This window comes from Helianthus annuus, chromosome 8, assembly GCF_002127325.2.
Source record: "Helianthus annuus cultivar XRQ/B chromosome 8, HanXRQr2.0-SUNRISE, whole genome shotgun sequence".
Taxonomy (NCBI): Eukaryota; Viridiplantae; Streptophyta; class Magnoliopsida; order Asterales; family Asteraceae; genus Helianthus; species Helianthus annuus.
The window spans coordinates 24,121,612-24,193,700 of record NC_035440.2 but is presented as its reverse complement, the minus strand read 5'-3'; the positions used below and the strand labels follow the sequence as shown (position 1 = coordinate 24,193,700).

Below are 72,089 nucleotides of genomic sequence, written 5' to 3'. Positions count from 1 at the left end.
ACGCTTTGTATTGCAACTTACGTGCCTCTGACTTGCTTTCGGGAGTCACACCTGATTGCAAGTATGCAATGATTGGTGTCATCCAGGATGTTGTACCGTACTGGATGACATTGACTTGGCGCAGGGGTACTGAGAGATTCTGCAGAATTTCAATGCGTATCTCCTTTACCAGGTGCTGGAAGCTGGTGGATGCAAGTTTTGACAGTGCCTCCGCGGATTTGTTTTCACTTCTGTTGATATGACGGATATTGAAAGAAGAGAATTTTGATTTTAGTTGCAGAGCTTGCTCGAGGTAGAGGATCATGATATCCCCTTTTGCGACATAGTCACCGCGCACCTGCCCTGCAACTAATAAGGAGTCGACGTGTGCTTCCAGATGTTGTACGCCGAGCTTGACTGCCAGACGTAGCCCTGCCAATAGAGCCTCATATTCTGCCTCGTTATTTGTGCTTTTGAAATTGAGGCGGATTGCATAGGTAAGTTCTTGGCCATCGGGGCTGACGAGTCGCAGACCTGCGCCTGCACCTTCCTCGTTGGAGGCACCATCGATAAAAAGTGCCCAAGTTTCTGAGGAGGATGGTGTTGGTGTAGGGTTTTGTTCTTCTTCGCATTCTTGGATGCGATTTGTCGGTACCTCGGCAATGAAATCAGCTAGGACTTGGCCTTTAATCGCGGGGCGCGGTTTATAGTTCAGTGTGTGCGCGCCCAGCTCGATTGCCCATTTTGCTAATCTCCCAGAGATGTCAGGTTTGGATAGGATCGGGTTGATCCTGTAGTTGGTTAACACCGTGATGACATGGTTTGCAAAGTAGCGTCGCAACCGTCTTGACGCGTGTACTAGTGCTAGTACCAACTTTTCCATTATTGAATATCTTGTCTCTGGGTCGTTGAGCATCTTGCTGATGTAGTAGATGGGTGTTTGAACTCCCTCTCGCTCCACTATTAGTATCGCACCTACCGCATTGTCTGCGGCGGATAGGTATAATATAAGTGGTTCACCTTTGCGTGGTGCGGTTAGAGTTGGGAGTTGTATCAAACACTCTTTCATTTCCCGGAAAGCGTCTTCGGCCTCTGCAGTCCATTGGAATTGTTCTTTCTTTAGACAGTTCCGCAGGGTCTTGATGAAAGGATAAGACTTAGCTGCATGGTTGGCTAAGAACCTGTTTAGTGCGGCTAGCCTGCCGGCTAGTCGTTGCATCTCTTTCATCGTTGAAGGTGATGGCATGTGCTCGATCGCCTGAACTTTTTCCGGGTTTACCTTGAATCCATCTTTGGTTACGATGAATCCAAGGAATTTGCCTTCTTTCATTCCAAACGAGCATTTCCCTGGATTGAGCTTCATATTGACGCTTCGCAGAGTTTAGAATGTTCTCTCAATATCGGTGAGCATGGTATCCTCTTCCATGCTCATGACGACTAGGTCGTCCATGTAGATTTCGACACTTTTGCTGATCTGCCCGCGGAAAGTGTCGTTCATCAGTTTTTGATAGGTTGCGCCCGCGTTGCGCAACCCAAACGGCATTTTTGTATAGCAGTAATTTCCGGTAGGGGTGCGGAATGCCGTTTTGTCTTCATCCTCGATTGCCATCTGTACCTGGTGGTAGCCTTTGTAACAATCGAGGAAGCACTTCCATCGAAATGGTGCGAGGTTATCGACCTTTTCGTCGATTTCTGGAAGTGCGTAACAATCCTTGGGACAGGCTTTGTTGAGGTCTTTATAATCGACGCACATGCGCCAGCCCCCGGATGGTTTCTCTACCATGACTAGGTTGGACAACCAAGTCTGGTACTTGACTTCCCGCAGGATACCTGCGGAGTGCAGCTCTTCCACCTGCTCATGCATCGCCTGGTTTTTTGCGGATCCAAAGTGGCGTTGGCCTTGGATCACCGGCTTGATACCTGGCAAGGTATTCAAGAAATGTTGTGCGATTTCGCGTGGGGCCCCAGTCATGTCTGCGGGTGCCCACGCAAAAATATCTTGGTTCTTGAAGAGAAGCTGCTTCAGGTGCGCTCTGGTGTTGGGGGACAAGGCATGGCCCAACGTGACCTTTTGACCTGGGTATCTTGCGTTGAGGACCCATTTTTCTGGTTGGTTATTGGGGGTCGGCCTTGCTATCTTGGTCGGACGCAGTTCGTCTGACGTCATGACTTCCCTGTGTGCGTAGATTATCGCGACCCCTGTTTCGGTTGGGAAACCGACTGCAGAATGGGGTACGGACGTAATCATGTTGAAGTCGCCTTGGGATTCTCTCCCAAGGAGCACGTCATATTTGGAAGTATGAGGTAAAACCATGAAGTTTACCTCTTCTGTTCGTGTGTGCCTTCCGCTGGTGAGGCGCACAGGAAAAGTAATTTGGCCTAGGGGAAAGACAGTTTCCCCTGCGAATCCGGCCAACGGGTAATCCACTGCTTGCAACCGATCTTTGTCTTCCTGGTCGAACTGGTTGAAGCACTGCTCGTATATGATATCAGAAGTACTGCCCGGGTCGATGAATAATCGCTCGGTGCAGTAATGAGCTAGTTGGCCTGTAATAACGACGGCGCGCCTATCGCGCGGACCGCCTCAGACTTTTGGGAAGACGACTTGCTTCGTCTTTCCAGTCATTGTCCGGTCTTCTCGCCGCCTTGCGTGGTCTTCCTTTGCCTCCGTTGATCATATGGGTTGAGGCCACATACATGGTCCTCTTCCCTGAGGAGGTGCCTTCGCCGTGGGGGGTAATACGCTTGGTGGGTTTTTGCCCACCGGGAAACAGATGTTGCAGCTTCCCCTCCTTTAAGGCTCAGTCAATCTCCAGCCGGAGACTGATGCAGTTATTTGTTGCGTGGCCCGAGTCCTTGTGATAGTCACAGTAGAGAGTGAGGTCCTGATTTTTCTTGGACTTCATCGGCTGGGCCGGTCGCAGAAAATGCGTGTCCGTAAGCAGGAGGTCGCTTGGTGACTGGTTAATCTCGGTCCAGTTACGGTCCCGAGATTGTTTTTTCGACGCCCGGTTTTCATGCTGGGCGTTGATGGTTGCCCTTGCGTCGGGCTGGCTGTTGTGCGGGACGTATGGTTTGGAGTCACTGCCGCGATTCCAAGTGTCCCGGTTGCACTTATTATTGCGCTTAGTCTCTTGGCGGGAGGACTGTCCTTCCACCTGGGGTGGTGCCTTGCCAACATGCGGTTTGAGGGACCGCTGAGTCTGGGCATATGTGTTGACTGCAGTCATGACATCTTCCCATTTCTTTGGCAATCCGTCCTTGCCAGAGAGAGTCATAACCATCTGATCATCTCTAACCGCAACGATGAAGTGGTTACGTGCCATTTGGTCGGCAACGTCGCCTATCTCTAGGCATTCTTTATTGAATCGGACAACGAACGCTTCTATTGATCCGTCGTCCCTACGCCAGATGTTCATGACGTCTATGGAATCACGTTCATGGCGTCGTTGCTGGCTAAAATGCGCGAGGAACTTAGCTTCTAAGTCCTCGAATGAGGCCAGTGACGCGACTGGCAAAGAATCGAACCAAGCCCTCGCCAGGCCCGTGAGGGTCTGGGGGAAAAATTGACACCAGGTGGGTTCGTCCCACTTGCCGCTACATCCCGTGCCGGTGAAGATATTTCTGTGGTCGTCCGGATCGGACGAACCATTTTATTTCCCAATGTTTAATGGGAATTTCGTGGTGCTGACATCGGCGTTGGCGATTCTTGGGACGAACTTGGAGTTTTCGGCCGCAGATTTCGGCCTATAGGGCTGGCTCTCGGGGCGCTTCGCAGCCCTAAGGTATGTGTTGCGGGGGTGAGTGGGAGGAACGTAGTGCCGTCCTCCCGGTCTGCTACTGGTAGCATGAGATTCCCCGCAATATGTATGGTCGTCCGGGTCGGTACGGCCATATCCTTCATGATGGGACTGAGGTCCCAGCCGGCTTTGAATGCCGGAGCCGTGGTGGGTTGTGGATTGCCGCCTGTTATCGCCTTGAGGGCCTTGGCGGCTTTGTATTGGGCCTCTGGCATGAGACCCATATGAGGAATCGTCCTCATCGATTGTGCGGACCTCACAGTAAGAGGATCTGCGGTCCTCCCGCCTGCTTCGGGAGGCTGGGCGTGAAGGAACCCTGCCGTCGTATTGTAAAATACGACCCGCAGGGGTATGTGGTGCCGGGGTAGGCCCGGCTTGTACTTGCGCTTCCGCTCAAGCTCGATTGTATGTTGCGGCCAGCAGGGCCGCCTGCTGGTCATACCAGGCATGAGGATTCATGTCTGGAGGGATCACAGATGCGTACTGTGAGAGATCGTGTCCAAACGTAAGGGATGCGCCCCCTTGCGTTGATGTGCCAATGTGGCCAGGATTTTGGGCTGGAGGAGCAGTCCCCACAGGCCCTGGGTTGGTGGGTTTAGGCTATCCCCTGTATTATTGTTTAGACGATCTGACATGATCTTTTGAGAGGGAAAGGGATGGTTAAAAAAGTGTTAAGAGTAGCAGTGGGCGCCAATGATGAAACAAGCGTTAACCGGGCAGGGTTAACACACTGGTTTCGTCAAGAAGGGTTAATCCCTTCCTCCCGAGGATCGCTGGCTGGATCGTCTGCTGGTTGATCTCCTGCACAAGGAAACAAACCGTGACTCGTAATAAGGAGGAAGGGCTGGGGGGTGCTCCTTGTTACCACTCTCCGGCGTGAGAATCAGTAGTCTGCTTGGGAAGCAAAGTATGATAGTAGTAGTAGTGAGAGAGTTGTGAAGAGATACCTCAAACCTGGTTTAGGGTTGGTATTTATAGCTGAGGAGTGAAGGAGGAGGTGAACGGATAGACTGACGACATGCTACACCTTTGCAGGTGTGTCAGGCTTGTCGGTTGTGGAGGTGAAGCCACGTCAGCCTGTCGCTTACGTAGACCTGACAGGCGGCTGTCATTGGTGCTACTTGCTCTGTGGTGTCAGTCCCACTTGCTGAGTGCACAGGATGCGGTGCGGGCCGCATCGTTGCTTGCGGTAACTCTAGATGTTCCCGCGTCTCATGCTTTGATCAAGAAATACGCGAGATGCGGTGCCAAGCCGCATCGTCGTCTGTGGTGACTGTTGTTGTTGCCTGCATCCCTTGTCGTGACGAAAATGCCCATATGATGCGGTGCCAGCCGCATCGCTATGTACATCTGCTTTCATACACAAGGTAAGGCTTCTTCTTATCCTTTGACTGATTGGATTCGAAGGATGCGTCCGCATGGACGCAGTTCATTGGTGGTGGGGGTTATTTGATAAGGGTAATGGTCACTCGCGGTTTGGCTGGCGCGAGGTTTAGGACCATACCCCTTCACCTCTCAACATCTTTTCTTGCCGATTCTTGCAATTTTTTGAACGCTTTTTCTTTAGCCTCGACAGGAAATGAGGGAGCTTTCACAAAAACAGACCAAGATGGGTAGATACCATCCACAAGAAAAAAGCCTCGTCTGTAATGTCGAACGTTAACATAGAAAGGATAGGAAGGTGCGGTACCATCCGTTACGCTTTGGAACAACGGCGACGTGTGCATCACATTGATGTCGTTGTTTGAACCTGGAACACCAAAATACGAATGCCAAATCCATAAATCATTCGACGCCACCGCTTCTAGTATGATGGTTGGTCTTTTGATGTCTCCCCTAACATACGCCCCTCGCAACTCTCTTGGACAATTTTTCCACTCGATATGTGTACAATCGATGCTACCGAGCATCTCGGGAAAATGTCATCTAGCCTCGTGTGCGGCGTAAATACGTGAGATGTCGTGGCTCGTCGGTTTACGTAAAAACTTGTTAGCATACAACTTAATGACCGCGTTGCAAAAAAATTGCAAACATTCACGTGAAGTTCTTTCCGACATAGCTAGGTATTCAACATATTGATCGGGAGGGTTACCTGTCGCTAGTTGGCGAATGTCAGACGTGCATTTTTGTATCGGCGTGAAACTTGGTTTGCCCCTCGCATCGTAACCTTCTTGAAACCATTCCTCGCTTGCTTCGATGTGTCCAACAATCTTTAAAAATAATTCTTTAGGTAAACGAAACCGATCTCTAAACGTTTCGGCATTGTAGAGCGGATTTTCCACAAAATAATCGTTCATCAAAACTTCGTTGGTACGTATACGATCACGGTCGACCATCTTCTTCTTTGGGCGGGACGACTCGGCATCAAGCTCGTTATACACCGACACAAAAAAATTTAGCGTCTCGTTATCGGAAGACGACTCGGTATCACTATCGCTAGACATCGGAAACGTCGAGTCCGTAGGGAATTCCATTTGAGAAAGATATAAAAATTGTGAGAAATGGGTTTAAATTGGTTTAAAATATGTAGATTGGTGTGTGTGAAATGGTTTAAAATGGAGATATATAAATAGATAAAATGGTTAAGGTTTTTTTTTTTTTTTATTTAAAATGTTACCGTTTTAAAACGGTCAAAAATTCAACAAACGGTCCAAATTTTCAAAACTTCAACGCGTTATCTGTTCAACGCGTTTTATTTATAACGCGTTATGAGGTGGTTGGCGGCGGTGTAGCGTGATTGTTCAACGCGTGATCGGGGTGGTATAACGGACCACCCTGTGTGCTCTAATTTGTGAGATGTTAAGACGTACAATTGAAAGTAATCAAATGTGAATCTTTAAGTTGTACACTAAACATGTCAAATAGGTTGAAGTATAGGAGGTATAATTTCACATTTAGGAGTTCAAATAGGGATTCATAAAAATCCAATAAATTATACAAATGCTAAGATAAACTGATTAAAAAGCAATCATTATGTTGATTAGTTGAAAAATATGCCTAGAAATTAGTCTATATAATGTAAAATTGTGGTAACTTCATGAAGTCGACATAAGAGGAATAGAAGAGTACAAACATCCTTGAGTTTGCAAGTATGCACTCAAATATGTGAATATGTATATGGTATCTGAATTATGAGTTTTTGAATACTAATATGAAGTGTGCTTATACATATGATTGTATTATAGTGCAAATATATGATAAAATGGTCAAATAGTGAAATAGATATAACCATGAGATGAATTGGGATACAAAGGTACTTGTGATCAAAATGATGAACTAGAATCAGAAAAGTGTGTGTGATCAAATTGGTAAATTGAAATCACAAAGGTGTAAGTGTGATCAAAACAATAAGAATCATAAAACTATGTATGATCAAAGTGATGAATGAATCATATAGGTGTTAGTGTGATCAAGTGGTACAATCCAAATATGAGTTAATTAATAGAATGTTGGCTTACTTGTATGATGCTTTTATATCAACACAAATATTGTAGCGATATAGAAATTTAATTAACCATCACTAATGCTCTAGTGGTGGCCATGGGTATTTAAGTTTCACTTATGGTGGGCCCCGGTGAGTTAACTCTAGGTCTCAAGTTCGAGTCTGGGTGATAGGGGTTTCTCATTAAGGGATTTAAATAGAGGATCTATTGTGCGAGGGGGGCTCTCTAACGCGGACCCGGTTAAGACAACGTATTCTAGACCTCCCGACATTCATGAATAATTCACACCTTTCAAAAAAATTAATTGAAAATGTTGCATGAGATTAGCTTCAAAAGAGTTCAGCAAATTATTAGAAGTGGCGAAGCTAGTCAGTGGGAGTACTTCAATGTTAGTCCGGTGATGAGTATTTCTTGTCTACTGTCATACGTCGGATATATTAACAACACATTGAAAAACTCATGGTGATGTCGGTGTATCCGTATGTTGATGTTGTACTTGTTCCAACATTTGTAATTTAATCAAAAATCTTCGAGTGAAGTTTTTAAATTGTATCTTCACTTACAATAACTAAAGTGTATTCAAGTTAAAATTATGTATACTTTCATGTTTATATAGCCCAAGTGAGCAAAAGTGGATGTGTAAGTCCCTAGCCTGGATCTTTGTATCGAATCTGGGTAGAAAAACATGTACTACGAAAGGCAGAATACAAGATACACAATCACCGAATTAATACACACACTAGATCACACACAAAAGGTAATTAAACGTCTTGGTTTATTGCTTCACTAATCGGTGAGTTACAATGAGAGTTTTAAATGCCAAATTACAAATGACTCAACAGATCACCAATTCAACCCAAGAAGACATAAACAACATAAGTACCAAAAGATTACACACGCCCAAAGTCTATAGGTGACACAATACTACTTTTTGCATGATCGTGCACATACACAATTATGAGTGACTGATCATTCACAACCAAAGACGAGTAACTGTCAATAAATTCAACAAAAGCAATTTCGTTCTTAAAATACAAGATAACCACAAGAATTTAGTCAATCATTATCGACAACAATTAACTAATACTTCATATCAAAACATAATCAAACCAAGTTTATACATGTAATGTCACTAATTCTATACCCGGTTGTGATCACCAAAAAAAAACAGCCAATCATAAAGATTGAATATATATATATATATATATATATATATATATATATATATATATATATACATACATATATATATATATATATATTTATTTATTTATTTATTTATTAACAAATATTAATCCTACTCTACTTTACACCAATAATTATAAATACTCCTGAGTCTTGCCAAGCTTTTTAGTCCATGAAGCCCACCAAATAATATTCTGGATTCGAGCCCATTCGAGTAATAACCCAATTATTTAATCCAAGCCTACTGATTTAGTTCCTCTTATAATCACAGTGGCCCAGTTCCTTCTTATAAATAGTGGTCCACTTCCATCATTTGATGTCACGATCCAAACAATTTTTCTTCCTGCTCATGGATTCTTTTTTTCTTCTCGTGGGCTTATTTGATGGACTGCCAGCAAAAAAAGAAACTTTAGATTAATTTTATGATATATTTATAAGCCCATATACGGATTAACCGATTTCAACAGATTTACTTAGTGGTGCACAAAAAACTCGAACCTGGACCCGGACCCGGAAAAAAAAACCGGAACCGGGTATTATAAAAACCGGGTTTTCTATACCCGAACCCGACCCTACCCATAGGATAGGGACCGGGTATTCATATTTGATCTAAAACCCGAACCCGAAACCGGGTTTTTTTATACCCAGTTTATACCCGAAACCCGGTTTTTATAAATACCCGGAACCGGGTTTTATAAATACCCGAAACCGGGTTTTTTTATACCCGATTATATAGCTACCTCTAGTTTTAAGTAGATCATCTTCAGCACATAACACAATTTTATTAATTTGATTAGTTGACATGCAAAATGCATAGCAAGTGGCTTCACTCAACCGAAAGGTCCCATATGAATTGTTCCACAATCAGGTTCTACCAGACGGAAAAGTGCAGTTATTAATGTTGTTTTTCCGCTCCCTGTCCTTCCAACAATGCCGATGCGGGTCCCTTCTTTGAATGTGCAAGAACCATTAATACCCGGTCGGGTTTTTTTAATACCCGGTGCGGGTTTTTTTAATACCCGGTGCGGGTTTTTTCCCAACCCGATGCTTACCCGAACCCTATCCGATGAATACCCGAACCGGACCCGAACCCGGAAATAGGGTATTATAATACCCGGGTTTAATAAAACCCGACCCGAACCCTACCCGAACCCGGGTATATAGGGTATACATTTTTGGTAGAAAACCCGGACCCGACCCGGTTTTTCAAAAAACCCGATTTTGTAAAACCCGATCCTACCCGAACCCGGTTCCATACCCGGAACCGGTTTTTAAAAAAACCCAATTTGTGCACCACTAGATTTACTTTCTTAGCGAGTATTGGTATCATAGCGTTGTTGTGATGCACCACACTGATTTTGACCGAACAATGTTGGAAACCGAATTGTATTTAACATAAAGTAGTTTTTGGTATCGTAAACTTAACGAGTGCTGGTACCGTATCAAGCACGAGGTTAATCGATTCCGACCGAATAACATTGCCACCGGTATCAGTATTATCAGAACTGGTGTCGGTATTCATTTATATGGTTTTCTATCTATTTAAAACACATGTCTATATCCTTATGAGCATATCACGAATTTATTATATCCTTAGTTACGTGCTTTAAACACATCGTCAATGTTTTTTTTTTTTTTTTTTTTCCTCTTTTTCACATTCTTGAAAAGGCTATCAGCAGTAAATCTACACTTGGTAAAACCCCACCAAGATATTTTCGTAACAAACAAACAATGTTAAATTCTATTTTGTTCGTTGCAAGTTTTTTTGAAATAAAAAACATAATAAAAGATATAAAAATGAACAATACGTTGAATATGAGCCTTACAAACTATTTCAAGTGATTTCATGATCTTTTAAGGTTCATCGGTTTGGGTTTCGAATTATTCTGTTTGGTTTAAAGTTTTTTTCAGTCGAAACTAAAAACCAAGACGAACCAAATTGAGTCGTTTGTGTTTATTATGTGTTTCGCTTTTAAACGGTTTAGTTTAGTTTAGAGTAAATTACGTTTTTGGCCCCTGTGGTTGTATCAGTTTTACTATATTAGCCCAAAATAAGAATTTTTAACGTATCTACCCTCATGGTCCCTATATCTAACCATTTTGGCCCCTGAGACTAACTCCATCCATTACCCTGGTTAATTATTTGTCACATGCAAGTCACATAATGGGTATTTTGTAATTTCTCATCCCCTTTAAATCTAACCCAGATCTTCATCATCATCTTCAACCATCATCATCCCCAGATCTTCATCTTCAATTAAATCTAACCCAGATCTTCATCATCTTCAACCATCATCATCCCCAGAACTTCATCAACACCCAAACCCTCCATCAACACCCACCAACAACAACGACCACTACCCAGTCGCCATCACTTCCGCCATCACTGCTACACCGACAACCATCCTCCACCATCGATTTCACCTACCACCGTCGCACAACATCATCATCAACCACCACTATTCATCACCTCCCTCCGATTCAATCTTCTTCAGTAGCCCTAAATACAGATCCTTTTCACCCTCAATTTGACAAACACCCAAACACTCAAATATAAAGTGCTTGCAGATCAAATGTGATATTATCCAAACACTCAAATTAGAAATCAGGAAACAACTCATCAAATTTATCATTCTCTCATCTTTCACATTGATTCATACATACACACAATACTATACTTGCATATCAAAATGGCAGCACCCATTAGAGTAGCAACATCATCTTCTTCTTCAACTCTCCTGGCTTCACCTTCTTCGTCTCAAATCGTTCAAATTTCACAAATTTATCTAATTGCAACAGATTAAGTTCGAGAAGCATTTCCTGGTGAGTCAATGACTGGTGCCCCCAAATAAGATCAATGGAACTTCTAGATTCTTTTGAAAGTTGCTCCGGTGGGATCTAATCCGACTGCATCGACTTCTTATGTAGATGTGGGGGTTGTGGCTATTGCGCGTGGGGTTGTGGGGAGCTGTGTGTGGTGGCGTGTGAGAGGTTGTGGCGGTGGCGGTTGGTGGGGGATATGATGGTGGTTGGTGGCGGTGGTGGAAGTAGGTAGTGTCGTAGTGGTAGGAGAGAGATAGAGTAGAGAGAGAAAAATATGAGTTAATATAAATTATTTTTTTCTTTAAAAATATTTTTAATATATATTAAAGATAATTTAATATGTGTGGGAGGTGAATTTACAAATATGTCCGTCATGTGAGTTACACGTGACAAATAATTAACCAGGTTAATGGATTGAGTTAGACTCAGGGGCCAAAATAGTTAGTTATAGAGACCATGGGGGCAGATACGTTAAAAATTCTTATTTTGGGCTAATATAGTAAAACTGACATAACCACAGGGGCCAAAAACGTAATTTACTCTTTAGTTTAATTAATTTCAGTTTAGTTAGTTTCAAACCGAATGTTGAACACCACTAACACGGTGACATAACTATAAATGAAAGACAAATTGGATTTAAATAATCTCAATTTTCTCAATTTGGCCGATAATAATTCTAACTCGATTATTTGCGGATAATAAACCGAACTCGTCCATTTTTTGCCGATAATAGTCTGTCATTAAAAATAGCTTAATGGATCCAATGAGATAGTGGTGGAGTGGTTGGGAAGAGAATTTGTGTTCCTTGTGACCCAGGTTCGATTCTCACTCTCCTCATTATGTTTTACCGATTATTCCACTGTCGTGCCTTCGGGCGGGTGGAGGTCGGGTTTCTGCGCATCTGGGGAGAGCCAAGGGGCTGGCGGCGGTCAAGTACTCAACCTTAGCCACAATGTCCGGTGTCACGGTGGTTATTTGCCGATAATAATCCGAACTGGTCCACTTTTGGCCGATAATAGTCCGCCGTTAAAAATAGCTTAACGGATTTAAGTTTTTTTCCGAATTACAAACCCATGTTTTAGGGATTTTAATCAGAATGATGACACGAGTCGATTTATGTAAAACTTACCTCGAAACGGTGCTCCAAACGGCTTGATTTTTGTTAATTGGAAGTTTAAACATCCGAATTGATGCACCTTTTCGTCGTTTTGGACAATATTTCGAGGTAAATTATACATCAATCAACTCATATCATTGTTTAATCAAAAGCTCTAAAACAACGGTTTGTAATTCGGAAAAAACTTAACTTCATTAAGTTATTTTTAACGCAGACTATTATCGGCCAAAAGTGGACCGGCTCGGATTGTTATCGGTAAATAACTCAGTTGAGATTATTATCGACCAAATTGAGAAAATAAGGATTTTTTTTTGAACGGCAAATTTGGATCACTGACGGACCACTGGAGTATCATCGTGCCACCAGTGGAACCACCCGATCATATCCATCTCCACTAGGCATAATGCCTATACACCAATTCAGGAGGAAACCCAATAAATATGGGAAAACCTCCTTGTGGGAATCAAACCCAGTACCTATTGGTCCTAAAGCCTTATTCCACCCCCAAGATACCACTAGGCTTTATTAACTTTCCAAACTTTTATTAATTTCACCATAATCAACAAGATACAATATTATTCACCCTAATATATGCATTAATAAGCAACAAACTCGCCGGAGAAAAGAAAACACCATATTAATTCACATTACTCCGATTGCACGGTTTTAGCAAACGAACTCTCAAACACCACCGGAAACATGACATCAGTCAGACCAACAAATCTCTTACCGTCAGAATTCGAAATAATCCCGACATTGTAGCAAATAACATCAGTACCAGTACCAGTATTCGCACCACATTTAGACGGACAATACTGAATCTGGTAACTCCTCAATCCAGGCATCATATCATTTTCCACTAGCTGAAAACAACTTTCCGGCGTGTCAAACTGACCACCAGCGGTAACAGTTTTCACAACATCTTCCGACGTTACAACCTTCAAAATATTGGATCCCCTACACGGGTCCGCAACATCTGCTTCAATGGAGATCGGATACGCAGCACGAACATTGTTTTGGTCGAAAAGGACTGGGTTGATGATGAAGGGGACACCATTGCTGAGGTCGAATGGTTCTTGGGTGACGTCGAGTGGACACACGTCTTTGGAGGCCCGGGAGAGGGTGAGACCGCCGCCTGTGCCGCGGAGGAGGGGGAGGATGTAGTAGGGGACACCCTTTAGAAGCTTGTTGCCGGTGGAGTCGTAAATTACGTCGGAAGCGGTTGAGAGAAGTGAGTGTGTGGTGATGAAGATGAAGAGGTTTAAGGAAACCAAACACAATGTTATCTTCATGATTGAGGATAAGTAGTTAGAGGTTGTTGTGATAGTTTGGTGTATGAGAGTTTGAGGGACACAAATATTGGTATTTATAGAAGGATATGAAGTTGCATGGGTACGTGTTATAGTTTGGTGAAAATATAAGAAGGGGACAATTTTCTAACTTATGTACGTAATCATTTTATAATTATGCATGAAAAAAAAGACAACATATGTATTTTGGGGTTTTGTTTGCCCTAAGTTTTAGATTTGGTGAAATCTAATTGTTTAGCCTATGAATAATACACCCATATGTAATTGTTATTCTAATCATCTCCAAAGTTGTAAGGTTGTTTCAGTGCCGGCTCAAGCCCAAGCTAAATAAGGCAACTACTTAGGGCCACAAAATTTTTGAGGCCCCATATTTTACAAGCTTGACTTTAGGTTAAACCTTTTCATTTGGCATTCATGATGATTGTAGTCTTGCAAATTCCCGTAAGTTTCCATTAATTCATTGCATGTTCCCATGAGAAAAATAACTGATTTTACAAATAGAACATGTGATTCCAAATTGTGAAGAAGATAAATGTATAAATCGTGAGGTTTGTTTTGTTTTGTTTTTCTTTATCCTATTTGTGAAGCCAGTTCATATCTCCATAAGTGATAAATCAGTAAAACACACCTTTCTTAAGTGCTAGTTGCATCATTCAGTCACTTCGGTATGTTTTGATTATGTTTATGGACTTGACGTGTGAAAGTTGGAGGTGTTTACACCTAGTTTGTGATTGTCCTCATAAATCACAAAACGGATGAAACTTACTTAATCTGTAACTACAGATATTGGCCTAACGAGTACTAACTGGATAAAGGGCTCAATTTCGAAATTCGCTTTAGGTCTCTAAAAAAGTTGAACCGGCCCTGGTTTCGTTAGTTGCAGTCATGGGTGTACATTAGTTTATACGAAACTATATAAATCTCTTTATGTTAGCGTGTGTTTTTTCTGTTGCATTCATATAATTAACACACAATTATATACAACATAAAAAAGAACTTCTATAGTAGTTTTTTACAGTGGTTTTTTTATTATTATATTATTATTATTTCGTTCTTTAGTCTATTTTGTTATTTACTATGAACTTTCATTTGCACCCCATTTAGTTTAACTATTGTATTCTTTTACTTTTACTTTTACTTTAAAAAAAATTACTTTTATATCACTAAACATTAACAAAGTTATTATACAACTCCTAAACCGATCGAATTCCAATCGTTTTCTTTTTCGTTTTTACCTTTATTTACCTTTGTTATTTATTACATTGTTTTACTTTTTTCTTACTTTTTATCTTTAAAGCTGAGTTACGATAAAAATATCATTACACATTTAGATATTATTTTGTCATGGTGTGCGATATGTTCTGAATACAACCGCGTCCTTGCGTAACGCGCGGGTGACTACTACCCTAGTTTTAATTGTATTTGATATGCTATCTGTGCATCTATCAATTATCTCTCTATACACACACATATGCGTAGGAAAAAAAACTAGAATGAAAATTCATTTAAGTTGAGAAAATCTAAAAAATCTTTCTATAACACTATTTAAAATAACGTATTTTTTTATAAAAATTTAGGGCATGCAATGTAAATATTTTTAAGCGTTTTGAGAAAAAAAAAGAAAAAAACGCCGATTAGATATTTTTTTAAATAATATTACTTTACTTTTTTTTTCTTAGGGTAATTAATTTAATTCAAAACAGTAAAGTAATAATAATTATTATTCAAGTTTAATAGTTTATACTTTTTTTTTTCTTAGTGTAATTAATTTAATTCAAAACTGTAAAGTAATAATAATTATTCAAGTTTAATAGTTAAATTTCATTTTCAAGACTTGAGAAAATACAAGATGCTAAAACGAAAAGACGAGAAGGAAAGTAGATATTTGTTAAGTGATTCTTTATGCATGCATGTGCCACATTTACTTCATGAATTGGGTGTTCTGTTTTTATTAATAGATCTTATATTCCTTATACCCTACAAAATTTATTTTTACTATATGGATTTTCGTCGCCAGTTAATAGTGTAATGGACACTTTTTGTTTTTGGTTTGATGTAACATTCTCAATTCATAATATATGAGGGGGATGGACCAGTTCATTTTATACTTCCAAAAATATTAAAAACTTCAAGAACTCTTAACAAACAATAATTATATTTATTTAATTAATATATATAATATTAATGAAAGATAGCTATTTCATTATTTGATAAGTACTTTGATTATATATATATATATATATATATATATATGTAAATTGATTATTAAATATGTGTAAATTTATTATTACACATATATATAACAACCAATTACAAGTCATACATGCCCTAATAGACCGTGTTAAGTCTTGATATATCTTAATGGACACTAACAAGTCATACGACCATATTAGACCGTGTTGGGCCTTAATATGTCTTAATGGCCCATTAGAACCTTTATATAACATTCGGTATTGAAGGGCCATATCATGTTGTATTGACTAATAGATCATATTGGGCCTTCATATCTTTTAATGGCCTATTATGAATTTTATCATGTAACATTCGGTTTTGAAGGGTTATATCATGTTATATCGAGTCATATCAAATCGTTACGGAGAATAACAAATTACACATGCCCAAAATTAAAAGGTTAATAAATTTATTTTAAAAATAACTTACGTGTTTATAAATAATAAAACTTTGTATGTTAGTATTATTAATTTTAGTTTAATGAATATTTTTATTATTATTAATGGATTCCTATACATTTTCTACCAAAGTATTAAATTCATTATTTTCCTAAGAATTTTTGAAGAACTATTAAAATGAAATGTATTTCATAGGAATTGCGTCGGTATTTTCCTACGGATATTAATTAAAATCCATTCCATAGGAAATCTGTCGGCATTTCCGACACATTTCCTACGGATTTTAATAAATTTGTTTTAAAATAACATATAAAATGTATTACAAATATTTTTTATCCATTCCGTCAGTAATTTGTCGGAATTTCCGACACTCTTCCTACGGATATTAATAAATAAATTAAAAAAGTAACATATATTTTTATAATTTATAAAACTTTATTTTTTAATATCATTAATTTTATTTATTTTGAATTTTTTTGATAATTGGAATCTTACGCATTACCTACTAATCGTTAAAATGAAAACGAATTCTGTCTGAATTCCATCGGAAATTTCCGACACTTTTCTTACACGTACCAATTCCTACAAATTTCCGACAACTGGTTAAAATGAAAAAGAATTCCGTCGGAAAAACACGTGAAATTTCTGACACTTTTCCTACGCATAACTATTTGTGGCTTTTTTGTCGTTTTTTTGTCACAAAACTAATACCCTTTCTTGTTCGTAGGAATTTCGTGGGGAAAGTGTTGGTATTTTCGTTTGTAAGAAATGCATAGGAAATTTTGATAAGAATAGTAGCAGTTTTCTAGTAGTGTTTCTTTATTACACATATGTAAACTTGTGGTTACATATATGAATTTTAATATATACTTTTACAAAAGTTGTATTTGAAACTCTTTTTAGGTATTTAATTTCTAATATATTAACATGTTACATCTCTAAAGAGAGGAGACATTGATTTTCAAGTGTTTTATAGAAATGATTTTTCTTGTAAAATTTCAAAAGAATCAACCTTTGTATGTTGGCTTAAAATAATATTTGTAAATTAAAAATCCACCAATAACACATTTTTTTAACTTATTACTCTTTATATAAAAATTAATAAATTAATAAAACAATTAAGATACAGTGGTTTTTGTTGTCTCTAAGATAATTAAAGGTATTTAATGCATATTAATATATGAGTGTCTCATGTACAGTGTACAAGTCTTTCTTTTGATGCATTATAATGTACAAGTTAGTTAGATAGTTTTTTTAATGTATAAGTTATTAATGTACAAGTCCATTAAACACTTTTATAATTTTAAAGTTTTATGGTCGTTTTATTTATTTATGAAATAAATCATTGATTTCGAACCCAACTCCGTATTTTATAAGTTGTACAGAAGTACCTTACATAATCAATTTGTTCTTGCAATTAAGAAACAGGTCCTTGTGATTCTAAAGATAACAGCTAAAATGATTTTTGGGTACTCGATTATATATTGTTACTTAGATAAATTATAGAAATACTAAGTTAGATGACTCTTATTTTCGCATTTGTGTGTACATTTATTGAGATACAACAGTAGTTATACTTTTTATGTCACGTTATTATTTAATTGACGTGTACAAAGCTAATGGTAGTGCTACAATTTAAACCGAGTCGTCCAGTGGATCTTCCTGTAGGTTATAAAAACATTGCCTAAGTGTTATGTTTCCATCGCAACGCGTGAGTACTCTACTGGTAGATAGTAAAATGTAGCATGTGTAAAGACTAATTTTGAGAAAAGAACTTTCACCTTTAATAAATCTTGAGTGGGGGAACTTTTCTTTTTGTGTGGGGAAATTGTTGAGTGTGTAGGGTAGTCCTGGGAGAAAACAATGGAAACAAGAAAATCCAGCCCTTACTGGAACCACTAATCAATCTTTAGTTATCATGAAATTATCTTCAAGTCCAGAGAATTCATAGGTAACCAAACTTGTTAATCTAATCTTTGACTTTAGAGATTTAATAATTTTACCTCATGATATTGATTATAACCAATGCTTTCTAAGGTATATAAAATAGCCAAAAAGCATTATAAATGGCAGTGTCGTATCCAGAAATTTTTTATAATGGATTCCTTTTTATAAATTATCACTATTTTTTTTCAAATCATACAAAGTTTTCACTAATTCTCACTAGTTTTTTTACAAACTGACTCGATTCCTATGAACCACATAATGTGGCTAAATCTGCCACTGATAAATGGTGATATGAAGCTATTATAACCCATTAACTTCAAACAAGACGTTACATTCTAGAATTGGCGATTCGTGATTTTTGTGGGTTAATGTTCATAGTTTATGATTTTGGTGGGTTGATGTTCAAATTCAAATTTATGGGAAAAGAATGGGTAACTGAGATATTTATATACTTGGAAACATCACATAATGGTGTTAATAACTTTTAGGAATTCATTACATATGAATACAAAGTCAAAACTTTACTAGTGTGTACTTGACAATTGTAACATAATTTGACCTTTAATGAGATTTAACTAAAAATGGTTTTAAATGATCATCATATCGCTTTACGAAACGAGATTAAATTAAAAGAATTGGTTAATAGATCATGCACCCTTAATCTATAAAAAAAGTTGTAAGTTGCAAGTGTAACAAATAATCTATAAAAAAAGTTGTCATTTTAGTTATTAAAATGAAATAGTAGTGATTAAAAAAATACAAATGTTATCACTCGAACACATTATTGCTAGCGAAAAGACGTTCATGAACCACCACCACGACACGACGTTACACTATCATCCGCCACTCATCACCATCCCAGCTGAGGCTCTGGTGCACTACCTGGTGCTACCGGCTCACCAAACTCACCGCATAGAAGGATGTTTTCCGGTGGAGGATTTTCTTTAGCCGGGTTCGGATCATCATCATGAACCCGAATATACAATTCTTGCCCCAAATACCAACGTTTCAAATGTTGTGATCTCAAGTTCCACATTCCGGGATTGTCTAAAAAAACATACACCGCGGTCCACCCTCCAGGGTAGACTTGGACCGTGGACCGAACCACCGGATCATATAAATTGTACGAATCCCGTGATCCCGGTGTCCATTCTCCATCACCAAAACTGAAAAAAACAAAACAAAACAAAACAAAACAAACATCCGTAATAATTCTATACACAAAAAAGTTAAGAGGCGGAACAAGAATATTTTTGGCGAGGGGTTATTAAAATTAAAGTAGGTTGTAAACAAGCCAAGCCAACTCGTTTATCAAAGAAAAATTATGTTTTTACACATAAAATTATATTTTACACGTATTGATAGATAGATATATATAAACAAAAAAAAAAGATATTTTAACGTAAACATAATACAGAAAAGAATTTATTATATGAATAAATTTTGTTTTATAATTTTGGGTTATAATTTATATACACTAAAATTTTGGGCTTTAATTTAAACAAATTTTGGGTTTTAACTTAAACAACCAACGAGTCACCTAAACAAGTCTAACGAGCGAGCCAACAAGCCGAGCTTACCTTGGCTCAAGCTCAGCTTATTTACAATTTCAAGTGAGCTTCTTTCAAGTAAGCTACGGACCCTTAACTCATTTTTTTTTTTAAAACGTCATAATTTATGTACAAAAAAATAACAAATTTATGTGACAGGAGTCAACAGACCCCCTTGGTTCCGCCCCTGCAAACAACAGTTGATAAGCATTCTTGTAAAAAGTTTGATCGCATACCCGACAACATAAAATCCATAGCCATCCAAGTGCCAAGAATCCATTGAACTCAGGTCGTTTTGAAAGATGATCTCGTGCCACCCTTTATGAGTGGCATTCACAACTGAAACGCCATAGGCAGCTTCTTCATTGACGGAGTGGATAGGGAATTCACCTAGCCGGTAAACTCCAGACCCGTTGACATAATAATCAGCCAGTTTTAGTGGCGTATCCGGTGTTGAATATGATATGTTATTGACCGCGTAGCGGTATGAGCCTTGAATATTCGCTTGTAACCCGTGAAGGATGATAGTCTCGGTCAATGTCACATTGGACACGTTAAATGTTCCTTGTGGGTTAGGCCGTGCAGCACCTGTTGTCATATTCCATCTGTTCAACAACCCAAAACAATTAGTTCAAAAATTTTGCAACCTTTTTGGTTCTTTAAATAGGGGTGAGAAAAAAACCGATTAACTGAACCCAAACCCAAAATAACTGATAAAAACGAACCTAAATAACCGACCCAAACTAATGTCCAATCTTTGGTTTTGTTTACTTTTTAAACCAAAAATTACTGATCGGTTTTGGTTATATCCCATTCCAAAACCGAACTGAATTGCACCAAACCAAACTTGTTTGAATGTATGTTATTGGATTCTATAGCCAAAATTCATTATTTTGGGTCAAAAGTTTTAGGCCCGTAATAATCGGTTAACAAATACATTCGGCTAAAATTTTTGGGCCAAGTTCCGCATTTGGCCAATTTTTGGGCCCAAACATTAAGGCTAAATGTAAAATCCAAAACCAAACCATTAGAACATTCACATCTCTTCCCCCATTTTTATGTGTGTGGGTTCTCCATATTATAAAAAGTGGTCACGATAGGTTCTGAGTGTACAAGAGAGAAAAAGCTACTGTTCAACTATACATTTTTGGGGGACCCTATTCACCCCCATTATTTTTTTAATATTTTTTGAAAAGGGTAGTAAGTGGACGAGGGAGAAAAAAATAGTTATAAAGGTATAAATGTATTATTTAGTTGAAAAAAAAGAGAAAAAAAGGTAGTGATTTTTAGTGTAATTATAGAAATGTAGATAATGGAAGGAATGTATGAAACCCGATGGTTTCCTAAAACGGAAATTTGGTTTTGGTTTTGTTTGAGTCGAAAACCGACCCATACACACCTCTACTTTATTTATTTACCTGATTGATCTTGCTTGGTTTACTGAAAACTCAATGTCCCAAGGGTCAGGGCCAGTGGGGAGAGGACCGCTAACACGCGAACCCGATTCGGTGTAATGCAAGACGCCTTTAGCGACAAGCGGGCTATCATCTGTGGTGTTTAACATCTTAGGAGTTGCTACAATGTAGTAATCAGCATCATCTTGATCTGCAGTCACTAGAACCGAATATGACTGTCCGACATGCACGTCAAGCGAGTCTAGTGTGATCTGGTTTGTGTACGATCCTTCGGTCTCAACTACGACCATCTTGTGGTTCTGGATCCTGAAGTTGAAACTCAGTGTAGATCCGACATTTGATACTCTGAATCTATATGTTTTTCCTGAAGTTTTAAAGCATAGTTAGACAACTGATTGTAACATACAAGTGATGCACATTATTAGTGACAGTCAAAAACCTTTAGTGACACCCAGAGACTCGTAAGGTTTCGATGTCGAATACCCGTATGGAGCTTTGCCATTGATCAATATCATATCAGGAACCTCAGTTGAAGCTTCAAGCCTTGACCTAATGGCCTAAATTTAGTTCATGAACAACTTAAAATCAGATATGCATGCTATAGAAATCACATGACTTTCAGCGACAGAACAACCCGTCGGTGATACTGATTTCTCAGTGACGGTATTGCGTCAACCGACCCTATAGTTATTTTATTTTATATGTAACGTATATTACTGTTTTCTAACTGAACCCCAAGATATTTTAATCCCGACCCCGAAGACTTTGAATTACTAAAAAAAAAATCATCCTTTATGTGACCTAACCCAACTCTAACCGCATATTCAGACGCCAATTTGAGTGACATGACCACCAAAATAAGACCCTCGTGAAAGAAAATCCTAGGTTCATCACTATTAGCTAAAAAGGTTGAAATCATATTTTATCCGAAATCCTTTATCCTTGGGATCCGCCGCTAATTAGTCGTTGGTGATCACTGACGAATTATGCATTATATCTTGTCGGAAAATGCATTGATATTTACCGACAGATCACTGACGACTGTTTAAACTTATATCTTTTTTATTCTTTTTCTGGATTGTATTTGTTATATACATGATGACTCTAATAATAGTGTTGTACCTTATAATCCGTAAAAGACCAATCACCAATGAGAAGATCAAACTCGGCTTCGGGTTTAGCAAAGGGGACATTGATAACGATACGATTGTTGACCCGGATTGGGCCGAACCCGCCAGCAAGCTTTTGATAGTTGATAGAAGGGAAGTAAGTGAAAGTACCAATCTGGTCTTTTACTACAAATGCATAAGTCCAGTTGGTGCCAGGCTTAATTGCACAATTAGTCCCTGACACTCCATCTTGCCAGGAGTTAAGTCTCTGTTGAATACCATTCCTATAAACAAAACAAATATACTATTGGTTTCTTTCAACAAACTAAAGCATGCATATAAACTAAAAAACCAAACAGTTTTTGAATAATAATAATTATAATAAGTTATAAGTGACTAACATATAGGGTAAAGTTCTTATACAAATAATCTTAACATACTAAACATACAAATTGAAGGAAAACTCAAAAAGACAAGGTGGCATTTTTGTAATTATCAATAACTATCAAAGTTACTCTACAAATATACCTAAAAAAACCTAACCACTCCCCCCACCCCCAAAAAAAACCTAAACCCCCCCCCCCCCACCCCCCAAAAACCTAAAAAAAACCTACCCCCCCCCACCCCCCAAAAACCTAAAAAAACCTAACCCCCCCCCCCCCCCCAAAAAAACCTAAAAAAAAACCTAACCCCCCCCCCCACCCCCCACCCCCAAAAACCTAAAAAAAACCTAACCCCCCCCCCCCCAAGCTAAAATGCTAAAAACTAACCCCCCCAAAAAACCTAAAAAAATAAAAAAAACACACAAATTATTTTATTTTATTTTTTTAACATTTTTTATTAAAAAATCGCTACTTTTAGTAGCAGCCAAAAAAAAAAAATTTTTTTTTCTAACGAAATGTAGCGATTTTTTAATAAAAAATGTTAAAAAATTTGTGTTTTTTTAGGTATTTTTGGTTGTAACTTTGATTGTTGGTGATAATTACAAAAATGACACCTTGTCTTTTTGGGTTTTCCTTCAATTTGTATGTTTAGTATGTTAAGATTATTTGTATTTGATCTTTTGCCATAACATATAACATGGCAAAAGATCAAATACAAATAATCTTAACATACTAAACATACAAATTGAAGGAAAACCCAAAAAGACAAGGTGGCATTTTTGTAATTACCACCAACTATCAAAGTTACAACCAAAAATACCTAAAAAAACACAAATTTTTTTTTTAACATTTTTTTATTAAAAAATCGCTACATTTCGTTAGCAAAAAAAAAAAAAAAAAAATTTTTTTTTTTTTGCTGCTACTAAAAGTAGCGATTTTTTAATAAAAAATGTTAAAAAAATAAAATAAAATAATTTGTGTGTTTTTTTTTTTATTTTTTTAGATTTTTTTAGGTTTTTTGGGGGGTTTAGTTTTTAGCATTTTAGCTTGGGTGGGTGGGTGTGGGGGGGGGGGGGGGGTTAGGTTTTTTTTAGGTTTTTGGGGGTGGGGGGGGGTAGGTTTTTTTAGGTTTTTGGGGGTGGGGGGGGGGGTTAGGTTTTTTTAGGTTTTTGGGGGTGGGGGGTGGGGGTAGTTTTTTTTTAGGTTTTTGGGGGGTGGGGGGGGGGGTGGGGGGTTTAGGTTTTTTTTGGGGGTGGGGGGAGTGGTTAGGTTTTTTTAGGTATATTTGTAGAGTAACTTTGATAGTTATTGATAATTACAAAAATGCCACCTTGTCTTTTTGAGTTTTCCTTCAATTTGTATGTTTAGTATGTTAAGATTATTTGTACAAGAACTTTACCCCATATAACATACCACGTGAAAAGAAGGGGTTCGTCTAGATTGTTGAAAACGTTAACTCTAACAATGTCGTTGGTTGTTGAATTAATAAGCGGTCCTGGGAATTTGTCGTTAATGGTTATAACCTGTCGCAAACAAGAAAACACCGTCAATGTACTTCAAACTGATGTCAAGGAATGGGCATGTTCGGTTTGGTTATTGCTTAAAACCGAATAATAATCAAACACTTCGGGTTAAGGGCACGTCCATTTTAGAACCAATAATTACGCTGAGAAGTGAGAATTACGAGAACCGCAAAATAAAATTCAATCTTTGCTTAAAATGTAATACACAAGGCGATTATGTAACCGCCTATCCCATACTCTTTCTCTCTCCTAAAATAATTATGTGATACTAAATAAGTTTAGTTATTGAGACATGAAGTCTACATACCGGTTGTGCAGATGATGAAGGCCCGAATGCATTATTAACATCGACGTCCCACCGCAGATCAATGACTTCGGCATTTGTGGTAGCAAGTAAAACCACAAGAAAAGCTAGTGTGGACCATACGAAAGAAGCCATTGTGAATTGCATAGATTACAAAAGCTGCATATGGGGTCTATCTATGTAACAATGAGGTTGTATGCATGCCGGCACAAAGGTTCATTAAGGCATTAAGTTCACAAGACAAAACAACTTCGGTTTTGACAGTTTAGTTGATACCGCCATAAACATAGAGGATACAACTGTTTTTTGTCATTTCATACATGTCTAGATGCTAATAAGTTGATAACCATGATTGAAATAACAGTCTATTTAGCCATATGTTTTTGTGTCATGCAACTGACAGACACATCTACAGGATTATATGAAGATTTGACTTTTTCAAGCAAGACATTGTAAATCTTGACCTGTTTAACTCTTTTTCTACTAGATGGGAATTCTACAATATCTTGATGGATTTGTTACTAGGACCTAAAAATCCAGATGACAAATAAACCCGAACCTAACAGGTAAACCAGAAACACAAAACAGTCAGGACAGGGATTCGGGTATAAGTTTTTTCATACATGTATGGCATTAAGTGATACCCGACCTCATTACCGAAACATACCAGATTTTATTAATTTTAAAAGCATACCAGATTACTCGAACTATACACGTAAAGATATTAATTTTATTTGTCCTAGGGTGAAGTCCTTGTCATTAGGGCTGTAAACGAACCGAACAAACACGAACAAGGCCCTTGTTCGTGTTCGTTCGTTAAGGAAATAAATGTGTTCACGAACAGTTCATGAACACTTACCGAACGGGATTTTATGTTCGTGTTCGTTCATTAAGGAAATGAGCGTGCTCGCGAACGGTTCACTAACACAGACGAACACAAATAAATTTGGCGAACGTGACGAAGGATAAAGATTAATGGCCCAGAGAGTATCACTCGAACTTGAATCCCTTATTGTGGAACGGAGGTCGATCGTATTCGCCGATGTAAATAATGAGAAATGAAAGGGAAATGATGCATAAACAAGGTGAATCTGGGTTTCCAAGTTTAATTGTTAGGGTAATAAAATAAAAAAGTTTAATAATATAAAAAGTACAAATAAAATATAAGAAACTACAAAGATCATCAATTAAAACACAAACATACGAACATAAACGAACGCAAATCAACGAATGTTCACGAACACCTTACCGGTTCACGAACACAATCGAACGAACGAGACCTCTGTTCATGTTCGTTCATTTAACTAATCAAACGAAATTTCTTGTTCATGTTCAAGAACATAAACGAACTTCCCGCTGAACGGTTCACGAACTGTTCGCTGAACATTCGGTTCGTTTACAGCCCTACTTGTCATCCCTACCTAAAAGTTGGTCTAATTTTTCAAAAGAAAAAGATTACTTTTATTTTGATAAAAACATAATTTGACTTGAGAAGTATGAACAGAATTAACTTCTTTCAAGAGATTATAATACATAAGATGTTTACTTTGACAGTTTGACTTAGTAGTCAAACTAACAAATTTCAACTTCAAGATCAGGATGGATTCTTTAGCATTTAATCAAGATGTGAATAGCAATATTACTCAAAAAGAAATACCAGAACTTGGAATTTCAATATTTTGTTAATTGATACAAAAAGTTTATATTGTATTTTCATTATAAAGGTTGGAAGTTTGACCCCAAATTGTCAACCTTTATATTGTCTTAACACAACAGCTACTAGCACATTTGCTGGATTTATGAGCATGCAAATCAGATATACTTCAAAAACATCGTATAACAAAAAAAAAACACGATGATAATGCATAACTATTTACTGCCACCCCGTAACAGGGCTTCCATTCGGACATCTTAAACCGAAACCGGTCAAAACTCCAAGGGGGACTCTAACGAGACCATACCGCAACAAAAGATTCAACAAATAAACAAAATACGCCTATGCAATTTAAGCTACAAAGCAGTATATGATAAGCTCCACTTCTTTTCAAGCCCGATAACATGGATAACGCCGTTGACCATGGAGAATGCAGCAACAGGTTTGACCATCCCAGGTCAAAACCATCAGAAAAAAGAATCGTAAAAGATACGATTAAGAGCAACAGTTGTCACTTCTTTTCTTCAGGGAAAGTTGCTTCTCCTTCAAGATTTGTCTCTTCACTACTACCGATCCTTGCTCCAGTAGACCCGGTTTATCCAGTATCTGCACAATTTCAATATTTTTTACGGTTAGATACAACAGTTACTATAAGCTTTTTGGTGACAATCTTATCTTTTCAACAAAATGATTTAAAGAGTTTTATGCAATAAAAATACACTTTGTGCGACTTTCAACATGTTTGACCCGTTTGACCAGTTTCCCTTTTAGCTGACTAATTTTATTTAACCCGACCCATAAAAAAATACAACATAAATGTGTACCTTTAGGGAAAGATCTTTAAAACATTGTTGTACATTTGCTCTAGTTCTAGCACTACATTCATAAAATAAACAACCATGTTCTTTTGCAAGCGCCATTCCCTCTTCAACCGTTACAGCCCTCTCAACGTCCTGAAATTCGTCATCATAGTTGCGTCAGGGATTAATCGTTCCATTACAGATGATAACCGAAAACACGTGACTGTTTTAGTTCATAAACTTACCCTATCGACCTTGTTTCCGACTAGAATCTTGACACAATCAGGGTTCGTGGAGTAGAGATCAACTTCCCGTGCCCATATTTCTGATAAGTTTGTAAATGTTTCTCTTCGGGTAACGTCATAAACTGAACATAAAAAATGTAACGAACATGAAGATTGTAGCTAATCATCGTGTAATGACGTCAATTTATTAGCATACCGAGAATGATTCCATGTGCACCGCGGTAGTATGAGCTTGTTAGTGTCCCAAACCTTTCCTGTCCAGCTGCACCATAAAACGCATTTCAAAAACGGTATTCGTTTTCCACCCATGAACGGTTGTTATTAGTCTAAAACCAATGGCGGACCTAGCCCATTAATTTAGGGGTATCCCAAACATGATTTTTTTACCGAGCAATCATACAATAATAAAAAAAGAAATTTATTTTGGGGCTTGGGCTATGTTTATCAATTGGGCGTCTTTCAATTATATTATATTATACTTAATTTGTGCTTAATTATTATTATACAAGTTTGATTTTGTAGAAAAAGTATATCGTACATTACGGCTTAACGTACTTCACGTACAACAACGTGCATGATTTGTCCTATAACATGCGTGATTAATGTTTTCAATATGCGTGATTATTGTGTTTCAACAAGCGTGATTTTGGATTTTTGAGTTATAACTTGCGTGATTTTAAAATGAACGTGCGTAATTACCTGTCGTACGTGATGTACGGTTTGTGCTTATAATAAATTAAAGTATCTTATTTTCAGGGGTATCCCCGTATTTGTTCAAGGGTATCTTTTATATAAAACCGAAAAAAAATTACACTACGAAAACGGGGTTGAGTCGTAGCCTGTGATACCCCTCATTCTATTATAAGTCCGCCACTGTCTAAAACGCTCTATAGTTACCTGTATCCCATATGGTTAGTTTGAGTCGTTTTCCTTCAACCGCAAGCATCTTCATCTTGAAATCAACACCTGAAAATCGATAAAATGATTTCTCGGTTACTTAACTTACAAATCTATGTTTGTTGGGACATTATCAAACATCATGTGAGCATGCCTAACATTATAACAACTAATTCATGAATCATGACTCATCATATCAATAAACATGAAAATACTGAATGGGAACATATAAGCATACATCATGAGCTTTTGTCTGAAACATGTATAGCAGATGATGAAAATGTTAATTTAGGGGACCCTTATTTTGTAGTCTAGTGTCATATCATATAATAAAACCAAATCTTGGTACTCTCCTATCACATGCAAAGAATGGTATTTTATTTGAAGAACAAAAAGTTTGGAAGCTTAAGTGAATCAAGTCACATGACTAAAGGTTACATAAATGATAAGACATTTAAGAACAATTTTCATTTTATCCACTGAATAATTCAAGAAGGAGACAAAGAAATAATTTTGTAGTTTTTTAGGGTGACAATGAATAAAAGATGAAGAACAAAATAAAAATTCATGGATTTGGGAACATGGGTTGTCAGTAAATTTCCCAAAAGACTCATGAATCTAATAAAAACAATCATAACAAGAAACAAAAAAAGAAGATCAATGAATCAAGAAGAAATATCAAGAAAATACAGTTGTAGAAGGGTAACTCCAAAAATAATAACATATAATAATGAGTGTCTAGGGTGGAAAAAGTCCCAATAAAATAATTAAAAAAAATACTATTTGGTAAATAATTTCTTATCGATCTCCGGTGTACACGTTCAATACATAACCAACTTTAAGTACATGACCATAGGAGTCGCAATAAGCACTTGTATGCAGTGATGATTAGATCAACAAGAGAGAAAAGGATGGTTACATATAGCTAAAGCAACATATATGATAAATATAAATGTTTATACGCAGTGGCGAAGCTTGAAAATTTTTAGCGGCGGACAGCCCCCTCACCGGACCAAAAAAAAAATACTATATAAGTAATTTTTTTCTTATAAAACCTGGGGGTCGAAAATGTACATACCTAAAAAATTCTATACGAAACATACATACATAACACTACTGAGCGAAAAGTTCGGGGGTCGGGCGAATTTCCAAGAAGATCAAATTACATAAGTGTGTGAAAAACAAAGCATACATGATTATGAACAACAAACAAAAAATAAATAAAACTAATCTCCTTTATTTGAAACAAGATGATACTATATTATTTACTCCCTAAAATTACAAAACTTCATACAAATATCTAAAAAAAAAAACCAATATATATATTGAATACAAATCCAAGAAACCCCTATAACTCAGTAAAAACAACACACACATACAGAAAATGGTGGTATTTGAAACCTAAATCTTATACATCAACCAAATAATCAAAGCTAAAAGAATCACCATTAATCTTATACACTGCTTAATTTTACGATTAAATTACTATAATATAATTATGTGAATTTCCAGTAAAATCAAATTATATAAGTGTGTGAAAAACAGAGCATATATGACTTTGAACAACAAATCCAGAAAAGTTACTCTCCTTTGTATGAAAAAAGATGATATTATACTATTTACTCCCTAAAATTACAAAACTTTATATAAATAAGTGTTTGAAAAACAGAGCATATATGATTATCAGATTATGAACAACAAATCAAGAAAAATCACTCTCCTTTGTTTGAAACAAGATGATACTATACCATACACTCCCTAAAATCACATAACTTTATACAAATATCTAAAAATAAAACCCATATCAATTACTTAATAAAAAAATCCAAAAAAAACCCTATAACTCGGTAAAAACAATATATATACACACACACATACAGATATAGATACAGAAAAATGAAAAAAAAAAATGAATCTTTACCAATTGTAGGAGAAATATCTTGAAGAGGGTCTTCAGAAGAGGAGATAAAACTAAGAAGAAGACTACTTTTACCAACACCTGAATCTCCAATAACGAGAATCTTGAAAGAGTAATCATAACTGGTGGGACTGATCTGTGATCTTTTCCAACCGCCTTTGATTTCTCCGTTGATATATGGTGTTGCTGATGGAGAAGAAGATGAACCCATCAAAAATATTTGAATTTTGTGATGCTTTGTTTCTCTCTCTTGCTGTCCGTCTGTCTCTCTCTCTCTCTCTCTCTCTAGAGTATAAAATAGAGATGGTTTGGATGGGTGAGACAAATGGAGGAAACTGTTAGGGTCTTGGCGGGTGAACATTTTCATTTTCAATTTCATTTTCGGTTTGGGGATAATTGGTAGTTGGTCCTTCAAGTATTGGATGGTTTGTTTCTAGTCCTTTGCTTATTGTCACTTGTTTAAATTTTCACATTAGTTCAAGATTAATTGTAGGATTAGACAAGTTTATACTTCTCTAAAAATTCGGTGTCATCCAATAGGTCACCCAATGTGATCCGCCCATATTGTATGGGTGACTAGCGACGATCGAGTAGTTGATCTTGACCATAGCGGTCGGTGTCATGGTGGTTGACACGTCTTTCGATAAAAAAAGTTATGCTTTTAAAATCTATTATACGATGCGTAAAGTAAATTTTTAGTCGCACATTTTTTTTCTTAATGTAGGAAGACTCTTGATACATTTAGTAGGTATAGAGAACACGGTGTATTATAATTTTTTTGTTAGTTAGTTGTAATGTATTTTTAAGTTGACGGAAATTACTTATTCCTAGCATTACTAAAGACCATGCTGATAGAAGGTATAGAGAACACGGTATATTATAAGTTTTTTGTTAGTTAGCTATAATGTATTTTTAAGTTGACGAAAATTACTTATTCCTAGCATTACTAAAGACCATGCTGATACTCTTCGAATGTTGCACTTATGATATGTCTTGGTCTATAAGACTGTATAGTGTGGGAAGACATGAAGAGGGGGCATTAGGCGTTATGTAGCTGCTACGTTAGCAAGGGGGCGTGATAAAAAAAAAAAAAAAAAACACGAGGTGTGTTAGGCGTGGAAAGGGCCCCACCTTTTGTTTAAAAAAAACTCACCAATCATAAACCTCATAAAACAAACCATCAATGAGCTTGCATCACATCACCAACAAACCTGCACTCCACACCGGTGGAGATCCTCAAGCCCCACCCACAACGCCCCCTCCATGCTATACGCAGGGTGGTGTGCCCGACGTAGGGGGGCTTCCACGCCATATTTTTACGCCCGTACCGTGTGGTCTAAATATCAAATTTACATTGGGAAATGAGTCATTTTCAATTCAAAATTTCAAAGATACAACAAAAGTTTCATTAGACATTCATATAAAAACACATTTTATGAAATAAGTGTTACATGATCAATGTATACTCGTACAAGTCAAAACAACTATGGCCATTATGTTATGATTAACTAAAAACACGTGTAAACTGAAGGATGAAGATGATATATCAATATAATCAAAATATCATATCATACGAATAAGTGTTTGACCATATTTAAACACTATTGAACAATAATTTTTTTTATTGAACAATAAATAATTATAACATTTCAAAACAATTATTATTATCATTAGAATAAAATGGAAATCAACAATGCACGTGTTAATTAGGTAAATTAGTTATATAAACTGTAATCTTATGATACGATAGAATAGCTTAAGTCCGATCCATACATAAAGTTGATTAAAAATATACAACGTATAAAACAATATTATGTAGCCTTTTAATATACAATGGAGTATAATATTATATAATTTTAACTTTAAAGATTTTATAGTGGTACTTTAATGTCTAGATCATCTAATTAAAGAAAATTAAGATTCATGTAAGATCATGTGAAGTTGCCTTATACGAAAACAACACATAGGAAGATGATGATATTTTCATTTTCATAGCAGTTTAAACATCAACTTCACTACAGTAAAATGTCAATACTCATTTTTCATAAACCTACTTCCTAACGATAAAATCAAGTTTATATGTAAATAATAAGAATAGTTGACTTGTTGAGTTTTATCGTTTTTCTAAAATTCAAAGAAATAAAAATAATAATTTATTGATTTTGAGTTCATCGATTGTAAGATCATTTACTTAATCTCAATAAGACAATGTGATACAAACATAAAGAACGAAAAGTGTAATTTAGCCTAACTGATAAGTAAGCAAAGGATAAAGTACATGAATGGTCTAAATGTGATGTTCATATTAGGCTACACGGTATCCCCCACCCGTCTTGCTCCGGCGACGGCGTCTACACCAACCCCCCCCCCCCCGTCCTCCCCGTCCGAATATGGACATTTGCGACGGACCAAAACATGTGGGCCCCCTCTTTCTTCTCGGCGCCGCTCCGTCACCCCATCCCGCCACCCCCGTCTTCTTTCTTCCCTCCGTCACCATACCGTTCAGCCTTATAGATTTGATATTAACTTTTGAACTTTTAGAACTGTCTAACCTTTTACCACATTGTATTGTGTTTGAACTATGGCATGGATATTTGTTTATGTTTTTTTCTTAAATCACTTTACGTGTGTTGTACATGTGGGTAAAAGAATCATTTTATGTTGCTTTTTTTATCTCCTTTTAAATATGTTGAACTATGATATCTCTTTCATTTGCTCAAACATATTTTTCTTATTACTTATTTTTTATGCAACAAGGACAAGATGCTTTTGTAAAAGACAAGCTACAGTTCAAAAATGATGGACCGATTATGTCTTTTACTCTTCATCTTCCGTTTAAGTGGTAAGTACATAATATTTCATTGCTCGAAACTTTTTCTATTATTTCCACATTTGATTTTGATCAAAAATCATTTTTTCAAAACTTTTTTTTTTTGAACGGCAAACATAATAAACGCCGGGTACTTCGTACGCGGCACCCAATGGCTAAAAGATTATCCGCGGCGGCCTCTATTCTCACTCGCACGAAGCCCCTAGCCCACCAAGCCACCAATTTCGGGGAAAACCCGACCCTACACCCGTCCGAAGGCACGACGGTGCAGGACCGGTAAAACCCGGTCAGGACCAGGAATCGAACCGGTGACTTTTCGGCCAGCGGTCTTCGATCACTTCCCATGACCGCTGAGCTATAAGCCCGGGTTTGTTTACCGTTCTCTAACCTTCGATTTTCGATTGAGTGAATCTACCAACGTATGTACATGTTGGTGGATAAACTTAAGGATATTAGATTTAAATACCCTCATTTTTCAACAATTGATTGATATTACTTTCAACTTTCGATTTGTACGATATAACTTTCAACTTATTTTCATCTGGCACTCCTAAACTAACTGAACCCTAACCTGGTTAGTTTTTTTGCTGATGTGGCACTTTGTTTGGTGACGTGCCAGCTGACGTGACATTTTTTGCTGACATGGCACCTGACGTGACAATTTTGATGACATGACGGCTAATGTGGCAGCCGACATGGCTTTTTTTGATGATGTGACAGCTGATGTGGCAGCTCACATCACATTTTATTATGACGTGGCATCGGACATCATCTAACTGGGTTATGATTCAGTTAGTTTGGGAATGTCATATGAAAATAAGTTGAAAGTTGAGAGTTGTATCGTACAAATCGAAAGTTAGAAGTGATATAGATCAATTAGCGAAAATTTGAGTTATTTAAATCCAATATCTCATAAACTTATTTATGTTCATGTAATGGAGGTGTCAAAAACCAATGTTAGAAGGTAAACAACCAACGTTTTTAGTTTGGTAACAGCAAACCAACATAAAAAATCAAGTGGTTACATCAAATCCTTCTTACCCTTTGCTTGTCCTTGAATTGAAACATCACTTCCTGCACTTGCACTGGGAATATTCAACTATTTGTCATTTTCTTCGAACTTTTCGACTTTTGGCAATGTCTTCTGAATCAGTCTCATCCCACCTTTTTTTCTTTGGCCTCCTTGCTTGTATATGATGTAATGGTTGAATAGGGTTGCAGGATAATAAGACTTGGATCACATGTTTTTTTGTCATTTATATAGGACCAACATTTTATGTTAATTAGTACAACTACTTTGGCCACATGTTTTTGTCATCTAAATCATTTTTGTCTAGCCAATGGCTAGTGGAGGACCTAGAAATTTTTTGCTGAGGGTGCGAATGAGATGTTTAACCATATTTTCAAATGGTGCGATCATATTTTTTCTTAAAATATACACTAATTTTTTTTTTCAAGGGGTGCGGCCGCCCACCCTGGCCAAAGGCTAGGTCCGCCCATGCCAATGGCAATGATGCACCCAAGTTTTTGGTACGCGAAGTTCATGTCTATTTAATGCCATGTTCTGTTTTGCAGCACAACATTTTTACAAAGTAAACATGTTAGCTCTTTTCACATGTTGTGTAGCTTATGTTTTTGCCTTAAAATCTTTCCTTTTCAAAATACCTAACCAGCACCTCCTCTACAAATCATGTTAAATTGATTTAGTTGTAATTTGATGATTTAATTCATAACTATACGAATTGACTTACAAAATACAAATCATATTTAATATTTCTTTATTAAGGACATATGTGTTATGTTTTATATATTTTCACCTTGAGCTGGGGTCTCACTGAAGGCAGTCTCTCAATTCATACAGGGTAAAGGTAAGGTTGTCTACATCTACCCTTCTCAAATCCTATCTTAGTTTTACTATTGGTGAGATTTACTGAGTATGATGATGATGATTTATATGTTTTCACCTTTTTTTTTTCATTTGTCCACATCCATAACGGCATAACCCAATGAAATTGAAGCTTTTTTACCTTTTACCTTGTCCATTAAACGGGAGGGCATAAATAGAAGGCACTAAGCATCATGTGACAGCCACATCAGCAAGTGGAGACGCGTGAAATGATGTTTTTATATAAAAAAAAAAATAAGTGTTAATCAAAACCAACCTAAAATCCATCAACTAATAAAAAACCTTCACCTCACCACAACTATTGCCCCCCCCCCCCCCCCAACAGTGGAGATCTCTCCGCCCCTGCCACTACGCCACCTCCACACGGTGGTGTTCCTGACGTGGAGGTTTTGCCATATTACCACAACGCCCACCACTCCACGTGGTTATTTTTAGGTTTAAAATCACATTCTATTAGTACCTAAGTATATTATTTTGTAAAAACCACAGGGATAACTATGTTGTTAATACCCTAGAAGTTAATACCTTCAAACGTTACAAAATGAAAAGTTAATACCCTAGAAGTTGATTTTAAACTATTGGTACCTAAGTATGTTACTTTGTGTAAACCACAGGGACTAACTATGTAATTAACTCTTTTTTAAATTACAAACAAATTCATAATCACAAACCATCATGCAACCATTCGTATCATTTGTATTATTTATTTGTGTAAACTTATTGTAAATAAAAAATATAAAAATTACCAAAAGAAAAAATCATAAAAGTTGAAGAAAAGAAAGCATGTAACCAATACTTAAAGGACAAAGTTGCAAATTCCACCTTATATATATGTTTCTATACTAATCAAAGCGATAGAGAAAGGGGTTTGGTGTGTAGTAGATAACACATGGCTTCATTTCATTGCTAACGTTGTCACGTGTCAACACATGCGCCGGCATGGGTCCACTCCGGTGACACTCACCCGTTTCGACTGCATTTACGTGTCCGTATCCGATGTTTCCGTTACCCGAACGGCAACCTGCGGAAAATCCCATACGACGGCAGAATGCAATACAAAATAGAAAAAAAAAATCTTCTTTTGGTCAAATGATATTATGCCAATGACGTACCCACTAAGATTTATCTAGCTGTGTTATTGGTTGAAATTGTTGTGTAGAATTGAAAGTTACTTACAGGTGTTTGACGATATTTATACAAGAAATGAGATCACTTTGCTTTCATGTCCTAAACATACGAGTTGCATGTCACGATTCAAGTGGCGCAACACACAATGCACAAACGAATTAAACACGCAGAAACAAAAACTAAGGGGCGTCTGGTTCACGTTTTGGAATTGGAATCGGAATTTGTTTAAAAATTAGAATTTGAAGGAATTGGATTTGGAATTTAAACATTTCAATTGGAATTGGAATATTAATTCCATTTTTGTTGTGTTTGGTTGTCAAATGAATTGGAATTCATCATCCCGGCACCCACAACCCCCAGTTTGGGTCGAAACGGTATGGGTGGAAACGATTCGCATCGAAACGGTTCGGGTCAAAACGGTTCGGGTCGAAAGGAGTTGCGTCGAAACGGTTCGGGTAAAAACGGTACGGGTCGTAACGGTTCGGGTCGAAACGGTATGGGTCAAAACGGTTCGCGTCTAAACAGTTCGGGTAGAAACGGTATGCGTTGAAACGATTCAAGTAGAAATGGTATGGGTTGTAACGGTTCGCGTCATAATGGTTCGAATCGAAATGACACGGGTCGAAACGGTTCGCGTCTAAACGGTTCAGGTAGAAACGGTATGCGTTGAAACGATTAAAGTAGAAATGGTACGGGTTGTAACGGTTCGCGTCATAATGGTTCGAATCGAAATGACACGGGTCGAAACGGTTCGCGTCTAAACGGTTCAGGTAGAAATGGTTCGGATTGAAACGGTACAGCTCGAACGGTTCGGTTCGAAACGATTCGACGATGTACGGGTCGAAATGGTCAAAGATTCCAATGAATTTACTTTAATTCTTTCACATGTAGGAAAGATTTTGAATTTCTTTAGTTAAAAGAATTTGAAGGAATTCATGCCAAATTCCAATTCCAATCCATTGTCAACCAAACACGTAAAGATTGGAATTGAGATTCCAATTCTATCAAATTTTGTAAACCAAACATCTTAAGAGATGGAATTCAGATTCCAATTCCCTTAAATTCCATTGAATTCCTGCGAACCAAACGCACCCTAGAAGCCACATGGCAATTTTATTATGGTTCGCTTTCAGTATGAAACCTATGTTCACGGCTGCAACTAGGGTTTTGCTTTACGTTCATGGCTGCGACTAGGATTTTTCTTCTAACTCGATACAAAAGATTATATATATATGCATGGGTATTTATAAAATAAAACTATGGTTTAAAACTTAGGACCAGCAAATATAACATGTGCCTTTGAATAACTTAAACAAGCCAGGCCGATATACTTTACTGTGCAATCACAAAATTTTGCCTTTTGTTATATACAATATATCTTGATAGGTGTACATAAGTTCTCACTGAATAACAACCAAAATATGTTCTAGTTTCATCTTTGTAATTGTTCAATATGTAACTACTTTAGTTTCAATCTCTATGAGGGTTTGTTCTCATTAGTGAATTCAAGGCTTGTTTGCACTACAACATGACCTCTCTTTTCATGTATAAAGCTCACCAACTTTTTGCTGTCAATTTCCACCATTGCTTGTGAGTGCTGTGTTGTAGTTTTGATGTCTTTTTTGTATGCAATTCAACCCACACTTATCAATCTTCAAACCTTTATTCCCTCCAACATAAACCTTAATCTTGGTCAATTCCCACTTTATATCGGGTACGGTTGCGGACCATTACTAACCCAGGAATTCACTTCAAAGATCCTAACAAGTCTGGCTTCCTAGTCATCCATAAGAATTCTTTTTCAATGTCTGAGGGTACATCAAAAGATATAAAAGAACCAACTTTTTATGATTAAACAATGTGAAATTCCCCTCCTTGAAAGAAAAATGCTACAATAAACCAATCATTCAGTGTACCCCTGAACACAGTAATTATCTTATCATAAATAATGTGTATTTGTGTATGTGTGTATATATATAGATAGAGAGAGATATGTAGATATTAGGGGGGGTGGGGGTGGTCATCACTCATCACTGACAACACCCAATCAAGTTCCGTCATGTCATCAACCATTTTTCCATCACTCACAACTTTTTTTATAAGTGGCAATGGTCATCACTCACAACACCTAACAATAAACCCCCACACCCCCTCACATCCATCCATTTTTCACGCGTGAAAAAAATCACAGAAATCGATCACGTTCAAACCATCACTCGTGGAACTAATCGGTGGCGGTGGGAGTTTGTTGAAGTCCACGCGTGATAGAAGGTGCATCACGCACCGCCCCACCTCCCCTTATTGGTGAGCTTTATTTCAAAGGTCTGGTCTATTCGCACACACTCTTGGTCTATTTAAACACTCCAAAGCGCCCCGCTATGGCCAAAGAGGGGCGCTTTGGTGTAAAGTCAACAGACAAGGTCTGACAGGTTCAGTCCTTGTCTGTTGACTTTACATCAAAGCGCCCCGCTTTGGCCTAAGCTGGGCGCTTTGGTTTTTTTTTTTTTTTTTTTTTTTACATTTTGGGCGTATTTTTGACTGGTGACTGGTCTAAGTTTAAGTTCAAATTTTACATTTTTGGTCCAAATTTTACAATATTTAATTTGTTTGTGCACATATATCTAAAGGTGAAGTCTCATCTCAATATTTAATTTGTTTGTGCACATATGTCGATGCTGAAGCTACTCTACCTTTTTAATGTATTAGATCCCAACATTATTTAGTGAAATCTTCTAGTTTATATAATGGTTAAGTGCTTTTAGTGGCGAAGCTTGAGATTTCTAACTGGGGGGTGGAAGTCACCGTACCTAAAATTTCTATAAAACTAGGGGGTCGGAAACGTATATACCCAAAAATTTCTATACGAAATACATACTCTCCACTACTGAACGAAAAGTTAAATGTGTTTAATAATATTGACGTTAATTCTTTTACAATCCAAAAGTACGTTTGTGTTTGTTCAATATATGCGTTACATCACGTTAAAAACCGAATGTCACCGACACGACCCAATCAGATTCAATACGCACTTGTACGACCCAAAATGACAATATACATCATAATACTACAATTAATGAAAAAATACGTCATATACATGTACGGTAGGCGGCTGATACACATAAAACTACTCATAGGAGTACTTGTGCTTTCAAATCAAAATGATACGATATAATGGAATACGACATCACACGTAACCGATTTGATTCGAAACTTGCAGTATTTGACTAATATAGTAAGATGATAGCTAGATAGTAGAGGTGAGGTCCATGAATGACACTACAAGAAATTTTGTCTGACAAGTCGACTTTTTTCGACGGCCTATCCCGACGACATTGTCAGGAAAATATTTTGTCGATGCTGAAGCTACTCTACCTTTTTAATGTATTAGATCCCAACATTATTTAGTGAAATCTTCAAGTTTATATAATGGTTAAGTGCTTTTAGTGGCGAAGCTTGAGATTTCTAACTGGGGGGCGGAAGTCACCGTACCTAAAATTTCTATAAAACTAGGGGGTCGGAAACGTATATACCCAAAAATTCCTATACGAAATACATACTCTCCATTACTGAACGAAAAGTTAAATGTGTTTAATAATATTGACGTTAATTCTTTTACAATCCAAAAGTACGTTTGTGTTTGTTCAATATATGCGTTACATCACGTTAAAAACCGAATGTCACCGACACGACCCAATCAGATTCAATACGCACTTGTACGACCCAAAATGACAATATACATCATAATACTACAATTAATGAAAAAATACGTCATATACATGTACGGTAGGCGGCTGATACACATAAAACTACTCATAGGAGTACTTGTGCTTTCAAATCAAAATGATACGATATAATGGAATACGACATCACACGTAACCGATTTGATTCGAAACTTGCAGTATAGTCCATATATATTAAAAAATGATGTATAATGGAAAAAGCGTAAAATTTAGGCTATTATCGACGCGTTTGTGAATTAAAAACAATTTTAAAAAATTAAAAAAAGACCCTAAGCGCTGCGCTTTGACCTAAGAGGGGCGCTTTGCCCCAAAAAAAAAAAAAAAAAAAAAAAAAAAAAAAAAAACCAAAGCGCCCAGCTTAGGCCAAAGCGGGGCGCTTTGATGTAAAGCAACAGACAAGGTCTGACCGGTTCAGACCTTGTCTGTTGACTTTACACCAAAGCGCCCCTCTTTGGTCATAGCGGGGCGCTTTGAGGTGTGAAAATAATTTTGGCCGTGTGTGAATAGCATGGTCCATTTCAAAACACTGAGAGAACAAATCGTTTTATTTTTTTTATTAATATTAGTGGTTCATATTTTCTAAGATTTTCACTTTTTACATATTAATGTATATGCTATGTATATAAAAGACCCTTAAACTAATTTGTTCATATGTTTCTTTAACTTTTATACATTTACCTTGACATATGTAGGTAACTAGTTCTATACTCGTCCGGTAAACAGGTATATTACTGGTATAATGATATAACTATTTTATTCTTTGTATTCTAAACAAAAAGTTTATTTATTTAAAACCAACATAAATGTGTAGAATGTTTTGTCAAAAGAGTTCATATTTAGAGTTTAATGACAAAGTAGTTTTATACCGGTCCGGGTTTCCAAAAATAATAACATTCAAAATCAATAAACATATTCACCCAAATTAATAACATTCATTGGTAGTAACCGGGCCTACGATTTTTTTTTTTATTTTTTTTTTGAACGGAAGGCACTTTTATTCAATGAAAGAACTTTGTTTATTAGATAAACAAGTCAATAACAAATGAAAACCAAAGCACAGGCTTGAAGACATCAAACAAATTACCTTTATCAGTTATTGTCACGCAAATTTTTTTGTAAACAAAGATGGAAACAATAAAAGATGTTTAAGCATCAATCCCCTCAACACCAACGTTATCCTTTCTATATGCCATTTGAGACATTAATTCATAAGTTCATGTTCTATTCCTTCTATTCACATCCCAACACCAACCTATATTAAATTAAATTAAAAAAAAAAACACAACATCAAAAAATATAATTTAACTGGGGGGCTACTAAATGTACCCACTCTTGTTACTTTTCATACCCCTCTTTCCATAAAATCACATTTAAACTTATCATATTTACCTCCTATACATGTCATATTTTTTAAAAGTATTCTTTTTGTTACAAAACAAATTCAAAAGTGTAAAAAAATATTGTAGTCGTTTTTTTTTTCAAAATTTTTGTTTGTTTTTTATATTAATTTAAAAAACATATTTTTTAAAGTGTTCACTTCGATCGAAAGTCCTAAACTGTATTTAACTTCTTTATAACATACTCCTTACACTAATTAAATTTGAACTTATATAGATTGTTAATTTATAGTTTGATAAAATTATTTTAGTGCCTATTGTTTATTTGTTCACTTACATAGATGGTTTGAATGATTAATATGTGCTAGGGCTATAAACACTATTTTAAAAGAAAAAACTTTATTACTTTTTAATAAATAAAAATTGTTAATTATTTTATAAACACATTTAAAGTACTAAAAATTATAAAAGTAAGATCTTTAAAATATAAACTAGACGAGGGAAAAAGATAATATAGATTTTTTTTTTTAAAAAGAGTTCAAAACTTTTTTTATTGTTTTTATAAAAAATGGTAGTATTTATTTATAAAGATGTTCAATAAAAAGCATAATCAAAATACTATTTGAAAAGTGTCTTTAAAAACAATATCCGAGAACTTTTAAAAAAATATGTTCGTAATTTTTTTTTACACTTTTGAATTTATTTTGTAACAAAGAGAATATTTTTTAAAATGATAATTTCTATAGGGGGTAAATATTACAAGTTTTAATGTGATTTTATGGAAAGGGGTATAAAAAGTAATAAGAGGGGGTACATTTAGCCTACCCCTTTAACTGTTCTAATAATCAAGTTATTATCTACAAATTATATTATCTGTCTACCTGAAAATAAATAAATATACAGTAATTGAAAATTTTACAAACACGTGCAACAATAGGGCCTGATGCGAGTGTTTCCAATACGCCATACATCTCAATGTTCCCTCCAAAATTGTGTAACATACTACTCATTTATATATAAATCACAAAATAGGATGTTATCTACAAACAATTGAAAAACTTGTATGCTAAAAGTGATTATACTTGAATGATGATGTTACCATCTATAGAGGGCGCCACGCCATAGAATTGAGATGATGATTCCCATACAGGTTTTACGTCGGCATATAGATCAAGAACTATCATTTTCTCAAATGGGGCAGAATGAGAGAGCCTGAAGTTTACAAAAAATGAACTTGGCAAGTCATCAATCAAGATTTAGTCTTTTATTCTAACACAAAATCAATAAAATAACTGAAAAATATACTTTCATTTGTGGCATTTTCCAGAATGATATGTCTGAATAGAACAGCCAGCCCTGCACAAAAGATATAGTAATTTACAAATGCAAAAGTCCCATAATAATAAATAAATAAATAAAAATAAAAACCTTCATAAGCTAGACTGCATCCTTATTTGCTTTGGACTGCTTTATAAACACATAAGCTAGCCCATTACCATCATCAATGTTCTACAGTTTGTCGCTTAAAGTTTACAACGTGAGAAAACATCATACATTCCGTTCCCTGTGAAATCTCCGCCTTCTAGCATCTCTCGTAGCCCATAGGAGGGGTAAGACTATGGCGGCACTCCAATACATCTGGTGGAGGATCACTGTCACCCTCTTCATTGACCATGGTTATCTTTGATATTATACAATTATCCTGAGATTAATAAATGAATCAATAATGTTAATTTGTAAACAGATATAGAAAAGGCAAACATTGCCTACCTGACCAACATCTGTTGTTTTGATCAGAACATTGTCAACGTGAGTTTTGTACAACTCCACGATAGCGGGAAGGTCGAAGAGTGAAGCTGAATGATACACTGATTTCCTAAGACAAATGTGCCACTCCTACTGTCATCTGCAATGTGCAAATTAAGTGATAAAAGTAGAAAGAAAAGTCCAGTAATTAGGGCACAAAGAACAATAGGTGTTACTGTGTTAGTGATTACGATTTTGATTACATCAGGGGTCAAAATAATCAAGTTCAATTGGTTATCTCACCAGAGAATGAAAAATACAGTAGAAGAAGCATTCTCACAATCCTGATGATGCAATTTACTTTCAAAATACATTAAAATAATGAGAAACCTAAATTATGATGAATGAGGAGTACAACCACATTTAGAATACAGTGAATTTAAACTTACATCTACATGAATAGGATTAAGGACTGAAGTGGGTTAGGGTTCACTCTGTATTACAAAATCATGACGATAAATGAAACAAAATCACGGAGTTAGAGATCTTACCTTGGTTCGTTGCTAAGGAGGAACTGATTATACAGCTTTCGGATTGGTGGCCGGAATCATAATCATAAATTCGCAAGGGGTTGAATGATTCTCAGATCAGATGTTGGGAAAAAGGTATTTGCAGAGAAATGGAGACGGGGTTGATGATGAAGAAGGGGAAGTAGACACTAGTTTGGAAGAGCAGTGATGATGGTGAGGAGTTTATAATGGGGACGGTTAAGGGACGTGGGGTGGAAGCATAACCAGTTATTTCCCAAAATTTCTGAGATACAAGGTTAAATCCGAAACTGGCAGATAACCTCCGCTTCTAGATAGATTGTGGTGTATATTTTTCCCAAAATTTTATATATATATGGAACCCATTAAGTGGGAGTTACTTCTCAAATCATTCTTGTCCATTGGATCATGCTGAAAATAAATCTTGACCCTTTAAACTCCTATTTTTAACTGCTATTGTGGCAGTTCTGGGCGGTTTTGTGTGGTGGTTTTATCAACTGGTGGTTACCTCTTCCTGATGTTCACAGCGGTTTCATATGCACTCTCTCATAGAATCCTATGGATACCTTATATTAAGGACAATTTTTGCATTATCAAAACCACGTACCCACGTATACAATCCACAACCACCTCCTGTGAACCCTTATATAAACACACAAATTGTGAAATTGGAGAATATCACAAAGATCCCCCATCTTCTCTACTTTCGAAGATCAAAGGAACTTCATCGCCGCTAGCTCCTCCACATGAGGGTTTCTACAAATGCATCAGTTTTGTATCAATTTAGCCAAGCAGGTTCGCTCTTTCTTACCTTTTGAAGTTCAATTTTTGTGTACTCTTTACGGTTAAGCCTTTATTTAGTGTTCAGTTTTGTATCAATTTACCATTTCCGGCACCGATTAAGCGAAGGTAACTTAATGTCTGTCTATCTCACAAACAAACTATATAAACATAATTACCCCCAATTTCACCTTTCTAACTTGCAAAATTTCTTCTTCCAATCTACCATGTTTGGTTCTTGATCATGTAATTGTCCGTGATATGTATACATATTGGTTATTTCGCAAGCTAAAATTTCAGTTTTGTGTCAAAAAATTTGCTTGTAGAACAGAGTAAACACTATGGCAAATTGCAATGACATTGATGACCAGATGATGTTGACAACTAGAAGGAGATGGATGTTGATGTTGAAGGGTAGTTAATAGGAAAAAGTTGATGATGATGATGAAAAATCGTGAAGTTTGTGAACCTTTTGGGGATGTTGTTGAGGTCAGCTCATATGGTAATTATTTACTGTGAAAATTGTGTTTTATTATTATTTTTGAAATATATGTATTTCTGTGTGAATGTGTGATTGTTCAGGTAAGGATGGTGAGACATAGCGAGACCAATGAAGGTAAGGGTTTTGCATTTATGGCATTTAGAAGTAAAAATGTTGCTCAAAAGGCCATTGAAGAGCTACATAACAAAGATTTTAAGGTATAAAGCTATAAACTTTTGCTCATTTGTTAGGCATTTTTTGGTTCTGGTACTCGGTTTTATGATGTTCTTTGCAGGGTACGAGCTTCAGATATTCACTTTTTGAATATATAAATCTGCTGACCAATTCCTCACCTGACCCATGGCCATGTTGACCCGTGACCCGTTTATGTCTGACCAGTTCAGGTCGGCTCTTTATGTTATCTGTAAATCCGGATGTTAGCAAGATAAAGTCCAATCTCACTCTGAATTTGAATCTATTTCAATGTTATCTCGTCGGCTTTCTATGATATGATTTTAGTCAGTTTCAATGTTCGTGAAAGATAAGTTTACTTTCACTCTGTATTTGATTTCAATTTGTTTTGCTTAAGTTTTTGTGTTTCCTTCATCATTTATGGTTATTTTGTTGCAATTGATCTAGGAGCAGTTTCTTTCCATTTGGCCAAAGCCCATTACTAGACCCTAATAATGAAAATAGGCCAAATGCAGATTCTTGTGTTCATTTTCTTTCTGTGCTAACTTGATATGGTTGTAAAGAGGATGGTGTAGATATTTTGTTTGGGTGAATGCACAAAGTCATGTGGTCATTTGGTCTTTTATTTGGATTAATCATTATTGTTTGGAATCTAGAAAAAAAAATTATAAGAGCAAACATATCTTTATTCACTTAATTAATGTTGCTTTTTCTGATCATTTTATGTGACAGCAAGTAGTGAACTGCTTGATCATTTATATGCAAACAACAGAGCAAGTCGGAGTTCCACAAAATCAAGGCAATTTCCTAATTTGTATTCTTTATGTGTAACTAAGTTATGTTGCTTTTTTATGTAAGATGAACCATATACTGTCGACTAAAAAAGAGGAGAGCCCATCTAAGATGAACCATATACCATCGGCTGAAAAAGAGCAGAGCCCAGCCCATATATGGTAAATTATTTTGCTTTTTAGTGATATGCTTGGTTGATTATGTGGGAAAACATTATAGTAAAATGTTTAATTTCAAGATCTAAATTTACTTCTGTCACATTCCATATTAATCTTTGTTTTCAGTGATGATTTATATATACCTTATTATCAAAAGGGTCAGGTATGTTTGGCCCATACTATTATTTCTATTATTATTGCTATGTTAGATATATCAAGGAGCATGACATTAATCATTGGAATTAAAGGTCAAGCATACCATTATACAATAAGCTGGCCTGAAATGCTTTTAATAGATCACCATTTGCAACTTTCAAGCTATCAACTGCCCCTTCTCTTGTAAGCTCAACAACTTGTATGTCCACCTGATCTCTTATATGACGGAGAAGCAAAAAATGGCATTATGCTTGCTTGATTACGTGGGAAAACATTACACTCAAAACATGTTCGATAAGTTGGGTCCATACTAAATGAGTAAATGGGTCCAACGGGTCAGATGGGTAGCTTTACTAAATTGGTAGAACGATTAGTTTCTTCCAAACGGGTCATTACAGTAAAAAAGGGTCAGGTAGGTTGGGTCCATACTAAATGGGTCCAACTGGTCCACTTTATAGAATGGGTCAGGCCAATCAGCTTTATAAATTTGGCAGAACAATCATTTTCTTTCAAACGGGTTGAATGGGTTTGTTCTCGTAAGGGTCAAACGAGAAAGATTTTACTTGGGTAATGGGTCAAACTGAGTTTTTTTTTTATTTTTTTTAATTATGGGTCAAAGAATGTCAAGTAAGTTGGTCAAAACGGGCCAGGTAGGTCGGGTTCATAACAAATGGGTCGAGTAGTTTAGCATTAAAACCGATTTGGCTACATAAAGTTAAAAAATTAGGGTGAGCTGTAGTTTTAAGGCCTCTGTTATGCATACTATGTAGACATTGTAAACACATATGTTATTTTTAAAACACAAAAATCTAGATTAATATAATGACTTGACAAAAGCAAAATCAATAAATATTTTTTACTATGCGGAAGCAATAAATATATGATTGTTTGACAAATTCTGATTGGGCGGCTCGAAAGGCAGCTGTTGAGGCATTAGTTGCCTTAGCATGGCATTCAGCCACAACTTGATCATAGATCCCAGTAACCGCCCTTGAGGATTTCCGCTTTGATAAGGTTAGTTTTGAAATGTTACCCTCGAGAACCCAAAAAAAAAAGTCTACTCAAACATAACAAAACAAAACAAGAATTAAAGTTTTTTTGGTTGAAATTCTATCTGAAAAAGAGAGTATAATAAAGGCTTTGCAACTATAGCAACATCTTGCAGGAGTTTATGAAGATCAAAAAGCAGCAGGTCATGGTGAGCACTAAAAATATTGTAAAACAAAAACAAAGTTTACTAAAATGGTAGGTATTGAAGTCTATGGGGTTCCACTCTAAAACCAATTGGTGATAGAGGGAGTAACCCAAGATCTTATTAATACAACCGGAAGGTCTTATTCTTTCGATGTGGGATAGGGCTCCTCCAATACCCTCCCGCACGTGTAACCCGGTCTATCAAGAGGTGTACACGTGGCCTTAACCGGAGCTGACATAGAGCCGTGGCTCTGATACCATATTGAAGTCTATGGGGTTCCACTCTAAAACCAATTGGTGATAGAGGGAGTAACCCAAGATCTTATTAATACAACCGGAAGGTCTTATTCTTTCGATGTGGGATAGGGCTCCTCCAATAGTAGGACCAATAGTATTAAGTTAATCGACCATATCTTTTTTTACACCAAGAATGTTTTGGTTTAGAATAAAAAGTAAAATATTTATGTCACTATGGCGTTCCGGACAGGTATTAAACTAGATGCACATGGTAATTATTCATAAACATGTGATTATTTGTGTCAAAATCTTCCTGTAACATAACAGTAGTCTAGAACTCTTGCTTGCAGGGACAAATGGACTTCTTTTAGACACCATGTTTCATATATGGCACTCAGGTTGGTGTTGTGCAACCTTTTTTTGCATTAAATCAAAGGTGGCATATGGGCCAGCCATGTGAGTTGGTGTAATGGGACAATATGGGCTTGGACCAAAACGCGTAATTTTGAGTCGACTTGGGTTGACCCAAAACACCTCTTATCCAAAATTTTGTTATAATAAAGTAAATTATCAAATATGATCTTATTTGAACAATAATACTCTAATTATTTGAACACTATGATTTTGAGAATATTTTATGCATTAAAAATACAATTTGGGCTTCCAAGTTTACCCTTTGACCCATTAGAACAAAAATGACCTTAATCAACCAATTCATAAGTAAACGTGTCCAAACACATGACATTCAATCATTTCCCATTACAGGAGGAATCGTGTGAGAACCAGACAACTGCATGACGATGAATCAAGCCATGCATGAGCTTATCTTCCACTCCAAGCGTTTTACCTAATAGTCAACCAATAAACTTGTCCATATGCCAAGAAGGGTTTTCCGATCCACAGGCACTATAGTGTACTTGATGAAATTAACCATTTTACCCTCACCATAAGAAGCTTAAAAGCTAGAGAGAAACTTGGGTTCAGTCCGTTATCTCCCAAAATTTGTTTTATCAAAAAAGGTTATTATTCACGCTAAGGTTGGCCTAATGTATTTTCTTGTAAAAAGTTGTGTATTGAGATATATCAAGCCATATGTGTATGTTTGTTGAACTTAGTTGGACTCTGTCTTAGATTCTTTGTAGGTTAGACTATGTTTTTTTTTTTTTTTTTTTTTTTTTTTTTTTTTTTTTTTACAACATTGTTGGCAACATGCTCAGTATTCATTTTAAAGTTTACCTACCCGAGTTTATAATAAAAAGTACTTTTTTTATAAGTTTTCGACTTCTTAAAAGTTAATAGGTCATTTTTGTAGTGTTTAGATAATGTGTTGAAAATGAGTTTTTGTGGTTTGAAAAGAAGAAAAAGAAAAATTAGATGGTTGTAACTTTTTCAAATAGGTGATGGAAAATAAGAAAATGAGAAGCAAACCCAAACACCATCAATATACATTATCTTTGTTTGTTATGTTATTAGCGTAACCCGTCCACCGGACGGGTATTAAATGTAGGAACTAGGTTCACATTTTATTAAAAAAATATTAATAAAATAAATATAATAACGAGACTCTCGTTATTTGTGGGAAATTCGACTAGTACAATACCGGTTACAAAACTAAATAAACGAATATAAAATACAACTAAATTGTACCAATCTTGATTCAAAGCCAATGTATTTGAAAACTTCAACCGCACCTACGAGATCGAAACTCCGCTGCAAGACAAGCAAAATTGTTGACGGTTTTGGTTGAGGCACGTGTTCAACACGCTTCCCTTAAAACAGATTCCGCGCCTCCTCTCAGACGGTTCTGTCTTCCAGGGTACAACAACCGGAACAGTATGTGTACTGCCGGAGATGGCACTCGCGCCCGAGATAGCACCGGGTATCATAGTGTTCTAATTTACGTAGGAAAATAATAATAAGTTGGTGATGGTGGAAAAATTAGAGAGTACTCCTCTCTAAATTCTATAAACTTTGTGCATAATTTTCTCTAGTATATTTCTTTCATCTCATTATTCTCTATTTTCTTTCTTCTCATCCATCAAAGAGTCATAAGTTCCATTTATACTCAAAACTAAAACTTCATATTTAATTACTATTGTTTAAAGATAATTATAACCATAAAAACCTTCATTATGAGTCTAGTAATTTATTATGAGTCAAAATGATTAATTTACATTCATGACATGTTAATGTCATATTAAATAAAATAATAAGACATAGCAAAACTTACATCGTGACTCTTGAATAGAGATTAAAAGTCATAAAACCACCAATTTATTACAAAGATGAATTTATACTAGAGTCACCAAAGTTTAGAAAAAATCACTTCAATCACCAACTTCGAGCATCGATATTCTATTCATCTTAACTCCATTTTAGACATAGTTTGATTCATTATTATGATCCTCTCACCACATAGAACACAAACCCACTAATTATTATTTATACCACACAGATATAAATATAATTATTGATGTCCAAAATATTTAGTGAAAAACTCATTTTCACTAAATTTCCAACATTAAACTAGTTTAGTATGAGAAAGTCAAAGTGAACAAAAAAAACCTCCTCTTCTTTTTCTGAATTATAAAAGTCAGGATTTAATTTCATCTTCATCTAATGGCGGAGATTGCATTTTGTTCCCTTTAACTTTAAGGAGAACATAAGAATATATAATATAACCTACACATGACTTCTATATGTGTAGCTAGGTTCTATAGATAAACCAAACTTTCGTATATGTTTGTTTTATTTCAAGAGAAATGAAACATTCTATTTCTACCATTTTCTTATATTCGATTTTTTTTTAAGATTCAATAAAATGAATGATTTATTTTGTCTTTTTGTTCTAAAAAAAAACATAGTTATGCCTAAAACCCTCCCCTAGATATACATATAGATAGACTATAGAGATAGAGAGAGACCTGAAATATGCTTTCTTCTAAACTAGTTGTGAGATTAATGCAGCCTTCTATATAAATCTCTTTTATGGACTTGATGTTCTATAGACCTTGTAACTTGTAAGACAACCAAACATTTCAGGTATTTCAAGTTTGATGGTAGTCTTTCCAACAAAAGACAGTTTACTTACATCTAGTGTTATTAGACTTTGGAGTAAATTCTATAATTGACTGTATCAATACACAATCATTCAACCAAAGGTGCTGAAGACTACACAGTTGAGTGATGATAGTAGAGAAAGATCATGTGGAATATCAGCATCAGACAAATTACTGTCAATAAGATCTATGTCTATTATTAAACTCAAAGTAGAAACAGTTGGTGGTGGCAGAAACTTAATCTTTGATTTAGTTTATGAAATATTTGAAACGGAAAGAATGAAAACTCACGTTTAGCTTTCAAGATCGTCTATAACTACGAGCTAAAGAAAATATTTCTAAGTTGTTTTAGAAGTCCAAATGAATCAGGTAATTTGCTGATTGCGGTTCTAGGAGCATGAAGCTCCTGTAAGGATTCCATATTACCTACAACCTGGTAAATCGTCTTAAGAGGACACGGGGTGGTCCGTTATACCACCCCTACAACGCGTGATAACACCACGCTACACCGCCGCCTCCATTGCTATAACGCGTTATAACATCAACGCGTGGAACAGATAACGCGTTGAACAAAGAAATGACCGTTTGAATATTTTGAATATTTTGACCGTTTGGCACAAATATTACCGTTTGGGGGTAATATTTTGAGAGGCTTTTTTATATAAATCATTCCCCCACTCAAATAAATCATAAAAAACTATCCAATTCAACTCCAAAATTTTACATCTCAATCTAAATAATTTTACAATACACATGGAAGGTTCAAGCAAGAGAGGTGGGGGTTCGAAAAAAAGAGGTTCGGGTACGAAAAAAAATCACGTAAGACCCAAGGTTCGAGCGAAATTTATAAAGTTTAATGTTTAATGAAATTTGGCTATGTGATTTATTTTTAAAGTTTAATGAAATTTATAATTTAGTGTTTTATTTTTAATTTCTAATTTTAAAATGAAAATTAAAAAAATTGGGAGTGATAGAATTCCATCACTAGTGATTTCACCCCTCCTACATTTCTATCACTAGTGATAGAAATTTGGTTGATGACATGGCATGATTTTATTGGACAATGAGAGTGATAGAATCTATCACTAGTGAACCACCCCTCCTCCCATAATATGTGCATTAGTCGAGATATAAGCGTCTAGCGATCTTAAGTTGCAAATGCTTTTTGGAAGACTTTTCAAGTTCTCACAGTATCCGAAATTTAAATCGGGATATTAATATCTCTTCATGCGATGCATTCCATGTTTTGAGATTACTGGGTTGCATGTCAAGAGCAATTAGTTTTCTAGGACGCAAATCGGTTGGCAAAGATTCTAATGGACAATGGAGGTGGACATGGTTGATATTGGTAGCAACCTTAACTTTTGCATAATTGCAAATGTTTGGGTATTTAGATGCGATGTCTTTGGTTGGTTTAGGACAAGACCTTCAATTGCTTTTGGACCCTGTTAGGCAAATTTAAGAAAATATTCATACAATAGTTATGATTAAATACAAGGGCTAGAGGTGGCAAGATGGGCGGATTGGGTTGTCGATTCAGGTTGAAATGGGTCGTTTTTTAGTACAGGCCAATGGCCATAATGGGTAAGGTCTAGTGCGTGTCGCAAATGGTTGCATTCACTTTCTTATCTGTATTTTATAAATAATTAAATTATAACACTTTTTGAAGTAGGGATCTAAATCTTTGAATAAAAGAATTTAGGAGGTTTGACTCTCAACTTGTTTAACCCGTTTTCTTTTTAGCTATTTATTTTATTCAATCAGTTTGAGGTAAAATACAACTCAGGTTGATCCATTTGTTAGAGCACCCTTTTAGAAGTTAGAACATAAACATTTAGCATCAATACACCATAAACATGTAAATTCTTATTCTTACCTCTTCTTTTGATAAAACTCGGCTTGCATCTTCATGAAACCAAATTCGGCTACGCTTCCCAGGTTCACAAGGAAATTGTTCACGGACAACTTCCCTTCCCATATCCGTCACTAAATCGTGCATTATTAGCTTAATTTTTCATAATTCTCAATAGGCATTTGTCAATCAAATATATCAACCGCGTAATATTTGTTCATTCAAATGAAAAAACACACTATATCAAGAAAAATATCCTTTATGTTATCATCTTCCAGTGTATCAAAGCTTTATCCTAAGCTTTTTTAGTATCTGGTGGGGAGGAATTTTTCTCAGTTTCTGTATAGTACTAATCTATATTTCTTTTGAGGTTTGTCCTAGCAAAGAAGCACCTACAACCTCAAGAGCTAATGGCGGACCGTTACTATAATGCACAGTTTCCTCTGATAGATTCCAATATTTCACAATAGGATCTGGTTTTCGGAAAGCATGCCAACTTAATAGCCTCATAGAATCATGCTTATTTAATGCTTTGGTCTATATCGTTAAGAAACCCTACAAATAGCTTCAGTCTGTGCATAGGCTATGCGTGGGATTACACTGGGTATGGTTGTTGTTGTTCGTCAAGAACAATAAGAACTCGTTTATGGCGCAGTCTTTTTCAAGAAAAGTGATCCCTATATGCTCATTTGGAACCTTTAGTATCAAACCCTCGAGTGTTTTAAAAAGACGTTGCTCTTGTAAACGAACTAGACCATTGGGTTGCTCAGAAACTTCTCCTGCAAACGAACTAGACCGTTGGATCAAGGAAACAACTGCCTTCAAACAAATGAAAACTTGAATTGTAGAAAGCTTTGGCTTTGGTTGTTTTGCCTATGCCCCCATTCCATAGATTCCAACTAGTTTGACCTCATTTGACCCGGTCAACAATACCATTTTTAACAACAGATTCTAATCCCACAGGATACTTTGTGCTATATGTAGTCTGTTATGCTTTACTATGTTATGAACATGCGTGACAATTTCTTCGATAAACTTCGCTTCATGCCTGCAGTTTTTGTCAAAGCAAATGTAGTAAAACATTTGTAACGAAAATGCATATATAAAAATCGCAGTGTTACCCATTCGCGATGTTTTACAAGTCCCAGCCAGATAAATTTGCAACCTTGGCAAACCTGGCCTGCCATCTTTACACTTTCTTGATGTCCATAGCCAAACCCTTCTCATAGTTGCCAAAACCACAACCAAAAGTCATGGTTTGTTCACGAATTTGAGGCGGGTCAATGTTGTAGTAAACCGAAAGAACTACCCGCCCATTATACTCCTTGCAGTCCAATATTGTCACCAATTCATCATGATACCGACCGAAAAAGCATAGTTTTTCTAAAACACAATAATAGAAACTCTGGATTGCTATTGCTATTTCCAAATATCTGTCATTGCCAGTTGGTAGTTCATAGTCATGCCTGAATGTGTGGATTCCAGATTGGGTCAAAGCTATGTAGAGATGTTGAATGAAGTTTTTTTGAGTATCTTTGCCTTTAAAGCTTAAGAAACATCATATGTGTAGTGCGAATATGATGATGAAGAAGAAGATGAATGTGCATGAAGATGGTGGTTTTTGTTGGTTTAACAAGCCATGAACAAGAACAAGATGTGAAGAAATGGAATCAGATGTGATAAAAAGTCTCATAATATGAAAGGCTTCAAGCATGGCTAATTGAAATTATTGTTTAGTAAAAGTCAATTATTATGTGGGGTTTTATTTTGGGAGTGGGAATCTTTTCTCAATAATTGTTTTAAGTGGAAGATTGGCATTTGGCAAGTGTAAAGTGTTTCCATCATCTTTTTTATTAATTTGACATATGTATTTGATTTTAATTTATAGGATAACATCATGCGTAGTCGTTGGGGTGAATAATGTCCTATACTAGGGTGTTTTGCGTTATGTGGCAGTCCAGTCAGTAATGGGACATTATTAGGCGTTTTTACAAAAGGGGTGTAGTGGGGATGTGGGGCATTATGTTAAATGAGATGTAATATAATTAAATAAAATAAAAACAATCAAAAAAATTTTATTGGATAAAGAATAAGAAGATGGAGGATGATTGGACAAACAAATGGGGGCAAGGCGTGTTTTAAATCATGCTGGGGAAGGATTTTTCGAAAATCACGCCAAAAAACTCCCCGGGGGTGGGGGTTAGTCGTGTTTGAGCGTGTTTGGTGGCAAATTTTGAAAAAACCATGCCCATTACGGATTGTCTAAGAGAATTAAATAACATGTGTGAATACATATATTTGATGCCATTGTGTTGGAAAAGTTTAGTGAAAAGTGGTTTTTATTCACTTTGGATGCATTATGCTTAATTATTGTATATGTGATCATTTATAAGGGTAAGATATATGTGATCATTAATTAGGGCAAAGTGAATGTTGTATTGTTAAATTAAATCTTAGTGGGGTAAATTTTGGAGATTTGTATTTTAGTTAATCAAAGATTTTTATATTAGGTAATAGAGTAAACTGTCATTTTGGTTCATGAGGTTTGGTCATTTTTGTCACTTTAGTTTAAATCTCAAACCTTTTAAATCGGGGTCCCTGTGGTTTCATTTTTATTGCTATTTTGGTCCAAAAGTGAAATCAGCTGATATTTGTCTAATATAATCCTGTTATTTTGCCTTTTTCCTTAGGGACAAAATAGTTAATATAATTTTATTATTTAGTTAAATTAAATAACCCTTTGACCTTGACCCTATAAAAGCAGACTTATCATCTTCATTTTCCCCCAAAACCCAAACCCTACTCCATCATCTTCTCCAAACTCCATTCTCCTGCTGCAACTGTGTTGATCGACAATGATAGTATGTACATGTGGAGCCCCAACCCAACTTTCTCTCCTTTCTCTTTCAGTTCTAATCACATAGTAACTTACTAATTCCTTACCAGTTTATCTACACATCTAAACCTAATCTCAAACTTTCAATCAAACATATAATAGTAGAATTAACAATTATTAATGAACAACTAACAATTAACAATCAAACAGCATTCAAAACTACCTTTGTCGATCAGCACGATTGCCAATGAATGAAGTTTGGAGAAGATGATGGATTAAGGTTTGGGTTGGGGGGGGGGGGGTGGGGGGTGGGGATGAAGATGATAGTATGCTTTTATAGGGTCAAGGTTATTTAATTTAATTAATTTAATTAGTTATGTGTTATAATAAAATTATATTGACTATTTTGCCCCTGATGAAAATGACAAAATAACAGGATTATATTAGACAAATATCAGCTGATTTCACTTTTGGACCAAAATGGCAATAAAAGTGAAATCACAGGGACCCAGATTTAAAATGTTTAAGATTTGGACTAAAGTGGTAAAAGTGACCAAACCTCAGAGACTAAAAAGACAGTCTACTCTAGTTAATAAAAAATATGTAGTTTTCAATTTAATTTCAAAAAAATAACGAAGTTTTAAAGAGTTCTGCATATAAGCTTCAATAAGCGTCAGCATCATATTCATTGTCTCTGACCTTCTTAATTAAAAAGGTTTGCCTTTGTAATTCCTTTTAATCGCAACGAGTTAAAAGTATCCATAACAAAGATAAGGTATATTAGATATCAATATCTTAAATAGTTTGCTTATAATATTAAAGTATTATTTAGATGCATAAATAAAAGTTGAAATGGTTTATAAGTAGTGAAAAGATGATTAATGCCAAATTAAAGAAATAAGTAAAGAAACAATAGATTTATAACCTTTAAATGTACTTTTACTCAAATAGTGGTCTAAAAATACAAAATTGTCAATTGTGCATGTTTGCGACGTGAAGAGAGGTGACATCTCTTTTAAAAGAATCGTGCTGAATTTAATTTCTTTTTATGTATTTTATTTTTGTTTAGAGAAAAATGCCCGGATAGTCCCTGTGGTTTCACCTTTTTTCACCTATAGTCCCCAAGTTTCTAAAACTACCTGAATAGTCCCCAAGTTTTCGATTTTTGTTCCCGGATAGTCCCTGGGTCTAACTTCAGTTACTTTTCTCTGTTAAGTGACCCCACGTGCATATCACGTGAGGGGTATTTTGGTCAGTTTACATTCATTGTTTTCTCTGCCTATTAAATAACACCCTTTTTCCCACAAACCTAACCACCAACAGCATCGATTCCATCGTCTTCTCCATTGTTCATCTTCCTCAGCAGCCTCGAATCCATCATCGTCATGGTTCTCTGCAATTGTGGCCAAGATGCAATCATAGTTACGTCATGGACTGATCTCAACCCTGGTCGCCGATTCTACTCCTGTCCAACCATGGTAATGTATACTATTAGCGATTTTAATAGTCTAGGGCTTAAAAGGTTTGATCCTTTCGTCTTTCTCTGTAGAATCCCAACTGTGGAAGATTCATAGGGTGGGTGGACCCACCAATGTGCAGTCGTGCAGTGGCAATTATTCCAGGGCTTCTAAGACACAGAAACCAAGTTGATGTTGAGTTAGCCAAGATGCGGGAAAAGAATCGGCTGAAGAACAAGATTATTACGGTTCTTTTGATAGTTTTAGGGTTTGTGTTTTGGATATATGTTAAGGCTTGAATGCATTTGTATGGATATTGTAATGTGTTAAATGTTAAGGATGTTGTAATGTTTTTGAAAATCTGATGTATGGATAACATTCAATGAAGTTGGTTGTTTTGGTGAAATATGGTTAGCATTCAATGTCTTAAATGTTGGAAAACTGTGTTTGGTGAAATATGGTTAGCATTCAATGACCAGCAGGTTGTTTGGAAGTAACTATGTATTGTGCAAAGTGTATTGTGCAAACATATTGGTCGAATCTTATGCGAAACGAAATTGTGCAAAACATATTGGTCGAATCTTATGCGAAACGAAATTGTGTATGAACCTGTTCCTACAAAATGCACATTGCACAAATGACATTGTGCATGAGCTGTTCCTATAAATGAACATAATAACATGTTCCTGCAAAATGTACATTGCACATACGACATTGTGCATGACCTGTACATGACATGTCCAAACTTTAAACCACAAACATGAGCTGCAAATGAACACAATAACCTGTACATGACTTGTCCAAACTTTAAACCACAAACATGAAAGTAAAACAGAAAATACTACAAACCATAAACTTTAAACGACTGAACATTAAACATCCAACCATACATGATAATTGTCATAGTGTTTTAACAGGTTAAAGAGACACAAAAGACTGCATAACTGTTTTAAGACAACCCAAAAGAACCATAACCCTTAAGACAACCCAAAAACCATAACCCGACAACCCGAAGAACCATAACCCTTAAACAGTTGGAGCTCCCTCACCAGCCTCAGTAGGTTGATTACCATCTTTCTTCTTCTTACCTTTCTTCCCTTTCTTCGGCCCGGCAACTGTTTTGGTCCTTCCACAAGTTCTTTGGTTGTGGCCCTTTTCACCACACTTCTGGCACTTCACGGACTTCCATTTTCTTGTGAATTTGCCACCAACCACAGCCTGCTCGTTATCAGCTTCAGCAGCCCTGTTTCTCTTGTTTCTTGCTTGTGAAGCCCTTTCAACTTCATCCTGCAACTCCACAGTATCCTTCCTTCTTTTCTTCTTAGGTCTGCCGATAGGTGTGTGGTGCAGAGGTGGGGTTAGGTTGGTTGGAACCTGTGATTTTGGCCATAATTCTCTACCATTAATGGGACCAATGGTATGACTGTAAACCCTCTTCCATGTTTCAAGATAATAACATTCATTAACCCATGATTCTGGGGGTCCAACCTCTTGGCCATTCATTGCCATGTCCCAATTGACAGCCACAGCATGCCTACAAGGGATTCCTGAAACTTCCCATTCTCTACAAGTGCAAACCCTATCCACAACATCCACAACATACTGTTTATGTGTTGCAGCACCATCCACTGTGACCTTACCACTGACTTGATACTTTGTCCCACCACTCCACCTAACATTATAATTTGCAGCTAATTTCTTTGTGTTTTCAAAGATCTTTGCAACTCTAGGAGTAAGTGGACCATTTGTCTGCCGAATCTTCCTGATGACATTCACTATCCTCTGCATTAGATACTCTCTGACAAACTCCAAAGCAGAAATTATAGGCTTGTCTCGACCATTGACTGTCCTTGCATTCAAGACTTCACACATGTTGTTCAGCACCACATCAGATTGTGCCCTACCTGTATATCAAATTGCCAAACTGAATGATCAATAAACAGGTTAAACAGCAGTTATAAGTTTTGGTATGCATATACCTGTAAAATGAGACCTGCTCCAGTGAATGGGTGGAATACTTGCCAACCAATTATAAGCTTCAATGTTGTACAACCTCAACTCCTCCATTTTTGCTTCAAAATCTGGAACTGTATAAGCTTTGGATGCATTTTGAAGACAATCCTTGAAGGCATCTCCTCTCCATTGAAGTTTCATGTTCTGCCAAATATGCCTTGCACAAAATCTATGCTCAGCTGCTGGAAATACCTGACTTATGGCTGGTATTATTCCCTGTTTCATCACATTTCAAACATTAATCATACAAAAAACAGACTTATGCTAATTGCTGAATGACTCTTGCTGAATTTAATACCATACCTTTTGCCTGTCAGAAATGAAGGTGAAATTTGCATTATCTGGAAGATCCAAGTCATCTTTAATACACTGTAGGAACCAGATCCAGGAGTCTTTGTTCTCAGCCTCAACAATTCCATAAGCTAAAGGATAAATGCCATTGTTGGGATCTAAACCAACTGCTGTTAGCATCTGACCAGGGTAGGGGCCTTTCATAAATGCCCCATCTAACCCCAACAGTTCCCTCCTACACTCTTTAAACCCTTCTTTCAGTGGTCCCAAACAAATGTAAATCCTCTTGAAGATCCTTGTGGGTGCATGTGGGTTACACTCAGGCTCAACAACAAATTTAACTGTTGTACCTGGATTGGTCCTGTGCAGTTCCATGACATAGTCCCTGAGGCTTGCATACTGAACTTTGAAGTCCCCTTCAATCTTTTTGGTGGCCTTGAGCTTTGTCCTGAAAGCCTGTAATCAACTTAAAATTAGTCAATGGTTTATAATTAAAGAAAATAAACAGAAGCAGAAATTAGGGTTTATACCTTCATTTTTGTCACAGACAGCTCATACTTCCTCCCAAGCTCTTCTTGTAGCCTACTTACTGAAATATTAGGGTTGGCTGCAATCTGATTCATCACAAACTCTTGTTTAGCCAAGAAGGTAGAAGTGAAAGGCTGTATTTTTCTGGATGTGAGACACTTGTGATCCGGTTGGTAAGTCTTTACCACCCAAGTCTCATCTTCATCACTCAATCTAGACAAGTACAAAACCCAAGGACAATCAACACTATTTAACCTACCCTTCCTTTTATCATTGCATTCTACCAATCCCTTTTTAAACCCCTTTTTTGTCCCACTTGCAGAAGATTCCTTGCCTTTTTGGATACCAGGCCCACTTGCAGATTGTATATGGATACCAGGCCCACTTTGGCTGGGCCCAGTTTGATTTGGCCCACATGTGAATATTGGACATCTACCCTCACAAACCACCCTAATTCTTCTTTTATCATTTCTCAGAAAAGACAGTGACCTCCTTGTTTCAATTGCATGTTTGTTTATCTTGTCTTTTGCCGCTTTGGCTGTTGGAAACAACTGACCCACATAAAAGGTCACTTGGGATGTTGATTGTGCAACCCTCTTTTTCCTCCTCAACTCTCTTAATTTCAAACTTCTCCTAGTTTCGAAATCTTCCATTTCCTCATCAGTCAAACTGTCAAAAGACTCATAACTTAGATTTTCATCATCTAATAAGTCATCACTGGTATCCACATCATGGTTGCCAACAGACTCTACTTCAGCTCCCATAAACTCCACACCCCTGTCAACATTTGCATGATAGTCCATCATGTCATACTCAGCCTCATCCATACTCTCTAACCCCTCTACAAAGTCACTGTCATCTGAATCATCACCCTCAGTTGATTCATCATCAGCCTCAGCACCATCACTTGCCTCAACACCCTCAACATGCTCAGACTCACCACCCTCAGCTTGCCTAGACTGACCAACCTCAGACTCACCACCCTCAGCTTGCTTAGACTGACCAACCTCAGACTCATCACCCTCAGCTTGCCTAGACACACCATCTATTGGAAAATCAGTTGAGAAATTTGCATTGTCAAAATCATAGCTAAAACTGTTATGGAACGATGCATTCTCCACACCTACATTAGCCTCTACACCACCTACATTAACCTCTACACCACCTACATTAACCTCTACACCACCTACATTGGCCTCTACACCACCTACATTGGCCTCTACACCACCTACATTGGCCTCTACACCACCTACATTAGCCTCTACATCTTCATTAGTTACACCTTCATTTACAACTTCATTACTTAACTTATCAACAGCCTCTACACCACCTGTGTTACCCTCTGCATTAACAGTCTCTACACCACCTGTGTTACCCTCTTCAACATCAGTTACATCATTAATTACCTTATCAGCAGCCTCTGAACCTTCTACATCAGTTACATCTTTCCATTGAAGTAACAGATTTTTTGATACCCTAAGTTTCTTTCTTCTAGGCCTTTGAATGGTATTAACAGCACCCCCCTCATTCTCTAATTCTTGAATAACCACCTTCGACGATTGTGTCGGACTAAAGTAATTTTTAACCTTGGTTTCACCATGTTCTATAAACACCTTAATAAGTTTGTTTTTTGCAACATATTTGGCCAAAAGCCTAACATCACCATCATTACCTAAAGGACATAATCCAACATCTAAATCTAACTCAGGAATCTTAAAATGGTAATAGAACTTCACATCAGGAACATATAGTTGAAGATCTCTCACCATCCAATCGATTTCATGCACTGAAAATTCCTCAATGTTGCAGTAGTCAGCATAAGCAGCTTTGCCAAAAGCGTATTTTCTTCCTGGTGACGGAGTAAACACACCACCATAAAGAAGTTTTATGCTGAAAAAGTTCTCAAAACCATCTGCACATACATTAAACTTACATTAGAGTATAAAATGACAGGGTTTTAACAGTTTATTTCTCTATATTGCATGTTGTTCAACCTGTAGCATTCTTGCACAATGAAGCTAGGGTTTTAACGATACTTACCGTAAACAGTCTCTGGTACAAACGGCTTCACATACTCAGAATTGGACCGGAAATTCCACTGACGGTTGTTGTTTGGATGTTGAGGATCGTCGTCCTTCATTTTCGTGGGAAGATTCTGATGATCAGATGATCGATCGATCAGATTTAGGGTTTACCTGGGGTGAAGAGATTAGGGGAAGATGATGAGCCGGATTCGACTAAGGGAGGGAGGGAAAACAACTGACAATGAGGGAGTAGGGGTGCAGGTATACTTTTATATGTTAGGCACAAGTAAACTGACCAAAATACCCCTCACGTGATATGCACGTGGGGTCACTTAACAAAGAAAAGTAACTGAAGTTAGACCCAGGGACTATCCGGGAACAAAAATCGAAAACTTGGGGACTATTCAGGTAGTTTTAGAAACTTGGGGACTATAGGTGAAAAAAGGTGAAACCACAGGGACTATCCGGGCATTTTTCTCTTTTGTTTATTTACGCTTTAAAATTATCTAGACGAGTTTCATGACATTTATTTCGTCTTTCATATTTATATTAGTTTTACTAGTCTAATTAGTACCCGTGTGTTACACGCATGGTTGTAAAAGAAGGTCTCCAAGGCCGAGTACTCTCCGAGTAGTCGCTACAAGGTAGGTTGCCGAGGCGACTTTCTTCAACTTCGACTAATTACTCGGAATCGATCAAATGCGGTCAACATCGGCCAAAATCGGATCTAGTAGGTCAACTCGGGCCGAGTTTGACTTAAAATAAAATATAACATAATTTCTATGTCTATCATATTAAATAGTGAATATCAATTTCACGTATTTTCTTATAAATATTAGTTAATTTATGTTATTTGACATATATTTAATTTCCGAAAACTAATTTCTTCATAATTTGGCATGTCCGAGTACTCCCCGTGTACTCTCCGCCTAGGCCGAGTACTCTCAACTCCCTGGTCGACCGACGAGGGAGCGCCTAGCGACTTTTGCAACCATGGTTACACGGGTGACTAATAAGAAAAATAACTACTTTAACATTGTTGACATAAATATTTTAATATATATACATTGAAATATTACCAGAAATGATAGAGAGTATACCAAATAATTGAAATATATGAATACAAACAAAATAAATATTAATATCATAAACATATTAATACTGAATTCATACGGATTTGTTGATGCATCGTTTAACACCTAGCATTACAAAAGGAAAAATGGAAACACGCAAGAGCACTGAATTCAATGACTATAGAAACTTCATCACATCAACCTACCTTTGACTCTCTGACTACTACATACCCAACTACACACTGAATTCAATGACCATATAAACAAACACCCTTGTATTTCAATAACCTTAAAAAGGTAAGAATTTAAAAGCACAACCACAAAGACACCATTATCATAATTGCAACCCTAAACCAATATTATAGTTGCTGCAAGTTTCCAATAAAAGAAAGTCGAAGTACACTAAAAGGAAGTAAAACCTTAAGATGTACAAACATAAATACAATAAAAAAGCTTTTCTTGCTACTGTCGTTGATGGTGGGGGTAGAAGAGCTTATCTGAGACCAATATCCTTAAGAGCACAAATCTACTCCTCCCACATTGATGTCATCATACTCACCACCAGGTCCTTACCCTCTGCAAATCAATCCTTGGTCTACAAAATAGCCATAACAAACTCAGTTTCCAGTAAATAAAATACAAATCTAATCTAAAAAAACATGTTTACAACCCTTTGAATGAGGTGAATCATGTGGGTCGTAAACATTGATCATTTAGCCTGTTTAGTGACATATGCTGGCTGCACATATGGAAGCTCCTTATGCACATCTTGCACAACTCGTATGCCTATGGGTTCTTTTCCAAGATATTTTTTTTTTCATTTTTATGTTTCCCGGTAGAGTTATTTTATACAGGAACGACCTTAAGGTCCCTCAGTTATGAGTTTTTAACTTCTCGCTATGCAAATATACAAATTACACATGAACTAAATGCAAAGTTAGATATTACCACTAATAATGTTGTTTTTATGATTATACTTGCAACATGAAATATTTATAATTTTTAAAAAAAGAAAGGACAACAGGTTTATGCTGTCATCTTGGCTTGGCCCGTTTCAACCCTACTGAAAATGGCAAGTTTCGATCCAAAATGATTTTGAGCCATGACATTATATGGTTAAAAAGGAGTAAAATGGAAAAAATGAACCTTGGAAAGTTGATGTTGTCATCAAACGGTATAAAATAAGACAAATTGGTGGACATCATCCACCCTATAGTGTTCCTCCACACTGGCAATGATATGATGTCCATCTTGAGTTTGAGAATTTCAGTAGCACTCGTTAGTGTTAAGAGAACAGTGCGTCTAACTTCAAATGCAACTCTCTGTTTGTATTGAAAGTATTTTTAAAGGAACAAACCAATCATAAACAAAATCCATAAGCTAATAATTCGTAGTCTTTTCCAGTTTCCTTGTATATAATAAATTTTTATATTTCATAGAGTAAAGAAATATTTGAGGCAATTTTTAATCCAACAAGATCATGACTTAGTTTCTTAACAGGGGATTTTGTAAGAACATGATCTTTGCAAAAACTTCTTCCAAAGCTATTAGATGATGGTTGGCTTCTTCCAACTATAAAGATAATGAATCAAACGATATGATTGTACTTAATATTACTCAAGCGTAGCTGGTAAATTTCTAAATTATAGCCACCAACATTTGTTTTCCCCTTGAGCAGAATATTAAAAAAGATATGATGATTGAGCATAATTAAGCCTAAAAGATATGATGCTGCAAAATCTAATATTTGTTTAAATGAATGGTGATCGAAGCATTAGAGATCATATCATACCTCCATGATTGAATACTAATGCACTATGCAGATAAAGAAAAAGAATTTGGAAAGTGTGCTTCTAAAATTTGGAGCATCATATCTTTTTGGTTTAATTCGCCATGAAAGAGGACATATCATATAGTAGTTTGCAAAATCTATTTAAAATATGCAAATATTACCTGCAAAAATGTGTACATTAGGCCAAGCTATACTTTAGAGTTGGTATCATAGTCACATATATGAAAGTGAAAAGGCCAAATTAGTTTAAATTCTTGAAAATGCAACAGTAGACTTTCAAGTACACAACACAATGAAAACAATAACATTGGGTTATTAAGAAATGTTAAAGAGTTTGTGGTGGGTGTGTGAGTTTGATGTTTAAAAAATTTAACCTATTCATAAATCATCTTTGGCAAATCATATATATGCTTTCCATTAATAGTCAAAATAGCAAGAGCAAAAATATGCAGATCAAAATAATCCCAAACCCGTATGATGACCAAAATTATCTACATAAAAAATTACAAAAAACATTATTATTTTTATATATTAGAGAATTAAACTCAATTAAAAATTACAAAATTAACGAATTGATCATACCTTGTCTTTCCTAATGAGCTTGCATCCTTCAAGAGCACCAGTGTTGAAATATTTGTAGAAGTAGGGGTTCAGTTACCACCCACCTGAGGGCTGTTCCTGGTACATGACAGAAGTAGCCTAAGTGATTTCTAGCAAGCATAGAGAAATATACCTTTGAAAGAAAGGTCAAATTTATGGCAAAAGTTCAGATTTTAAAATTATACAAAACATACAAAAAACCAAAGTCCAAATATTTAAACTAAAATGGGTTAAAAGATCACAACAAAACCAACATGGCAAAGCCATCTTGTCCAGACTTGCAGACTATCAAGAACTTTTCATGGGATGGTTGTGGTGGCCAGTTCAATAATTACACGTGTTTAAATTTCGTGTGTCTTCCCACGAATGACACTTCACCATAGTATTCCATAACTGTCTAGGCCAGTTCAATTTTCCTCACATCAATTTCTAAAAAGAGTTTTCTAAATACCATAACTAGAAAGAAAATTTTTAAATAACTAAATCTGTAAATCAAATTTACGCGCTAAGGAGTTAAGGATAATTAACACTTTATTTATATATAAGTATTTATAAAGAAAAGATAAAAAGCATTTGTGGGTCAACCTAACCCGGTACTAAAAATGAATCTTCTTAACCTAACTCGATTTGACTGACGACCCGTTAACCAACCCACCCAACCATGGGTAAATAAGCCATTTTGACCGGTTTTTAAAGATCCAAATGTACATGTAACATTAAAACTAACTCAAAACTCTTGTATAAGCACAAACAAAAAGAAACAAATGATAAGAAGTAGCACATATTTTATTAGAATTAACCAGTTTTGAATGGTGATTAAGAAAGACACTGGAGGTAGTAATTTTGACCCATTACGTATGAATGGTGGATTTGGGTTGTTTTCTATCCGAAGCAGGTCAAATAAAAAAGATAAAACTTAAAAGTTCATTTAGCAAGCATCACCAACATCAGGAGTCTACAATGCTATAATCCATAGCTAAATATAACTTTATTGGTAAATATGTGAAGAAGTATTTAGTGTCAAACTGACTCATACTGACCCATAGCTAAATATAAAAAAAAAAACTAAGCAACACATCCATTTTACCATGTGTCGAGATATAAAATCTAAGCAATCCATTAAATGTATTATTATTATGTCAACAATAAGTATAAAATATCGGGCCTGAATGTGGTTTAGGCCCGCTCAACTATGTTTCTACCTAAGAATATTTTTATTTACATGAACCTTTAGCACCTAAAACCACAAGTCGAGCCTATCGTTGAACGTTGGCTTGCAGTGGTTATTTAAAAAATAGATGCTTGAGAATTATGTAAGTTGACGTTCATCACTACATGGTGTCATGTAAACAACATATAAATCAAATTAGTTATAAAAAGATTATCAGTTTGATAATGTTGAGCTAGTTGTAGATGATATGGATATGAGTATAAAAACCTTTAGGTTAATTAAAGTAAGATTAAAAAACAATGCATAAAAACCATATATTATCAACACTGAAAATCATAGCTTACCATCACCAATGGTGCATGTTAGACCCGAGTTTCCATGACAACACTACCATGTTTCAGATCCGCAATTTTTCGATGACATGGAAAGTTCACAACTTTCTCTTGTACCTCCTTTGTTATAGCAAACCCCTGCATAAAAATTTAAAAAATTAGCATAGTTATAGTTGCATCAAATCCATGGTTTCCACTTGACTATCACTATCTAACTGTATACAAATTTTAAAAATTAACATCTAGTTCCTTTTTGTTCAAGTAAGTGTCTAATTGAACCACTCAATTCTGCATCAATGAGTAGAACAATCCACATAATTATTAAAGTAAATAAAAAAAGCATCATTTTCTTCCATAGAAGTATGAAATTTTGGAATTCAATCTTCATGTAAACTTGATATTACTAAATTATCTCTAAATCACTTTTATTTAATAAGTTAACTTTCATGTAATCATGTAATTGTCCAAATAACTACTTTTAAGGGCCACAACCTAACCCTAATCTCTGTCACCAGAGTTAACCTAAGATGTCGAAACCTTGCTGGAAAGCTGGAATGACAGAAAAACACAACATAGACGCCGTGTACACGCGGCTTAACAAATAAAAATCCCCTGAAGCTTCAAATTATAATTGATTGAAATAAAATTTTACCATAAAGTGGCCCAACCCGTTTTCAAGTCATTCTAACACGAATCATCTCTAATATTTGGCAGCTTTCACCTATCACATTAACACATTTTTGAAGGAAAAACAGATTAGAATGTCGTTAACTAAGTTGCAGAAGCTATTTGTAACTGATATGCCAACAAATGAAGAATCCATTATCTTTTGATAGAGAGAACGATAAGCACAAGTACATGTGTTCAGATTTAAACAAAAAAGCTGAAGATATACAGGAATATGATTGACCTCTGCTAGATCCTGAGCAAGGTTGTGAAGTTGGTCGGTGAGAGAAGTTACCTGCCTTTGTAGATTAAGGATGATTTGTTTGGCCTATTTTATGTTACTTGAGAATCAACCTCCCACTTCGCTCGGATCATAACATCTAGGAACATAATTGCATTCTTTAACGCCTTTATCTCTTCCTGTTGTTTCAAAAACAAATCCTTCAGCTTATCAACCTGCAGATAATGTAATTTAAATACTATTTTAGCTTTATCATTAACATACCACTTTATAGCACTCTTGTTCTGTTATTCAAATCTATACAGGTTCAACCAAAACATACCATCAAGTATTAGTTGCAAAAGGCCTATTATAGCTGATCTCAAGGTATAATAAAAAGAAGCATACCTTAAGGCCATTTAAGTAATAACAGATCTTTTATACAAACAAATGGGTCTTGGTATCTTGTAAGGGTTAAAACGAATGATTTATTTGGTAAACCAAATATTGTTATACAAAACGACGGTATTAATAACGTATATTGCAATACAAAGCATAAGAAAATCATATCTACATTTGTATATGTGGATGCTTCAGGGAAAAATTTAAAGCTAAAATTATTAATTAATTTTTATTTTGAACAATGACTTTGAAATACAAAACGTTGGACCACCTTGCATTTTATCCATGGTAATTTGACTAACAGCAAATACTGGTTTAAAAGAAAGGTCATTTACATGGGGTATACATACGTAAGAAAAACGGTTCGTAAGATGTAATAACAAATGTTACCTGGGGCTGGGGTTGATTGAAAGAAGTGGTGCAGATGTGTAGTCCTGCTTCTTTAATTGTTTTAAGAGAGCCGCTATGGGTTGGATTTAATCGTTCTTTACACAACTTCAACAAATTATAGAAATACCATCAAAAGAGTAGACTTAAAGCTGAACTAAAGAAAGCTCTTTACATGTGCTATACAACCTAAATGGATTGGTACCAGTCACCCAAAAATTGTTAAAAGAGTACTCCATTCGGATAAAAAAATTAAGAGGCCAGGTGAGAACTATTAGCCATGAATACAACTGTTTTTGCCACTGTACACCAGCATCGTCATGGTTAACTATTGGTCCAGAATGTTCATTGCAAGATAAAAAGATTAAAATTTTAAACCAAACAGTATATTAATCACCAAGGGTGATAATTGAAAGATTAAAATCAAAGTAAGATATTAAAACCATATAATGTTTTGTAGCAGGGTATCATTGCCTTTATTTATAATTTTATGATTAAAAAAAAGATGTAGTCCACAACTCGTAGAAATGATATCATTAATAAAAAAAATATGCAACCCAATAGAAAGCCATAAATATTCCACAATTAAGCACTTAAAGCAATCATAAGGTCTCGATTATTTACACATTGTTTGTCTAAATAAGTTTGTTAGTGTGTGGATTGATTTTCGCATGTATCACCATACAAAACGATTTAAAAGGTTATATTAATGCAATTATCAAGACTCAGTCAAGAAAGATATTGAGAAAGGTCTGAATGGAGTTGGTTAAGAATGCTTTATCTGGAGCTTCATCAAAACTATGATTAGTTATAGTTCATCAGTAATTATTTAATTTTAGATACAAATGCTATGAACACATTAACAAAATCTTGGTGTTTATTACAAGAGCCTTGAAGAATTTAAATTATATGAATTATCCTTAGTGAGGTAATAAATTAGACATAAATACCTTCTTTTAATCAATTTTCAAGATGCTATTTGCACATCAGACATATGAAAAAAGCATTCAGGATATCAAGCATTCAGCATATCAAGATACAATTGGAGATATAAACCTGTGCAAGGCAACCTCCCAAACCTGAATTGTGCAACGAAAGCTCCTACATTCACTGTTTACAGATTCACTGTAAAATTTGTGTCAAATAGGGCAAGAAGATGAGATGAAATACCATGGATTGTGTTAGGGTGATTAGCGATTGAATATCCCAATCAGACCTCAATCCAAACGCAATAACCCAAACCCCCAAATCTCAAATGAAATTACCTAAGCACAACTTGATACTTACAGATGTGCAAGATCGCTGGACAACTCGGAGCAGAAGGAAAGGTGGATAAATTGAAGCCAGAGAGATGCAAGGTATACCTTCATAAAATAAGACTATGGAAAAAGCCATGGCTAGAACATACTCATGGCCCTAAACATGGCTAAAACGTTAAGAACTCTAGCACCATCCTAATAAAACATGGCCACCATAAACATAAAATTAGCGTGTCTGATGAACAATTATACATCAGAAACCCTAAAATTAGTGTGTGTGTGATAAACATACCTGTTGAAATCAACTGTAAACGGCACGATCAAAGAGTTTGAAACATCGATTGAAAGAAACGGCCGGCGATTGTAAGCCTGAAACGCCGATTGAAAGAAACCATGACTCAGATCGGATGAATAACATACCAAGAAAAGGAAGCGTCAATGAATTGGCGTTTGAATGGTATTCATAATTTTGGAGAAGAATATCAATTGATTGAGAATTAATTTGGTTTCCATATTGAACAATAGGCTGTTACACAAATGGCGAAGGATTGAGAAAAAAGGATTTGCCGCTCACTTCATAATTCTCTGAATAAGCAGCTATGCCACATCAAGGTCAAATAATTAAAGCTATTTTGCTTTAATATAAGAGATAGATTAGGAATAACTTTATATAAGAAAGATATTTCACATCTTTTGACTTATTAACACTTTTGTCTTAATCTTGTTTTATTAGAATAATTTTATTATAATTGATCTTTTGAAAGCTCTGATCTTTTTAACGTTCTTTGTTATTAATATACTTGTATCTGTTTTCTTCTCAAAATATGAATATATCTTGTTCAATAAACTTTATTGCTAACATGCTAATCTTTTCTAAGACATTGTACGTACGTTTGCAAGATATGAATATATCATGTTCAAAACTCCATTAATCTTGGTCCTGATTGTTGATTTGTTGGTAATTAAATACTGTTATATTAATATAACGATCACCTTTAAAGAAGTGAAAAAGAAAACTAATACGCATGCTAAATATTGACATTTTCTTAAAATAAATAAAATCAAGTTTAATTGTCAACTTGTTTTTATCTTGTGGTCTAAATTTGAATATCGCAGTTTAAATCATCAATAACCATTTTCTAATGTTTATGAAAGCAAATTCATTTTTTTAATTCTGCAATAATGTTACAAAGTACACGCACACATTCTTCTATATCTGTGTTTGATAAAAATATAGCTCTCAGTTATATAAAATTAGTGTTTGATAAAAAATAATTTCCAACATATACAAAAACCAAATGGGGGAATAGTGCCAGTCAGCTGCCTGACACTTCCTCATTGGACCAACGCGTTTATTGTTTTATATCCATTTTAAAATTACGTTTTTGCCCCCAGTTCAAAATAAAATTATGTTTTTGCCCTCATCTCAAAATTACGATCTTGCCCTCAATTCAAAATTACGACTTTGTCTGGCACTCTCCCATTGGACCAACCAGTTTATTATTTTATATCCATTCTAAAATCACGTTTTTGTCCCTCTCTAAAATTACGGTTTTGCCCCCAGCTCAAAATAAAATTACGCTTTTGTCCCCAACTCAAAATTACAATTTTTCCCTCCATTCAAAATAAAATTGTGGTTTTGCCCTCAGCTCAGAATTACCTTTTCACCCCCAGTTCAAAATAAAATTTTGTTTTTGCCCCCACTTAAAAATTACGATTTTGCCCTCTGTTCAAAAATTATGATTTTTCCCTCAGTTCAAAATAAAATTGTGCTTTTGCCTCAAGGTTAAAATTATGATTGTGCCCTTAGTTCAAATTTATATTACGTTGTTACCCCAAGTTAAAAGTTACGAATTTGCCCCTGTGAAAATTTACAATTTTGCCCCAGGTTCAAATTTACAGTACTGCCATTACTTTAGCTTTTGTCAAATTATGATTTTACCCCAGTCAAAAATACAACTTTCCCTCATTTAAAAATTACAATATTGTCATTGTTTTAGTTTTTTTTTATCAAAACTATAAAAGTGTTTTGTTTTAATTGGTTGACTCGATTTAATTGTTTTCCGTGTCAATGAGCTGACTAACACTCGCTCATTATTCGGTCATCGCCCCGCAACGCGGGCGGGGCACCAACTAATTATATACATAATACATAACTGAAAATGTAAAATATCATCGAAGGGGTATGGTCCCAAAAAGCCGCGCAGACCCTCCTTCAGGTCGCGCACGGGACCATACTCCTTATTCAACAAGATGATCAATCTTAGTCTCGCGCGGGTTACTTCAACAAGGACTGACCTCGCGCAAGGTCCAGACAAGAAAGAACATCAGTTTTATACTTAAGCATTCTAAATAAGAGCCTTCAGCCACCTATAACCCTGCGCGGACTAGTTACGTGCTCAGCAAGGGTCGCGCAGGGCTAGGACGCAAGGCCACTTCAGAAAGTACACAAGGTACAAGTGGCAGAAGAAAAGAGCCAATCAGCGTCTACCATGTTGTGCTCTATCGTGCTCCACGATCGTCTAACGTGCAGGAGACAATAAGTACACAAGGACGCCTATGTGACACCAATCAGGGGGCGGCGACACTTGCCCCACGATCTCCACTTACCTGCTGATGGCAGAGGGACAACAAGGCCGACAACAGGGACACGTGGCTCCAATCATGGTGCGCCAGCACCGGAGATCTTCTAGAAGCCACTAACGGTCGACACCAGTGAGACAAAGAGCATACCCTCTAAGTTTCGCCTTCCGGCCCAAGGCCCATCAGCCTATCTCCTCTTACACCTCTCCGGCTATAAATAGGGTGTCACGACCCCCGACCCACCCAGGACGGAATCGGGAGTCGCGAACAACCCAGTGGTACCGGTG

At 36.1% G+C, this 72,089-nt stretch overlaps 4 protein-coding genes and 2 long non-coding RNA genes across 20 annotated transcripts; 1 reads left to right on the top strand and 5 right to left on the bottom strand.

Annotated features, from left to right (window-relative positions):
- Positions 1 to 12,994: 12,994 nt before the first annotated feature.
- On the bottom strand, positions 12,995 to 13,639 carry LOC118480927 (kunitz trypsin inhibitor 5-like). The gene has a single exon (XM_035975929.1). It carries the CDS (start codon positions 13,637 to 13,639, stop codon positions 12,995 to 12,997), a length of 645 nt encoding a protein of 214 aa, XP_035831822.1.
- A 5,276-nt stretch (positions 13,640 to 18,915) lies between these two features.
- On the bottom strand, positions 18,916 to 24,666 carry LOC110869746 (monocopper oxidase-like protein SKU5). Its single transcript, XM_022118971.2, has 7 exons — positions 24,522 to 24,666; positions 24,105 to 24,214; positions 22,322 to 22,592; positions 21,639 to 21,756; positions 21,203 to 21,563; positions 20,021 to 20,389; positions 18,916 to 19,400 (listed from the first exon to the last, which is right to left on the bottom strand). The coding sequence occupies exons 1-7, from the start codon at positions 24,663 to 24,665 to the stop codon at positions 19,085 to 19,087; spliced, it is 1,689 nt and encodes a 562-aa protein (XP_021974663.2). The 5' UTR covers position 24,666; the 3' UTR covers positions 18,916 to 19,084.
- A 1,671-nt stretch (positions 24,667 to 26,337) lies between these two features.
- On the bottom strand, positions 26,338 to 30,354 carry LOC110872425 (ras-related protein RABC2a). Its single transcript, XM_022121219.2, has 6 exons — positions 30,036 to 30,354; positions 28,115 to 28,183; positions 27,414 to 27,479; positions 27,218 to 27,339; positions 26,997 to 27,125; positions 26,338 to 26,778 (listed from the first exon to the last, which is right to left on the bottom strand). Exons 1-6 carry the CDS (start codon positions 30,241 to 30,243, stop codon positions 26,668 to 26,670), a joined length of 705 nt encoding a protein of 234 aa, XP_021976911.1. The 5' UTR covers positions 30,244 to 30,354; the 3' UTR covers positions 26,338 to 26,667.
- A 13,379-nt stretch (positions 30,355 to 43,733) lies between these two features.
- On the top strand, positions 43,734 to 48,371 carry LOC110872426. 6 transcript variants are annotated; one of them, XR_004864853.1, is made up of 7 exons: positions 43,734 to 44,062; positions 44,374 to 44,536; positions 44,630 to 44,746; positions 44,824 to 45,673; positions 45,797 to 47,075; positions 47,404 to 47,655; positions 48,023 to 48,371. It is a non-coding gene; the product is annotated as an uncharacterized LOC110872426 (long non-coding RNA). The 6 variants fall into 6 exon arrangements; XR_002554425.2 differs by having other exon boundaries at positions 43,735 to 44,062; positions 44,379 to 44,536; positions 44,630 to 45,673; XR_002554423.2 differs by having other exon boundaries at positions 43,735 to 44,062; positions 44,630 to 45,673.
- Positions 48,372 to 57,312: 8,941 nt separating this feature from the next.
- On the bottom strand, positions 57,313 to 61,433 carry LOC110869748. The gene is made up of 5 exons (XM_022118973.2): positions 61,334 to 61,433; positions 59,296 to 61,205; positions 58,778 to 59,221; positions 58,441 to 58,690; positions 57,313 to 58,365 (listed from the first exon to the last, which is right to left on the bottom strand). Exons 1-5 carry the CDS (start codon positions 61,431 to 61,433, stop codon positions 57,488 to 57,490), a joined length of 3,582 nt encoding a protein of 1,193 aa, XP_021974665.1. The 3' UTR covers positions 57,313 to 57,487.
- A 1,217-nt stretch (positions 61,434 to 62,650) lies between these two features.
- LOC110872427 lies at positions 62,651 to 69,844 on the bottom strand. 10 transcript variants are annotated; one of them, XR_002554430.2, is made up of 9 exons: positions 69,512 to 69,844; positions 69,226 to 69,414; positions 69,017 to 69,085; positions 67,964 to 68,068; positions 67,247 to 67,407; positions 66,938 to 67,006; positions 66,298 to 66,423; positions 64,765 to 64,860; positions 62,651 to 62,985 (listed from the first exon to the last, which is right to left on the bottom strand). It is a non-coding gene; the product is annotated as an uncharacterized LOC110872427 (long non-coding RNA). The 10 variants fall into 10 exon arrangements; XR_002554428.2 differs by having other exon boundaries at positions 69,248 to 69,414; XR_004864847.1 differs by adding an exon at positions 63,537 to 64,673 and having other exon boundaries at positions 67,964 to 69,414.
- Between the last annotated feature and the right edge of the window lie 2,245 nt (positions 69,845 to 72,089).

What these genes read in the sequence shown, in the direction of transcription:
- LOC118480927 (XM_035975929.1), bottom strand. Translation starts at nt 13,639, where the DNA reads ATGAAGATAACATTGTGTTTGGTTTCCTTAAACCTCTTCATCTTCATC.
- LOC110869746 (XM_022118971.2), bottom strand. Translation starts at nt 24,665, where the DNA reads ATGCAATTCACAATGGCTTCTTTCGTATGGTCCACACTAGCTTTTCTT. An exon ending in CTTCATCATCTGCACAACCG is followed by an intron (nt 24,215 to 24,521) that starts GTATGTAGACTT and finishes TGTTTGCGACAG; the next exon opens with GTTATAACCATTAACGACAA. An exon ending in GGTCTTTTACGGATTATAAG is followed by an intron (nt 21,757 to 22,321) that starts GTACAACACTAT and finishes AACTAAATTTAG; the next exon opens with GCCATTAGGTCAAGGCTTGA.
- LOC110872425 (XM_022121219.2), bottom strand. Translation starts at nt 30,243, where the DNA reads ATGGGTTCATCTTCTTCTCCATCAGCAACACCATATATCAACGGAGAA. An exon ending in AGATATTTCTCCTACAATTG is followed by an intron (nt 28,184 to 30,035) that starts GTAAAGATTCAT and finishes ATCGATTTTCAG; the next exon opens with GTGTTGATTTCAAGATGAAG. An exon ending in ACTAACCATATGGGATACAG is followed by an intron (nt 27,480 to 28,114) that starts GTAACTATAGAG and finishes TTTATGGTGCAG; the next exon opens with CTGGACAGGAAAGGTTTGGG.
- LOC110869748 (XM_022118973.2), bottom strand. Translation starts at nt 61,433, where the DNA reads ATGAAGGACGACGATCCTCAACATCCAAACAACAACCGTCAGTGGAAT. An exon ending in TGTCTGTGACAAAAATGAAG is followed by an intron (nt 59,222 to 59,295) that starts GTATAAACCCTA and finishes AGTTGATTACAG; the next exon opens with GCTTTCAGGACAAAGCTCAA. An exon ending in TCATTTCTGACAGGCAAAAG is followed by an intron (nt 58,691 to 58,777) that starts GTATGGTATTAA and finishes GTGATGAAACAG; the next exon opens with GGAATAATACCAGCCATAAG.